Raw genomic sequence first — 65,205 nt, 5'->3', positions numbered from 1 at the left:
CGTATGTTTCCAGTGTGTTTCAGGGCTACTATTTTCTCTATTGTTATATGCCCTGCGTTTTCGGGGAGGAATTGTTCCCTCAACTCTCTCTTGAGGTCCTCCCATGAGTCGATGGAGCACAATCCATCCTTGATGTCTTGCACCTTCGTATGCCACCACAGTTTGGCGTCGTCTATGAGATACATCGCGGCTACCGTCACCTTCTTGCCGTCGGTACAAGCCGTTGTGGCTTTGACACCTTCCACGGCTTTCATGGTAACTTCAATTCGAGTGCTCATGGCGGCCATCCTTTCTTGTTGGTCGTCGACTGTTGTTCTGAATTCATCAGCCAATCCATTGAACAAACTCATCATTGTGTTTTGTAGTACGTCGAACTCTTCGCCACGTCCCTCTTTGTGTGCGACAGAGCTATTCGGACTATCAGATGGTTTTGGGCTGCTCGTAGGAGCAACTCTTTCTTCGAGCGAGGTCACTCGAAACATCAGTTCTGCGATTGGCAACCCATCCAGACGGTTGCCCATTGCGTCGACTTGGACGACTTTCTCACTCAGTTCGGTCACCCGTGTTTCCAGGAAACTGGGGGTGTCAGGGACTTCTTTGAGGAACAGCATTTCCTTCTCTATTAGCGTAAGCCGGTCGGCTTGTGCTTTGGGTGTCGACTTTGTCGTCGACATGATCTCGGTCTGTATGACTTTACGGAGCTAACAAAGCTCTGATACCACTTGACACAATCGCACTTTCGAAGGCAGCGGACTAGCGATTGTGCGGCACTCACTTTCCAGCCAATTTGTTCTTGCGTCGCCTACGGCCAAGCGACGTACGGTCGAGCCTCTAGCCTCGGTTTTAAAAGAAGGTTTTAGAAAACGAGGAGAGAGAGAGATTTTAGAAAGAGAGATTTTAGAAAGAGACGTTATATAAGCAAGCAAGAGAAAGATAACAACGGCTTAGCATATATAACCTTGGGTAGGGAGAATTTGACGACTAGTCATATCCCCCTATAGTACATTCTGGGCCATTTTAGTTCTGGCAGGTCTAGACATGATATTTTTGAGGTGTCAAACGCTCTAGAATTACAAAAGGAAAAACACTAGAATGAAAAGACATGACAAGGGTTTGGCTTGTCATGGACATGCGGCCATGGGCAACATGCCCTGGACAAGCATGACCGTGACACCGCGCTCTAGCACATATAGCCCTCCATCTCTTTTACCGGTTGCCACCACCCTTCCTGTTTGACGATTCTGGATAGTAATAAGATTATTAGTAAATGTAACGGAGAGAGCTCTGATACCATGTGAATGTTTGTTGAATCACCACACCTAAATGGGGGTGAGAGTTCTCTTTTTTATAATCATTTACAGGATGCAGAAATATGGTAAATTACAAATAAGATGGGAATAGTAATAAAAGGAAAAAATAATAAATGAATGCAATATATTTGCCTTTAATAAAAGGGCAAATATGGTAACCCGTAATGTAAGGCAAATATCTAGATATTTGCCTTATAATGAACGATCAACTATCCTTAACAAGATTCATGCCATAAAGCCTTGTAATTAATTGTTTAATTTTAATAATATATTTGATTATTTTATTTAAAATTTAACATTATCCATGGTACGAAAAGTCCTAGATCATTGATGTAATCTTAAACAACATGTGATTGACATAAAAGAGAATCATGTTTAAGAATAACCTAAAGGGTCTATAGTATGTCGATAAGGTTTCGTCTCTTATCCTGATAACATAATTGATACGACTCTGTCTGTAATTATTACAAATGATTATATCTCAATCGTTCATGTTGACACATGTGAGTGGGTGTATCTTATACTGCAAAGAGTTTGTATAAGATTGGACCACGAAATTTTTTTATCTCGCTTTACAAATTCATTAATCGAGAAAATTAATATTTTACAGGATGACCATATGCGACTCAACCTCAATCCTAAGGGAGTTGAGAATGACTTTTATAGCAAATTTAATATGTCTACTGTTTTGGGAACTTGACCAAACAGGGAGCTGGGAACATAATTTCACGACATGAAATTCACTCTTTCCGATATAGAATAAGTAGACGAGTAGTTCCCTCAAGTGCTGATTTCGGGACTTGAACAATGGAGTTACACTCTCTCACCGACCCGGGAAGGACTTGGTTTATGGTTTGATCATAAGTAAATTGTTCATGAGAGAGTTAGTGGCACTTAAGGCATAAGACATTGCGAACAACTCGTGATAGCTTGGAACGATTATATCAATGGTCAAAACTTGTTGTACACTATATAAGGGTGCAACTCTAGGTCTACGATGGAGTGGCCTGTAGTTAATGAACAAAGTTGATTAATTAAGGAATATATTTAATTAATTTTACGTCATTGCAGCTTATAATCAATACGGTCATAAGGTTCCTTTGCCAGCTCATAGTAACACGAAAAGGATCGATTTAGTTGAAGAAAAATTTCAAAGAAGAAAAAGTATTTAATTTGAAGTGTTCAAATTGATATTTAACATATTAGGTCCATTAAATACAAGAAAGAGAAAAAATATATTTAATTTAGAGTGCTTAAATTGCAAATTAAAATATTAGATATATTAAATATAAAGAAAGAAAAATACATTTAAGTTAATGGGTTCAAATAGGAGAAAAATATATTTATTGCTTTTGATATACTAAATGTTAAAATAATCCATGCATATAGATAATTGAATGAAAATATATATTTGAAATTTGAGCGAGATTTAAATTAATTAAATATATATGAGAATATCTTATGACATTTAAATATGATTGGGGAAAGATGTTATATCCTACCATGTCAGATATTCAAATATAATATTTGGTAAATATCCTCAAATAGCCGTAGAGAAGACCTTTGGCTTGACCCAAAAAGTATCCCACGTTTCCTCGGTTCCAGTATTCTCTCTAAAAGTCTCCTTCTCCCGTCCTTGTAGATTTTCTTTCAAGAAGCAACCACAAGCCTTGACTTTGTGTTCGATTCCTAGCGATGAATACTTTATGGTGGAGATTCACCTATTGGAGAAGTTGGAGCAAGTAGACTAAAGATCTGCTAGAACTTTCTCCATATTTCTTCAATGTAGTTTGTTTAACATTTTGTTTTGTTTAATTCTAAGTAAGATCAAGAACGATTCTAATACTTTCGGTGCGCTAGTTAAACGTTCATTTCCAACCGAGAGGTCAGCAGGACTCTTACAAGTTCGACCCATTGACATCTAAAGGGAAGAACATAACCCCAACTCGTCGAATAAGAGAAAGATCTAAACACCAATGCCACTTTTTTATGCAGGTGAAAATGAGATAAAGCGGCCACTATCCAATGCGAGTCTTGTGAAGGAGAAAATGTTGACAAGTGGCCAACTATAACAGCTTCCAATGAAGCCAGATAACTTGACTACATGTTCTCATGTGCACCGACCTTGATGGTTCAATTACAAAACACCCCCCGGGGAAGGCTCGAGTGAACAACTTTGGCAAGGCCAGTGCTCTTATCCAGCACGAGTAGCGTCCAAAGTCGTTCTTCACCGTATCTGCGAATGTAGACATCCAAGCGGTTGATAAGGGTGCTAAAGTTGGACTAGTTTTCGCCCTCGAGCCATGATAGAACAATTGTACTCGCTATGGCTGGAAGAATTAAGGTAGAGTTTTTTGGTACATAGCCCCAAGTTGTTTGTTGAGACCTTGTTTATATGTGTTGATCAAGTCTTACCGGTTGTTTTGGAGTGTAGAAATAAATGTTAAGACATGAATTGAGCAGCTCGGTTCAATAAAGACATGAATAATAGTTGGTTTGTCCAATCACGCTAATTCGACCAAAGGAGGATCCTAAATTGTGATTCAACTTCCTAGACATGTATATTTCTATCCTAACAATCTGATCACCAAATATCAAACATGCCCAAGTCAATTCCTACCAGTAATGTTCAAAAAAAAAAAAAAAAAAAAAAAAAAAAAAAAAAAAAAAAAAATCGAATTGACTATTTACATGCTCGGTTTTACCCATTCCTCAAACTTAAAACTCTCCAAATATCATAATTAGGTCCTAATTCATGTAAAACAGAAAAGAGAGAGAGAGAAATCAGTAAAAAGGATTAAAAACAACATACATATATACAATCCTGATAGGAATTTACTTGGACATGTTTAATATTTTGTGATCAGGTTGTTAGGATAGGAATATACATGTCTAGGACGTTGAACCCACAATTTACAATCCTCCTTTGGTTAAAATTGAACAAAAACATTAAAGAGTTTAAAGGATGGGGTTTAGATCAACCATTAATTGTTAGTTCAACTGAACTAACTGCACGATCATCTTCTACCTTGTGACCATTCGGACATGCGTGTGGGAAAGGCTTAGATAGTCTAATATCACCCTCGTTCAGCACATTCTAGGACTCGATCGAAATTGGTTCCTTCACCAAACTTCGCGATATCTCGAACTTGAACACGTCGGTACCAATTTCACCAATTAACATATTACTAAGAAAAGAGAAATTGAGGCTCAAAATCATGGGGTTAACCAAACTTACCCCGAACTTCGGTGACTGATACTTTTTTCCATTTGAACGTTCTAGCCCTCAGTTCACTATGATTTCACCCTCTTTGCTATGAACACTAAGAGCCCACAATTATACCTAATTATCAAAAAATGAGAGGAAATTTTTCCGATTAAACTCTCTTTTTTTTTTTTTTTTTGGGTTTCCAAAACCGACATTTGAAATTCAAATTTGATCAATCAATCCACTGTGTTTCAATTCCAAGTCGTTTATGAAAATGTTGCAATCACCGTAAAGCTTAAGATCAAGAGTTTGTCAATTTCAATAAATATAGTATTTCATGAAGGAAAGGTTCACTCTTAATAGTTCATTTCTTTGTTCCTAAGATTGAGCCCATAAATCCCAAATTCAACTCTAAGAGAAGTCTTGTCCAATGCGCGATGATTAAGAAAATCCCTAAAACTAACTAGAAAAATATCGGTAGATGGCCACAAGTCTCAAAGGGAAGTTATTGCCAACAAAGTGGGTCTTAAGTTCGAGTTCACTAGCAAATAAATAAGTCTACCCTAGTTTTCATAAGTACGAACTATTTTAAAAACAGCGAGAAGGAAACATGACAATATATCATACGGTCTCGATCATTGGTTCGTAATGTGAGATTCATATAGAGGCTCGCGGCGGTTTTTGGACTGTCCTCGTATGGAATTTATTTGCATGGGTCAATATTAAGCTGAACTGTTAAAAGGATAAACTGCTGTGTCTAAAATAATGGGTAGATTTATTAAGATTGTTAATGATGTGGTTGAGTAAACTAATAGTTACTGTAAAAACTATAGGAATAAGAGTTATTCTAGTATAATATTTAACAGCTATAGGAACCAGAGTTATTCTAGTATAATATTTAACAACTGTAGGAATAAGAGTTATTCTAGTATAATAATTCATTGAGATTTTCTCGTTTAGTGGGAACACTTGGACCTACTCCACGACTGCAATTGTTTTAAATCACTAGATACCATACCATAAGAAAACGTTTATTGAGTTTAAAATTTTGTCAGTGTTGTTTGATTTTTATGGTAGAATTGGTAAATAATTTATAAGCCCTCTAGAGCATTTTTACTATCCTTTAATTTTAGCACCAACACGTTAAGCGAAAAATTAGATTCGTCTGCTAAGCAACCAGAAGGTTCAACCACACCAGAGGTAGTTCCTTCGGCATTTTTACATGAAGCTTTAGCGATGTGATTCTCGTAAGTTAGGTGTATGTCTTTCAAGCTTAATCCAGTGCAATGATTTATTGGGCTACAATCAAAATTGATTGCTATTTCAGTGGCGGAAGTTCCCTTGATGTCTTCATATGTTACTTCGCTAACTTTAACTCCAGAAGCCTAATCAGAATAAAGAAGAACGATCAAAATATGCTAAGAAAACGGATAAACAAGGACATCTATAAACTTTTTTACCACCTAAAAACTTCTTACCATATTAAGATATGTGAGGGTAACCGAGTCCGCAATTTATTACCCATAAGTGTAATTTAATGTAACAAAAAATAATACTAATAATTTAGCACCCATTTTAAACCAAACAAATTTGAAGCAATTAAAGATAAAATGAATCCATTATTTATAAAATTAAAAATTTGAGTTCTATTCAAATGTAAGGTTAAATATAATTAGAAAAAAAAAATTAACTTGTGTGAGATTAACGAGAAAATATACCTGACCAGGGCAGTCTTCCTCATGTGGACAGTAATTTTGATCAATTATGATTGGATCTTTCACATTATCCATAATGATGTGTTGAAAATAAACTTTTGTAGCAAATCCACGGCTTGGTCTTCCCCAAGACTTAATCCTTACTCCATTCTTAAGCCCGATGAAAGTAGATAATGTCACTGTAACGTTATGCACTCCATCCTCCTCGGCCTTTATCCCCAAGCTCCCAATGCTACAAATACATTCAATAAAATACCAAATTTTTCATGAGGTTCAATTTTCTCACTTCAACCTAATATATTAAATAACAACTTTGATCCAAAATAATTTTAAAATAATTTAAATCTTTTTTCTCACATTCAAAATAACTTTAGGATATATTTTTAATGATTTAAATTTAATTCAACGTTTAGGTTTATCTTTTAAAATTTAGTGCGACAAATTTATTTAACCCTTTGAAAAAAAAAATTCTAAACATGTTCGTCGTAATCTAGCTACTTGATTCCATGTCCAGGTCCACATGTAATACTTTCCACCCACAAGTTGGAGGTCCCTAGACTGATTGAGATGCAGTCGTCGCCGTTGCTAATGCTCGAGTTGAGGATGGTCACATCTGATGATTGTTCCACATGGATGCCATCAGTGTTTGGACTGTCGCCTGCAGCCGAGACATTCACTCTTGTCATATGCTCGTTTTGACACCCACTCACCACAATGTTGAACTTTTGGCTGTTAATTGAAGATAATCCATTGATGTTCACGTTTTGTGCATCATTTATTCGAAGACTCTGTCCATTCAAAAGAATCCAAACAAGAATTAGTACAAATTTAAATTAATATTGTAATTAATGGACTCATTTTCTTTCAACTTTCGGCTAAAGAAAAAATTTCAAATTTTATTTTTTATCTAGCCAACTCAAATTTTGCATACCGTGGCTCCAGTGAGGCAACTCTTCCCCGAGTGTTTACAATTCCATAAGGCAGTTCCTTGCCCATCGATAATACCGCCAGTAATGGAAAGCCCATCTATGTGACTAAACTCAATCCAAGATTTAGTCTTAGCTAAAACTTGAATGTCCGAGGAAGCCACAAGAGTTCCATCAATGAGAACAGTAATAACATTGTTCTTACAAGGCCCATTAAAGCTCACACTTCGAACGTAGAATATACCCTTGGGAACGTAAATAGTGGCCGGTGTAGACGAGTCACAAGCCTTAGCCCATGTCATTTGAAGCACAGACGAGGCATCGGTCTTTCCATCGGGCTTGACACCGAGGCTAATAATATTGAATGTTAATTCAGCAGCCAAGGCATGGTTACAAAATAGAAATAGAAGGGAAAGAAAAACATGAAAGGTTAGGAGAAGAGCGAAAGAAAACTTAAAGATACAAGGGCTGGTGATAAGCATGAGAGAGAGAAAAAGGAAGCAAGTGATAGGAAAATGGAAGAGCCCTGGAGTGATATTTATAGGTTAATGCTTACCCTTCCAACTCTAATTTGAACTTACCCGTCTCAAGTACTATCCTATTCTTGTTCTATTTAACAATTATTGTTTTTACACCGTTTAACCAATTTTGATTACGGATGTCGCGTGGGTAAATCTCTGCCTCCTTCCAACCTTTTTAAATTGAAGTCTATCTTATAAGATAAGACACTCATTGCCTTGACAAGGTGTGTAAGTTGGAACATCTGAGATGCGACCGTAAGCAACACGCCTTGAAAATGCCTGACCATGACACCTTGCAACTTGACTGAAGCTCACCTCGCCTTGACAAGGTGTGTAAGTTGTAAGGTTAGTAGGCAAGATCTCGCTCCTTATTTGAATTATATGCATATGTTAGTTACGTCTTATGATCTAATTAGGTTATTATTGGTTACCGTACCTAATAACTTAGATTTTATTGCATGATGATAGATTATGTGCCCTAAAATCTGAAGTGGTACTTGACGAGGGGGTAGAGCAGGTAGAGCCTTGACTGAGACCGACCCTGCTCAAATTCCTTATCAGGAAAGGCATGCTGAGAACAAGTGTCGGAATAATTGGATACCATGACACTACAATCTATGATCTAGGCCACTGAGGTAAACTAGGGTAACATAAAAAGTGGGGACAATGTCACAATATCTTGGACATGGAGAGCATTGAGATTTGTGAATGTTTACTGAATCACCACACATGGGGGTGAGAGTTCTCTTATTTATAATCATTTATAGGATACAGAAATATGGTAAATTACAAATAATATAGAAATAGTAATAAAAGGAAAGAATAATAAATGAATGCAATATATTTGCCTTTAATAAAAGGGCAAATATGGTAACCCGTAATGTAAGGCAAATATTTATAATGAACAGTCAACTATCCTTAACACCCCCCCGCAAGCTGAGCGTCGGATTTAAACGAACGTGAAGCTTGGATCTGAAAAATTCAAAGAGAGGTCGAGAAATACTCTTTGTGAAGATGTCCGCAACTTGGAGATGAGAGGGTACATATTGTGTGCGAAGTTTGCCAGCGGTAACAAGTTCTCGAAGGAAATGATAATCTAGTTCAACATGTTTGGCCCGCTTGTGAGAAACGGGATTAGAGCTAAAAAAAATAGCACTTTTGTTGTCACATAAGAGTAAGGGCTGCTGTGAAATAGGGACCTTGAGGTCATGCAAAAGATGCGTAACCCAAAGAAGTTTAGCAGCAGTTGTGGCAAGAGCACGATACTAAGATTCACAGCTGGACAGTAGGTTGCTTTTTGGCACTCCAAGAAACGAGATTATTACCAAGATAAATAGAATAGCCGGATGTAGAACGACGAGTATCGGGACAACCAACCCAGTCAGCATCCGATTAAGCGACTAGCGTACTAGGAACAGTGGATGGACGAAAGGTAAGACCAAAGTGGAGTGTTTCTTTGACATAGCGAAGAATACGTTTGACAGCAAGAAAGTGATCTGCAGTAGGGGCATGCAAGAATTGACTGACAGAATTGACAGCATAGGCAATATCTGGACGCGTAATAGTCAAGTACTGAAGGGCGCCAACAAGAGATCTTTAGAGAGTAGGATCAGAGAAAGGAGAACCATCAGCAGTCAGGTGTTGAGAAACAACCATGGGAGTGTGAACTGGTTTGCTATCGAGCAACGGAGCACGAGTAAGAATATCTCGAGCATATTTTAACTGACTAATAAAGAGATCATCAGGAGTGGGTGAAGCTTCAAGACCAAGAAAGTAACTGAGAGAACCCAAATCTTTGGTAGCAAACTCAGAATGAAGCTTGCGAGTAAAGCTGTCAATAAGAGATGAGTTGTTGCCGGTAACAATAATGTCATCAACATAAAGAAGCAAATAGATAATGTTAGATTGATGATGAAAGACAAAAAGGGACGTGTCAGCGCGACTGCAAGAAGACCCAAGTGTGAGAAGAAATGAGCTAAAACGCTGAAACCAAGCACGAGGAGCTTGCTTTAAACCATAGAGGGCTTTCTTTAATAGACAAACATGAGTGGGAAATCGAGGATCAATATACCCAGGAGGTTGTTCCATATGAACACGTTCAATAAGAGTTCCATTGAGAAAAGCATTCTTGACATCAAGTTGTCGAAGAGGCCATTTATTTGTGACTGCAATAGAAAGCACAACACGGACAGTGGTAGCTTTGACAACCGGACTGAAAGTGTCAGTGTAGTCAAGACCAGGAACCTGAGTATAACCTTTGGCAACAAGACGAGCCTTGAAACGCTCGACGGATCCATCAGGCAAATATTTAATACGAAACACCCATTTAGAGCCCACGATGTTGGTGTTGGCAGGGCGAGGAACCAAAGTCCAAGTATCATTTTCTTGTAATGCTCGAATTTCTTCATCCATGGCAGCCACCCAAGCAGGATTCTAAGTCGCAGATTTGAATCCTTTTGGCTCAGTGGATGCAAGAAGAGCAGAAAGAAGTCTAGATGAGCCCAAAATAGCAAGATTTGCTGGATGACGAGTCTTGAATATACCAGCTTTGGCTCGTGTGATCATAGGATGAGTGCCCAAAGAAGAGAAATCAACAGGAGGTTCAATAGAGGTCGAATTAGAAGTTGAGGGTGGCAAAGTGGAACCTGCAAGAGAAGTATCAACTTGCACAGACTCATCTACAAGATCAGAACAAATATCACACGGGGATGAACTGGATCGAGGAGTTTGCGGTGATGAAGTGGTAGGGGGGGATGAATCAATATGATGAAGATGTGGTTCCAAGAAATTTGAAATAGGAATAGAGGAAAGAGGTTGGGTCTGGGAGCTAGGGATAGCAGGAAAGTGGGTTTCATCAAATTGAGCATGACAGGTGATATATAGCTTAGTGGTGGCCGGATCAAGACAGCGAAACCCTTTATGAGCAGGACTATAACCCAAAAAAATACAAGGAATGCTGCAGGGAGAAAGCTTGTTAGGCATATAATCACGCAAATAAGGATAAACACGACAACCAAAGGGATGAAAATTGTCATAATGTGGAGTGTAGCCATAAAGGAGTTTAAAGGGTGACTTACCTCAAAGAAGTGAAGTAGGCAACCGGTTGATAATATAAGCTGCAGTGTTGAAGNTGAAGATGTGGTTCCAAGAAATTTGAAATAGGAATAGAGGAAAGAGGTTGGGTTTGGGAGCTAGGGATAGCAGGAAAGTGAGTTTCATCAAATTGAGCATGACAGGTGATATATAGCTTAGTGGTGGCGGGATCAAGACAGCGGAACCCTTTAAGGGCAGGACTATAACCCAAAAAAATACAAGGAATGCTGCAGGGAGAAAGCTTGTTAGGCATATAATCACGCAAATAAGGATAAACACGACAACCAAAGGGATGAAAATTGTCATAATGTGGAGTGTAGCCATAAAGGAGTTCAAAGGGTGACTTACCTCCAAGAAGTGGAGTAGGCAACCGGTTGATAATATAAGCTGCAGTGCTGAAGGCGTCAACCCAAAAACGAGGAGAAAGATGAGAGTGAAAGAGAAGGGCCAAGCCAGTCTCAGTCACATGACGATGTTTTCTCTCAGCACGACCATTTTGAGCAGGTGTATATGGACAAGAGAGTTGATGGTGGATGCCAGAATTACGTAAATGAGTTTTAAAACAAGTACTAGTAAATTCGGTACCACCATCGCTTTGAAATACCTTGATACGAGAAGAATATTGATTTTCCACAAATTTTTGAAATTGAAGAAAAATATCAAAAAAATCAGATTTAAATTTTAAAGGGTAAAACAAAGTGAATCGAGAATAATCATCAATAAAAATAACATAATAAAGAAAACCCGAATTTGATTTGACGGGAGAAGGACCCCAAAGATCACAATGAATAAGATCTAACACATGAGACGACCTACGTTCATTGCGGGAATAAGGCAATCGATGACCTTTCGCAAGCTGACAAGTATTACATAACGATGGAGAAGGCAATAAAGACGTAAGAGAAAGATGACCTTTTCTATTTAAAAAAGAAATAACAGAATGATTCACATGACTTAGACGAGCATGCCATAAATCATATGAAGCATGTAAAGATTTGTTTCTAAGGGCTGAAATAAAAGCAGAGTTGCAGCGTGACACAATCGCACTTTCGAAGGCAGCGGACTAGCGATTGTGCGGCACTCACTTTCCAGCGACAAGTGAGTTAAGCCAATTTGTTCTTGCGTCGCCTACGGCCAAGCGACGTACGGTCGAGCCTCTAGCCTCGGTTTTAAAAGAAGGTTTTAGAAAACGAGGAGAGAGAGAGATTTTAGAAAGAGAGATTTTAGAAAGAGACGTTATATAAGCAAGCAAGAGAAAGATAACAACGGCTTAGCATATATAACCTTGGGTAGGGAGAAGTTGACGACTAGTCATATCCCCCTATAGTACATTCTGGGCCATTTTAGTTCTGGCAGGCCTAGACATGATATTTTTGAGGTGTCATACGCTCTAGAATTACAAAAGAAAAAACACTAGAATGAAAAGACATGACAAGGGTTTGGCTTGTCATGGGCATGCGGCCATGGGCAACATGCCCTGGACAAGCATGACCGTGACATCCTCCCCCACCTAATTGGTTGACGTCCCTATCAACCGACTACTTTCAAACCTTGCGATGTGGGTGGCGGCGGAGTTCAGATCTTCGGCGCGTTCCCAGCTTGTTTCCTCTGTAGGGAGATTCTTCCATTTGACAAGGAATTCACGAATCGTCCGTACAGGTCTTCCTATCTTCCTAACCGTGTCGGCTAGGATCTCTTCCACTTCCTTTGTTTCTTTTTGCCTCAGATCGATGTTCGGTCTTGTGGTTGCATTTCGGTTGTCGTCGTCTGGATCAGGGTGATAGGGCTTCAGGTTGCTCACATGAATGACGGGGTGGATTTTCATCCACGCGGGTAGTGCAACTCGGTAGGAGGTAGCCCCAATCTTTTTAAGGACTTCAACCGGGCCTTCATATTTACGAACTAGTCTCTGGTCCTTTCGGCTACGAAATCTGATCTGTTCGGGTCTCAGCTTGATAAGGACTTGATCTCCTGTGCGGAAATGAAGGGGGCGACGTTTCTTGTCCGCCCATTTCTTCATATGCTTGGAAGCCTTCTCTAAATATGCCCGGGCTATATCTGTCGTCTGCTTCCATTCTCTTGTAAAGTTGTGAGCTTGAGGGTTTTTTCCTGCATAAGGATGATCAATAATGTGGGGTAAGGCCGGTTGTCGTCCACTTACAATTTCGAAGGGACTCTTCCCTGTAGACGAGCTTGTTTAACAATTGAAGCAAAATTGGGCGACATCTAACAATTGTATCCAGTTCTTCTGGCGAGCGTCGACGAAGTGACGTAAGTATTCTTCGAGCAAGCAATTGAACCGTTCTGTCTGTCCATCGGTTTGAGGGTGATAACTCGAGGAGATGTTTAAGGTTGTTCCCAAGAAAGCGAATAACTCAGTCCAGAATGTCCCAATGAATCTGCCATCCCTATCACTGATGATGCTCGATGGAATGCCCCATAGCTTTACAACGTGTTTGAAAAACAGTTGGGCTGTGAGTTCCGCTGAGCATAATTTGGGAGTGGGGATGAATGTCGCATATTTTGAGAACCGGTCTACAATAACCAAGATGGCGTCATATTCCCCGACTTTTGGGAGGTGTGTTATAAAGTCCAGAGATACACTTTCCCAGGGTCTTGTTGGCACAGGTAGAGGTTCCAAGAGTCCAGAGACTTTGGCTTTCTCGACCTTATCCTGTTGGCAGATGAGGCACGTCTTGGTGTATTGCATGATGTCGTCTCGCATGTTTGGCCAGAAGTACCCCTTCTTTATTAGGGCGTATGTTCTTTGCCACCCAGGGTGTCCGGCCCATAAGGTATCATGACATTCCTGAATGAGTTTCTTCCTCAGTTACCCCGTTCTTGGGACGTACAATCTGTTTCCTTTGGTTATCAGGAGGTCCCCTTCAACCCAAAACTGCCGTGTCTTTTCAGCCTTAGCTAGTTCGACAACAGCTTTGGCCGATGGGTCTTTGTATAAATGTTCCTTGATGATGTCGCGCATCGATCCATCGATCTTACTTGAATGAATATGGGCTAACATGCACAGGGCCGCTTGTTCGCCCTTCCGACTCAGCGCGTCGGCTGCTTGATTACTCTTTCCTGCTTTGTGTTCGAACTTGAAGTCGAATTCGGCCAACGACTCCTGCCACCGAGCTTGTTTTGCTGTTAATTTTGGTTGATCGAAGAAGTGGCAAGTGGCACTGTTATCCGTCTTCACTACGAACTGTGATCCTAAGAGATACTGTCTCCAAACTCGAAGGCAATGGACTACAGCTAGCATTTCTTTCTCGGAGACAGTGTATCTTCGTTCGGCATCATTGAGCTTTCGACTTTCGTAAGCGATGGGGTGGCCTTCTTGAATAAGGACCCCACCAAGAGCAAAGTCGGAAGCATCGGTTTCTACTTCAAATGGCTTTGTGACGTCTACCAACCCGAGGACAGGACCCCTCGTCATGGTTGTTTTCAGATTTTCAAAGGCCATTTGACAATCATTCGACCACGACCAAGGGTGGTCTTTCTTCAACAGCTCTGTCAATGGGGCGGCTCGTCGTGAAAACCCTTCGACGAACCGCCTATAGTAGTTGGCTAGTCCTAGGAAGGACCGCAACTCAGATACGGAAGTAGGAACCTTCCATTCTTGGATAGCTTTTATCTTGTCGCTATCCATACTAATTTGTTCACATCTGACGACATGTCCAAGGAAGTTGATGCATGTTTGTGCGAATGCACATTTCTCCTTCTTCACATACAGCTGGTTCTGCCGGAGCTTGTCAAACACTAGCTTCAGGTGTACTTTGTGTTCCTCGAGGGTTGTGCTGTAAACAACAATGTCGTCGAGGTATACTATGACGAACTGATCCAGGTATTCGTAGAAAACCTGGTTCATCAACGTGCAGAACGTAGCTGGGGCGTTCGTCAAGCCAAAGGGCATTACTAGGAATTCAAAGGCCCCATATCTTGTTACGCACGTCGTCTTGGGTTCGTCCTTCGGCAATACGTACTTGATAATATCCTGATCGTAAGTCCAACTTCGTGAAGTACTTGGCCCCGTGAAGTTGGTCGAACAAGTCGGATATTATCGGCAGAGGATATTTGTTGCGTACCGTCACCTTGTTTAAGGCTCCATAGTCTATGCACAGACGCAACGTCCCATCCTTCTTCTTCTGAAACAGTACGGGGGCTCCATAAGGTGCCTTTGCCGGGCGAATGAATCCCGCCTTCAGCAACTCGTCCAGTTGTTTCCTCAATTCGGCTAGCTCGGGCGGAGCCATCCGGTATGCGTTTTTCGCTGGCGGCTTAACCCCGGGGAGGAGTTCGATTTCATGGTCAATGCCTCGACGAGGTGGTAGTGTTTGTGGTAGACTCTCTGGCATTATGTCGGTATAGCTGTCTAGTACTTCCTTGATTTCCTCTGGGACAGTCTCTTCGGTGGTTGCTTCTTCTATCAGTGGTATGGCCATGAATGTAGGTTCCTCTCGTGCGAGTCCCCTTTTCAGCTGTATGGCCGAGATCATTCGAAGATTACCTGGTTGCTTGATGCTTGCAGGTATTACTGTGGGGTTATGGTCGGTGATCACCAAGCATTTTGCCAATGGCATTGGGATGACCTTGTGTTCTAGGAGGAACTCCATCCCAAGTACCACGTCAAAGTCGTCCATGCGAACCACGACAAGGTCTAGCTCTCCAGTCCAATCCCCTATTTTGAAGGGGACTCCTTTGGAAACTCCCACAATAGGCAAGGCCTCGGAGTTGACAGCTTTCATTTTCCCTGGGTCTTTTCCTATGGTGAGTCCCAATCTTCTGGCTTCTTGATCGGCAATGAAGTTGTGGGTTGCTCCAGAGTCTATCAGAGTGCTCTTGCTCGGTCGAGAGTTTATTGTGGCATCTACGAACATGAGCCTTTTCTCTATTATCTCCTTCGGTTCGACTTTCCATTGGAGGGCTGACAAGAATTTGAGTGCGCCCATTCGGGGGTTGTCGTGATCTTCCTTCTTGTCTAGCAAAGTCTCGACCCTTGCCTCAGTACTCTCTTGAATGGACACTTGGAGTGCAGTGAGAGAGGCCCGATGAGGACAGTAGGATACCTTGTGGGGGCTTTTACACAGTATGCATTGCAAAGGCATCGTCGGGTGGTTCTTTTGATGATAGGGCCCTCGAGATGTCCCCGCTTGATTGTTCTGGGGAGGTCTATCCGTCCATCCACTCGGTCTGTTGGGGCTTCCATTTCGATGGCCTAGTGGTCTGTATGGTTTGCCCCCATTGTTTGGGGCTGGTGTCGCTCTTCTTTGGGATCCTGCTTCATTCCCACAGTCCACGAGTCTCTTGGTGCAGGCCATTGCGGCAGCTAGGGTTTTGACCCTGTTCTCATGTATCTTTGTTTTGGCCCATGGCTGTAGACCATTTATAAAGAAAAACACTTTGTCCTTCTCTACCGTGCCCTTGATATCCAGCATCAGGGTTGAGAACTGTCTGACGTAGTCCCGTATGTTTCCAGTGTGTTTCAGGGCTACTATTTTCTCTATTGTTATATGCCCTGCGTTTTCGGGGAGGAATTGTTCCCTCAACTCTCTCTTGAGGTCCTCCCATGAGTCGATGGAGCACAATCCATCCTCGATGTCTTGCACCTTCGTATGCCACCACAGTTTGGCGTCGTCTATGAGATACATCGCGGCTACCGTCACCTTCTTGCCGTCGGTACAAGCCGTTGTGGCTTTGACACCTTCCACGGCTTTCATGGTAACTTCAATTCGAGTGCTCATGGCGGCCATCCTTTCTTGTTGGTCGTCGACTGTTGTTCTGAATTCATCAGCCAATCCATTGAACAAACTCATCATTGTGTTTTGTAGTACGTCGAACTCTTCGCCACGTCCCTCTTTGTGTGCGACAGAGCTATCCGGACTATCAGATGGTTTTGGGCTGCTCGTAGGAGCAACTCTTTCTTCGAGCGAGGTCACTCGAAACATCAGTTCTGCGATTGGCAACCCAAACAGGCGGTTGCCCATTGCGTCGACTTGGACGACTTTCTCACTCAGTTCGGTCACCCGTGTTTCCAGGAAACTGGGGGTGTCAGGGACTTCTTTGAGGAACAGCATTTCCTTCTCTATTAGCGTAAGCCGGTCGGCTTGTGCTTTGGGTGTCGACTGTGTTGTCGACATGATCTCGGTCTGTATGACTTTACGGAGCTAACAAAGCTCTGATACCACTTGACACAATCGCACTTTCGAAGGCAACGGACTAGCGATTGTGCGGCACTCACTTTCCAGCCAATTTGTTCTTGCGTCGCCTACGGCCAAGCGACGTACGGTCGAGCCTCTAGCCTCAGTTTTAAAAGAAGGTTTTAGAAACGAGGAGAGAGAGAGATTTTAGAAAGAGACGTTATATAAGCAAGCAAGAGAAAGATAACAACGGCTTAGCATATATAACCTTGGGTAGGGAGAAGTTGACGACTAGTCATATCCCCCTATAGTACATTCTGGGCCATTTTAGTTCTGGCAGGTCTAGACATGATATTTTTGAGGTGTCAAACGCTCTAGAATTACAAAAGGAAAAACACTAGAATGAAAAGACATGACAAGGGTTTGGCTTGTCATGGGCATGCGGCCATGGGCAACATGCCCTGGACAAGCATGACCGTGACACCGCGCTCCAGCACATATAGCCCTCCATCTCGTTTACCGGTTGCCACCACCCTTCCTGTTTGACGATTCTGGATAGTAATAAGATTATTAGTAAATGTAACGGAGAGAGCTCTGATACCATGTGAATGTTTGCTGAATCACCACACCTAAATGGGGGTGAGAGTTCTCTTTTTTATAATCATTTACAGGATGCAGAAATATGGTAAATTACAAATAATATGGGAATAGTAATAAAAGGAAAAAATAATAAATGAATGCAATATATTTGCCTTTAATAAAAGGGCAAATATGGTAACCCGTAATGTAAGGCAAATATCTAGATATTTGCCTTATAATGAACGATCAACTATCCTTAACAAGATTCATGTCATAAAGCCTTGTAATTAATTGTTTAATTTTAATAATATATTTGATTATTTTATTTAAAATTTAACATTATCCATGGTACGAAAAGTCCTAGATCATTGATGTAATCTTAAACAACATGTGATTGACATACAAGAGAATCATGTTTAAGAATAACCTAAAGGGTCTATAGTATGTCGATAAGGTTTCGTCTCTTATCCTGATAACATAATTGATACGACTCTGTCTGTAATTGTTACAAATGATTATATCTCAATCGTTCATGTTGACACATGTGAGTGGGTGTATCTTATACTGCAAAGAGTTTGTATAAGATTGGACCACGAAATTTTTTTATCTCGCTTTACAAATTCAATAATCGAGAAAATTAATATTTTACAAGATGACCATATGCGACTCAACCTCAATCCTAAGGGAGTTGAGAATGACTTTTATAACAAATTTAATATGTCTACTGTTTTGGAAACTTGACCAAACAGGGAGCTAGGAACATAATTTCACGACATGAAATTCACTCTTTCCGATATAGAATAAGTAGACGAGTAGTTCCCTCAAGTGCTGATTTCGGGACTTGAACAATGGAGTTACACTCTCTCACCGACCCGAGAAGGACTTGGTTTATGGTTTGATCATAAGTAAATTGTTCATGAGAGAGTTAGTGGCACTTAAGGCATAAGACATTGCGAACAACTCGTGATAGCTTGTAACGATTATATCAATGGTCAAAACTTGTTGTACACTATATAAGGGTGCAACTCTAGGTCTACGATGGAGTGGCCTGTAGTTAATGAACAAAGTTGATTAATTAAGGAATATATTTAATTAATTTTACGTCATTGCAGCTTATAATCAATACGGTCATAAGGTTCCTTTGCCAGCTCATAGTAACACGAAAAGGATCGATTTAGTTGAAGAAAAATTTCAAAGAAGAAAAAGTATTTAATTTGAAGTGTTCAAATTGATATTTAACATATCAGATCCATTAAATACAAGAAAGAGAAAAAATATATTTAAATTGGAGTGCTTAAATTGCAACTTAAAATATTAGATATATTAAATATAAAGAAAGAAAAATACATTTAAGTTAATGGGTTCAAATAGGAGAAAAATATATTTATTGCTTTTGATATACTAAATGTTAAAATAATCCATGCATATAGATAATTGAATGAAAATATATATTTGAAATTTGAGAGAGATTTAAATTAGTTAAATATATATGAGAATATCTTATGACATTTAAATATGATTGGGGAAAGATGTTATATCCTACCATGACAGATATTCAAATATAATATTTGGTAAAGATCCTCAAATAGCCGTAGAGAAGACCCTTGGGTTGACCAAAAAAGTATCCTACGTTTCCTCGGTTCCAGTATTCTCTCTAAAAGTCTCCTTCTCCCGTCCTTGCAGAATTTCTTTCAAGAAGCAACCACAAGCCTTGACTTTGTGTTCGATTCCTAGCAATGAATACTTTACAGTGGAGATTCACCTATTGGAGAAGTTGGAGCAAGTAGACTAAAGATCTGCGAGAACTTTCTCCATATTTCTTCAATGTAGTTTGTTTAACATTTTGTTTTATTTAATTCTAAGTAAGATCAAGAACGATTCTAATACTTTCGGTGCGCTAGTTAAACGTTCATTTCCAACCGAGAGGTCAGCGGGACTCTTACAAGTTCGACCCATTGACATCTAAAGGGAAGAACATAACCCCAACTCGTCGAATAAGAGAAAGATCTAAACACCAATGCCACTTTTTTATGCAGGTGAAAATGAGACAAAGCGGCCAGTATCCAATGCGAGTCTTGTGAAGGAGAAAATGTTGACAAGTGGCCAACTATAACAGCTTCCAATGAAGCCAAATAACTTGAGTACATGTTCTCATGTGCACCGACCTCAATAGTTCAATTACAAAACACCCCCCGAGTCCAAAAGTGTGTTTTTGGGACAAAAAGATATCACAAAGACTTTATGGAAGCTACCCTGCTGTTTTTGGAATACCATCACCGTTGGCACCCAGCATTCACTTGATCCACTGACCACGGGGAAGGCTCGAGTGAACAACTTTGGCAAGGTCAGTGCTCTTATCCAGCACGAGTGGCGTCCAAAGTCGTTCTTCACCGTATCTGCGAATGTAGACATCCAATTCCAAGTCCTTTATGAAAATGTTGCAATCACCGTAAAGCTTAAGATCAAGAGTTTGTGAATTTCAATAAAGATAGTATTTCATGAAGGAAAGGTTCACTGTCTTCTTAATAGTTCATTTCTTTGTTCCTAAGATTGAGCCCATAAATCCCAAATTCAACTCTAGAGAAGTCTTGTCCAATGCGCGATGATTAAGGAAATCCCTAAAACTAACTAGAAAAATATCGGTAGATGGCCACAAGTCTCAAAGGGAAGTTATTGCCAACAAAGTGGGTCTTAAGTTCGAGTTCACTAGCAAATAAATAAGTCTACCCTAGTTTTCATAAGTACGAACTATTTTCAAAACAGCGAGAAGGAAGCATGACAATATATCATACGGTCTCGATCATTGGTTCGTAATGTGAGATTCATATAGAGGCTCGCGGCGGCTTTTGGACTGTCCTCGTATGGAATTTATTTGCATGGGTCAATATTAAGCTGAACTGTTAAAAGGATAAACTGCTGTGTCTAAAATAATGGGTAGATTTATTAAGATTGTTAATGATGTGGTTGAGTAAACTAATAGTTACTGAAACAACTATAGGAATAAGAGTTATTCTAGTATAATATTTAACCGCTATAGGAATAAGAGTTATTCTAGTATAATAATTCATTGAGATTTTCTCGTTTAGTGGGAACACTTGGACCTACTCCACGACTGCAATTATTTTAAATTACTAGATACCATACCATAAGAAAAAGTTTATTGAGTTTAAAATTTTGTGAGTGTTGTTTGATTTTTATGGTAGAATTGGTAAATAATTTATAAGCCCTCTAGAGCATTTTTACTATCCTTTAATTTTAGTACCAACACGTTAAGCGGAAAATTAGATTCGTCTGCTAAGCAACCAGAAGGTTCAACCACACCAGAGGTAGTTCCTTCGGCATTTTTACATGAAGCTTTAGTGATGTGATTCTCGTAAGTTAGGTTTATGTCTTTCAAGTTTAATCCAGTGCAATGATTTATTGGGCTACAATCAAAATTGATTGCTATTTCAGTGGCGGAAGTTCCCTTGATGTCTTCGTATGTTACTTCGCTAACTTTAACTCCAGAAGCCTAATCAGAACAAAGAAGAACGATCAAAATATGCTAAGAAAACAGATAAACAAGGACATCTATAAACTTTTTTACCACCTAAAAACTTCGTACCATATTAAGATATGTGAGGGTAACCGAGTCCGCAATTTATTACTCATAAGTGTAATTTAATGTAACAAAAAATAATACTAATAATTTAGCACCCATTTTAAACCAAACAAATTTGAAGCAATTAAAGATAAAATGAATCCATTATTTATAAAATTAAAAGTTTGAGTTCTATTCAAATGTAAGGTTAAATATAATTAGAAAAAAAAAATTAACTTGTGTGAGATTAACGAGAAAATATACCTGACGAGGGCAGTCCTCCTCATGTGGACAGTAATTTTGATCAATTATGATTGGATTTTTCACATTATCCATAATAATGTGTTGAAAATAAACTTTTGCAACAAATCCACGGCTTGGTCTTCTCCAAGACTTAATCCTTACTCCATTCTTAGTCCCAGTGAAAGTAGATAATGTCACTGTAACGTTATGCACTCCATCCTCTTCGGCCTTTATCCCCAAGCTCCCAATGCTACAAATACATTCAATAAAATACCACATTTTTCATGAGGTTCAATTTTCTCACTTCAACCTAATATATTAAATAACAACTTTGTTCCAAAATAATTTTAAAATAATTTGAATCTTTTTTCTCACATTCAAAATAACTTTAGGATATATTTTTAATGATTCAAATTTAATTCAACGTTTAGGTTTATCTTTTAAAATTTAGTGCGACAAATTTACTTAACCCTTTGAAAAAAAAAATTCAAAACATGTTTGTCGTAATCTAGCTACCTGATTCCATGTCCAGGTCCACATGTAATACTTTCCACCCACAAGTTGGAGGTCCCTGGACTGATTGAGATGCAGTCGTCGCCGTTGCTAATGCTCGAGTTGAGGATGGTCACATCTGATGATTGTTCCACATGGATGCCATCTGTGTTTGGACTGTCGTCTGCAGCCGAGACATTCACTCCTGTCATATGCACGTTTTGACACCCACTCACCACAATGTTGAACTTTTGGCTGTTAATTGAAGATAATCCATTGATGTTCTCGTTTTGTGCATCATTTATTCGAAGACTCTGTCCATTCAAAAGAATCCAAAGCAAGAATTGTACAAATTTAAATTAATATTGTAATTAATGGACTCATTTTCTTTCAACTTTCGGCTAAAGAAAAATTTTTAAATTTTATTTTTTATCTAGCCAACTCAAATTTTGCATACCGTGGCTCCAGTGGGGCAACTCTTCCCCGAGTGTTTACAATTCCATAAGGCAGTTCCTTGCCCATCGATAATACCGCCAGTAATGGAAAGCCCATCTATGTGACTAAACTCAATCCAAGATTTAGTCTTAGCTAAAACTTGAATGTCCGAGGAAGCCACAAGAGTTCCATCAATGAGAACAGTAATAACATTGTTCTTACAAGGCCCATTAAAGCTCACACTTCGAACGTAGAATATACCCTTTGGAACGTAAATAGTGGGCGGTGTAGACGAGTCACAAGCCTTAGCCCATGTCATTTGAAGCACAGACGAGGAATCGGTCTTTCCATCGGGCTTGGCACCGAGGCTAATAATATTTAATGTTAATTCAGCAGCCAAGGCATGGTTACAAAACAGAAATAGAAGGGAAAGAAAAACATGAAAGGTTACGAGAAGAGCGAAAGAAAACTTAATGATACAAAGGCGGGTGATAAGCATGAGAGAGAGAAAAAGGAAGCAAGTGATAGGAAAATGGAAGAGCCTTGGAGTGATATTTATAGGTTAATGCTTACCCTTCTAACTCTAATTTGAACTTACCCGTCTCAAGTACTATTCTATTCTTGTTCTATTTAACAATTATTGTTTTTACACCGTTTAACCAATTTTGATTAGGGATGTCACGTGGGTAAATCTGCCTCCTGCCAATTTTGTAAAAAAGATGTTTAATTTTAGTTGTTTGTGTCAACTAAAGAACCATGCAACTTAACAACATCGGTTTCATTGATCCCACTTCTCAAGCTCCTACTATAATAATAACAATTTCCTAATACTTTTAGGTGTTTATATTTTTAAATACTGATTCTATATGGATTCTTTATTATAATAAAATAATAAAATATTCTATAGAGTCGGTTTCATAGTCTTTTTTATTTGTAGTTGGTGATTTAATATAGAGTCGGTGACTTTTTATTTGCAAAGATGTCATACAAACAAAAAGAAGCAAAATTGTTTGTCATATTTGGAACTATCCAGTAAATTTACAAGTGCACCACACAAAGAAATAATTTACAGATGTTACACTTTTCGAATTCTCAAAGTCTTTCGTTGATAGACTATATCGATGATATGCCGTTTTTATATGGATCAACAAATTTTTTTATCATTAAAGACTTTTTTTTTTACCGTCTCTCACCTTTCGGAGTTCTCTTTAAAACTCTTGAGGTAGATAAAAGTATCGCATTGACAACTTTCATCATTAATATCTTTATGCTGGAGAATGTTTAAGTGTTTTTCTTCCGTCTCTATCATAAAGTTGTGCATAGCTCTAGGGTCGACCATTGTGCTCTTGCCATGGATTTCTACCCATCTTTTTGGAGGATTCATAGTTTCAAGTCTCCCATTGTTGGGATTTATGCTCTAAAGTTTTGTAATTAATTATTTAATAATTCTTTTATTCGTAATTTTATATTATCGCTGGTATGGAAAATCGAAGATGTCACGACACGAATTTTGAGACTTCGAAACTCGGATCGAAAGTAAAAAGACGAAGGCGAAAAAAATAAAAATATAAGTAAAATAAAATAAAATAAAATAAGAAAATGCAGTAAAATTAAAATTAAATTAAGTTAAACAATTCCACCTTAAAATAAAATTACAAGACTTCGAATTTATTACAAAGGGGAAAATGGACTTGGTTACAACTAAAAAAATGAAATAGACAAGACTGACAAAATGGAATGAAGGACTGAAGTTCCAGAACGACCCCCTCTCTGACTGCATAGTTCTCGAACGCTCCTCCACCTTGACCCTGCAACATGCGAACAATTGATAAAGAAAACAAAACGGGGTGAATTTATAAATATACCTAGTAAGTATCTTGCTTGTAGGAACGACTTACGTAGAGTAACTAATCTTCGATCTCTACCAATTGACTAGCCCGGGACATGCCCAGTTGTTTTGCAGCAGACATGTTTGTGTACTACGATTCAAGGAGCCAACTTGGCTGTAATACCACTTATCACAATCACATTCTTGTGGAACGGGATAGCGATTTTGCGACACTTATTCTAACCCGATGAACAAGTCAGCAGTATGAAAATTGTAAGTCGTAGACAATTCGGACGTTTGATCGAGCCTTGGCCAAGTTTGAAAGAAATTGTTTTAGAGAATGTAAGCGAGAAAAATGCACAAAATNTTTTTTTTTTTTTTTTTTTTATTTTTTTTTTTTTTTTTTTTTTTTTTTTTGCTAGAAAACAATGTTACAGGCAAATAAGCAACAACTAAACTTTTAATAGCATATAACCTGGGAGGAAGAATTGACTAGTTTCTCACCCTATAGTACATTTTGGTGCATTTTAGCCATGGAGGGTGTAGACATGATGTTGTGGACAGGTCATGCCCGCGTACTAACACAACAAGAATAGTAAATGCCAATCTAACATGAAAGCAAGTAAAGGGGTTGGAACGGGCATGCGGTCGTGGACAATACGTTTTGGACAAGCATCATCATTGGAACATCTAACACGCGACCGTAAGCAACACGCCTTGAAAAAGCCTAATCGTGACACCTTGCAACTTGACTGAAGCTCACCTCGCCTTGACAAGGTGTGTAAGTTGTAAGGTTAGTAGGCAAGATCTCGCTCCTTATGTGAATTATATGCATATGTTAGTTACGTCTTATGATCTAATTAGGTTATAATTGGTTACCGTACCTAATAACTTAGATTTTATTGCATGATGATAGATTATGTGCCCTAAAATCTGAAGTGGTACTTGACGAGGGGGTAGAGCAGGTAGAGCCTTTGTAACGGATCGGATAAAAAAAAAAAAACAAAAAGGTCGTCGGCAGAACCGAAAACTTTGGCAAACGCCAAAGTTTTAGCTCGCACACGACCCACAAAGAGCGGCCGAAGGCTTGGATACCACAGAACTCAACCCCGACCTTTAGCCACCTCAAAACGGCCTGCAAGGAACAAAAAATAGAGAAAAACGAAGAAGAACAGAAAAATCTGACGAAACTTTGGCGAGGCCAAACCATATGAAATCGACGACAAAACCTTAATTTTACTTAACAAAAGTAATCCTAGAACCTCCTACACACATCTGGGGTAGATTTATACGAATCCTATACGTTGAACACCATCAGCAAGGGAGAAGAAACGCCGGATTTTCGAACTTCTCTAGCAAGGGAGACGGAACACTCAATCGGCTCAACGGCAGCTTCTCGGCTCCGGCTGCTTATTCGGCTCGCAAAACCTATTTTCAGCCCGTTTGTCAATGTTCTGACCCTTTTGGTTTGCATCATTAGTATAGGTTAGTATAGGTTGAATTGTATTTGCATAATAAACCATAGGGTAGTATAAGACATTCATTTCGGTTTCGTTCCTTTTCCTTTATTTCAATAATGTTCTTTTCCTTTCTTTCCCTTGTAATCATCTTCTCTTTCACGAGATAATAAAAGGCGAGTGTAAGGTGTATAATGAACAAGGCCCATTTAATGTATATTCCGCATTTCAAGGTATAGTAATGACCTTAGATTAAATAGGTAAAATTTAGGGTCGTTACAGTTTGTATCAGAGCCAGGTTATAAATCTTGTAGACTAGCCTACAGAGTAGGCTTGGCATGTTCCACGATCCAATTACCGATGCCCCGTCGTTGCCAGGTATACCTTATGTAGAATGAGGGATGTATGATCTTTGTGATATATTTAATGTGGTTGGCTTTAAATGATGCATGACATGATTGTGGAATCCGGTGAGTGACTAAACTTAGGAGGAATTTTGTATATATGAAGAGAGTGTTTGTGAGAGGTTTTTCTCAAGGTTTTTCACCAAAGAAGATCTTCCATGTACCGTGATCACTCTATTTATAGAGTTATGTTTGCATGTTCATGCAAATTTGAGATCACCAAATTTCGACACTCAAAATTCCACTCAAATGTTTAAGATTATGGGGCTAAGCCTGCAAGTTTGAGTTCACCAAATTTTGACACTCAAAATTCCACTAAAATTCGTGGGGTTTATTTGGCAAGCATGAAAGTTTGGTTAAACCAAATTTTGACACCTCAAAATTCCACTCACATGGATTTTTCCATTACATGAAGTCAACATTTTGACTTTCTTCATTTTAATTCAACAATTAATTTGAATAATTAATTTCAAATTAAAGTAATATTAAATGATTAATTAAACTATTTAATTAATATTTACTATTAATTCAAATGCCAATCCCAATCAATTCCGACACATATTTGATTAAGATATTTAAATCTTATTTAAATATCTTAGATTCTCTCTTTTTGTTTAATTCGTAAATAAAACAAAAATGCGGTTAAATATATCAGATATATGTAGCGCATATTCCCTAATTTGAATTCGAACACTTTGAACTCACTCGTCACACTCTTCTATGGTTTAGTCCGATATGAGCTAGCAGAGGGACCTAATGGACCTATAGATCATGGGCTCCAACGATCCAAGATTAACCGGTTAAACTCATTAACCTTGTTAACCAACATTCGTTAACTACTAGGACACTCCACTATAGCCTAGTAGTTGCACTCCCCGCACTATAGATATATCTCTGTCCATTTGATATAACCATGATTAGTAAGTCGATCCTTCACAGGTTGTTCGTAACTAGAGCTGGATCAATTTACCGTTTTACCCCTAAAGTTACTTCTTGTTCCTTATGTCCCACTGATCCTCTTATGAAGAATTGGTTTGTGGTCCAACCAGTAAACCAAATCTCTCTCAGGCCAATGAGAGGGTGGGGCCTCTTGTTCAAGACCTGAAGTCAGTGTTTAAGGGAACTACCTCTCTTCTATACCTAAAAGTGGGTAGGAGCGAATTCCATCTTGCACCCCACTTCTCCAGCTATTCACCCAGTCTTACCCCTGAAATGGGAGGCCTATTGAATCGGCAAACTCGAGCCACTCTCACCCATGCAAATCTAAGGATAATTCGGAATAAACAGGAGTTCATGGTTAGCTCAAGATTAAGATCGAGTTACCTAGGTCATCGAATGAAAAGAAAATCAGTCTCAATAGTAAACGACATTATAAAGTGAGAGTGGTTTTCTTCATGGTCCGATCTTATGCAATATTCATTGCATGGGATGCCCCCACTCACATGTCTCCACATGTACAATTTAGTGATCACATTGTTTATATCATATACAAAAGTGGGCCACATCCTTAGTGTCCCCAGAATAGGGTACACAGCCTTATCCTTATACTATAGATCATTTTGAGTATATACTTGAACTTGATCCACTCTTATGTCTCTACATATAGTTCAAGTAATCATACTATAGCCAGAGTGGTCTTAGTTTACTGGATTTAGATTTATGATCGTAAAATTCACTTTATTCAATAACAATCTTTACTGAATAAATAACAATAATAACTTTATTGAAAATAGAATATGTTTTTGTTTACAAACTATGAGTTTTAGGACATAAAACCCAGCAGCCGCACAGAGGACGTAAAAGAGGTAGGAGAGGGAGAGGACGACCTCCCATTAGGAGAGAGGGAAGAGGAGAAGCTGATAGAAGCTCTTCCCAAGAGGGGTTGACTACCGGACCATATGCGTTTGTACCACCTCCTGAATACGCACCGCCCCCTCAAGCTGCACCACAGGCCAAGTTAGACCCCACCACAAGGTTAATGTTGGAATCCCTCCAAACGACAATGCAAACCATCCTAGCCACACAACAAGCCACGTTGTTAGCTACGCAACAAGTCGCGGCAATGGTCACGCAACCAACCAACGCGACAGCCACGCAACCGATGGATGCGGTAGCTATGCAACCGGTGAACAACCTGCATCCGGATAGGGGTGCGAGTTGGTTAAAGGATTTCAGACAGTATAACCCCCATCCTTTTGTCAGTTCAAAGGAAGATCCCACAGTGGCTCAGATGTGGATCGCAAACATGGAAATGACCTTTGAATTAATGCCCTGACAAACATAAGGTGGCGTGTGCGACGTATGTATTACAAAAAGATGTAGAAGTGTGGTGGTCGGATAATAAACAGAGCATCAACTCTGGTGAGGGGATTACAACGTGGGAAACCTTTAAGGAAGCCTTTCTGAAATATTATTATCCAAAGAAAACCTGCATAAAGAAATAACAAGAGTTTAACCACTTAACCAAAGGTGATCGCACGGTGGATCAGTATGATCAGGAATTCATGAGATTAAGAAGGTTTGCACCGTCATTAACTAACACTGAAGAGAAACAGACTAAAAAATTTGTGTTGGGATTGAACCCGAAGACCCGCCGCATGTTGGAGGCCTTTAACCCAAAAACCTATGAAGAGGCCCTAAGGATAGCCAAGGCCCTAGAAAACCCCCCGGAGGAGAAAAAAACGGAGCCAACAGTTGTCATAGGGAGGAAACGCCTTATCAAGGTCGAAACCACAAAATTCCAACCACCGCTCTAGAGACCTCGATATCAGAGTAGGCCACCTGCTCCACCCCCAATAGCCCGATACCTAACACTGGAGAAGCCCCTGTGCCGTGACTGTGGAAAACAACATGTTGGGAGATGTTTGGCGGTCTCAGGTATGTGTTATATCTGTGGTCATGCAGGTCATGTGGCCAGAACTTGCCCTACAAGAAGCTCGAGAAATCCAAGGGAACTCCTTAGAGGACCAGTCATTCGAGAGCTCACCATACAAACCCACCCACAGACCAGGGCATATGCAATGACCAGTAAAAAGGCAGGAACGTCTGGCACCATGGTGACAGGTACGTTTTCTATACTAGGACACTTTGCGTTGACATTGTTTGATTCTAGTTCTAGCCATTCGTTTGTTTCTTTACCATTTGTTAAACAAGCAGGGTGCGTAGTAGAACCCTTAATGCATGTATTGTCGGTCGGTAGCCCAGAAGGGGTAGACTTTGCTAGCATAGACTGCCATAAGAAAGAGGTGATATTCACACCTCCAAACGGACTTACCTTTAAGTTTAAAGGGACCTCCACAGGTACCACCCCAAGAATAATATCGATTATGAAAGCGAGACGCTTGGTACAACAAGAGGGGTGGGCGTTTCTAGCCTGTGTAGTAAACACAAAAGGAAAGGAAAAACCAATAGATACAGTATCCATAGTAAACGAATTTATGGATGTCTTCCCAGAGGACCTCCCGGGAATCCCTCCATCGTGAGAGGTAGACTTTGGAATAGAACTGGAACCAGGAACGAGACCCATCTCTTTGGGGTGCGCCAGTGTTGTTTGTAAAAAAGAAAGACGGCTCAATGCGTTTATGCATTGATTATAGGGAATTAAACAAGAGGACGGTAAAGAACAAATACCCATTACCCCGTATCGAGGACCTATTTGAAAAACTGTGAGGGGCGACAATGTTTTCTAAAATAGATCTTCGATCAGGATATCATCAAATTAAGATTAAAAATGAAAACATACCGAATATAGCCTTTTGACCCAGATATGGCTACTACGAGTTTGTGGTGATGTCTTTTGGTCTCACCAATGCCCCAGCGGTATTTATGGAATTAATGAACCGAGTATTTAAGGAGTGCTTAGACTCGTTTATGATCGTGTTTATAGACGACATCTTGATATACTCGAAAACAGACCTAGAACACAAAGAGCACCTTCGCAAAGCCTTAACTATTTTAAGGGAGAACAAGTTGTATGCCAAATTCTCCAAGTGCGAATTTTGGCTACGACAGGTTTCGTTTCTGGGGCACGTAGTGTCTAAAAATCGAATTTTCGTAGATCTCAATAAGATAGAAGCTGTCACGAAGTGGAAACGCCCAACAATGGTCACCGAGATACGAAGTTTCTTGGGATTGGCAGGTTACTAACGAAGGTTTGTCCTGGACTTTGCTATAATAGCCACGCCTCTCACCCAATTGACAAAAAAAGGTGTACCTTTCGTTTGGGACGATACTTGTGAGGCCAACTTTCAAGAGCTAAAACAAAGACTAGTTGTAGCGCCCGAGTGAAAAAAAAAAGAAAAAAAAAAGAAAAGGTCACAATAGGGGTAAACTAGTCATTTTGCCCTATTATTACTTGAGGGGTCTGATTTGATTGGGTCATAATCTGAAAAGAGAAAGAAGAGGGCAGAGACAGAGAAGAAAGAAGAGAGAAAGAAGATTAGGGTTTTTAAGGCAGGGGAGAGAAAGAGAAGAAAGACGCCAGAGATCCGAATCTTCAATCTTAACCATCAACAGTCCGAGGCAAGGTGCTCTCACGAATCGCACCTTCCTATCTCGTCAAAACGTCCAAGAACTTCAGGTTAGTCCACGAATGTCTAGATCGAGAAGTCATCAAGATTTTCGTGTGTTAGCGACGTTTTGTGTTGATCCTTGGATTTTTAACCTCAACAGCGTTATCTGGTTAAGTTCTGGAGTGAAGGCGGCCAAGATTGGCGTTCGAATCGGAGTTTCAAGAAAACGTGATTTTCGGTAAGAACTCGTGTTTTTCTCTGAATTCGAACTCAAATATTAAGATCTATGATTATCAGAAAAATATAAGAATATTGTTTCAAAGGAGTAGGATATGAGATCTACAAGGTTCAGATTACAAATTGGAAGATGAAAAAATCAAAAGAAAATAGATCGAAACGTGACAGAGGCCTGGAAAATTGAAAAAAACGCAGGAGAGAGGGAGGAGACGTCGCCACGCATTGGTCAACGTGCAGAGGAGCGCCGTGGAGCCAGTATCGACACGTGTCGATCATCGACTTGTGAGGCACGTCCTCACCCTGCAGCGGACATGCATCAGGCATGTGGATCTGGCCGGCCCGACTCAGCATCGCATGCGAATCGCCCCGACCCGGCGCCTCTGACCCGCGTCTACCTGGGTTGTCGTATGTGGGCACGCGCGCGTAGGATCTGCACGTAGAAACCTCCAGGGCGCGTGTAGGCACGTGAATCACTGTTTTTCTTTCCGTTCAGTCTCTGTTTGCTTGTTTTCTGACCCGATTTTGATACTGACCCTATTATTATGTGAATTAGAACTTGTCAAGGAAATTTCAAAATTTTTGGAATCCTTTCTGGCAAGAAAACTCGAACTCGGGAAGACACGCGCCAACCAAGTAAGTAGCCATTTTGATTCCCACGAGCAGTACTTGTAGGAACCGCTAGGAACAAGCATGCATGCTACCACCCATTAACTTAGCTAGCCGGACCTAGTATATTAGTATGGAAACTACGAAAATGAAATGATTAAGGAAAGCTAGATATGAAATGTTTATTAAATCTGTTTGATTGAGATTTTGATAAAGTATGTATGCATGAGGAGGATGAGAAACTTGTGAAATCTGCGCTCCGGGTAAGATGGACGTTATCTTCCCGTTGAGCATGTTGTTAATATTGCATGAACTACTGTGTGTTAACTTTTATGCATGACGATTGCTTATGTTATCTTTTTTGATGAATCGGAAGAAATTATGAGCATAGATTAGGGTGTTTGTGATTAAGTAGGCTAGATGAGACCCTAGATTAGGGGACCTCTAGAATACCGTGCAACTAGACCTGCGAAATGATTACTGGCAGATCCAGAGCCCAGAATTTCAAACTCGATAGGTTTGTGAGACCAAGCACGAGAATCCTAGAGATACATGAATCCAAGTCTAACCCACCAAGTTCCACCCTAGAAAGAATAATAGGTCACCACGGTAACTGTAGGTAGCCCGCTAGAGTTGAGCAGTGTAGATATTGTCATTGAACCTCCACTTCCCTCTCTCCTCCGATACCGTACCATCGAGACAGAGCTCTGGTACGGAGATCAATGAACTTGATAGATCCGGACAGGGAAGTGTGATAGGTGCCCAGACCTAGTGGTGATAGCTAAGGGGTCTTTTGAACAGGACTCCTGGGCCGTAGAAACCCGTCCCGGAGCGGGGGACGTGGAGCCACATAGGATGACTCAGTAGCTGATCGGCACATAGGGGGCCGCACCTCGAATTTAGTAGATGTATGGTCCCGTGTGAGGGTCGTCAGCTAACCTCCACGGATGATATTCAGAGAGAGTCACGTATTCAGATCCAGCCATACGATCCCCTTAGATTTACTTATGAGGTCGCGCCTCACCTCAGGACACTGATCATTTCAGTGCTTAAGATGGGCAAGCCTCCTAAGATACAGAAAAGAGAGTTGCAGCTTAGATCACTCTCCTTAGAAACCCAAGAAAGACTGTGGATACCTACCAAGATAAGGATGCGAAAAGAGCCTACAAGTAGGCTACTTACTGAGTATTTTTATACTCATATCTTTCTACTTTTTTTTTCAGGTGAGTGATGCCATGGATCGAGGCGGGAATGCATGCTGAATCTTAATGCCACAGAGGAGTGTCTCGGGGCGTTTAGGAGTCTGTGAATATTTTTGTTTAGATCTGTCATGCATTGTTTTTTAAACCGTTTACATACTTTTCATACTTGAACACCTTGTTTCGGATTCAAATTTTGGGCTATGACACTAGTATCTGTCCCAGTGCTCACAGTTCCAGAGAGTTCTGTGGGATACATGATTTAAAGTGATGCATCCAAATAGGGGTTAAGTTGTGTACTGGTGCAACATGGCAAGGTTGTTGCGTATGCATCGCGCCAATTAAAGGATTACGAGAAAAACTATCCTACACATGATTTGGAGTTGGTAGCGGTGGTGTTCGTATTAAAAATTTGGCGACACTACCTGTATGGCGAAAAGACCCAAATCTATACGGACCATAAAAGCCTAAAATACTTGTTCACACAAAAAGAATTGAACATGAGGCAACGTAGATGGTTAGAGCTGGTAAAAGATTACGACATAGATATCCAGTACCACCCTGGAAAAGCAAACATAGTCGCTGATGCACTGAGTCAAAAAGCAGTACACTCGTCGGCCCTCATCACAAGGGAGCCACGAGTGCGGACTGATTTCAAACGAGTTGACATAGCGGTAGTAATCGAAGAAGTGGCAGTCCAAATAGCCCGACTGACAGTGCATCCCATGCTCAGACAAAGGATCATAGACTCACAACGTGGGGATCCAAGCCTAAGCAAAATCCTAGACCAATTGAAAGTAGGCCCAGTGGACGGAATTCCTAAGTCAACAGATGACGAATTATTATGTCAAGGACGTTTATGTGTGCCACCCATGAGCGAAATAAAGAATGAAATCCTAACTGCGGCACACAACTCACCCTTCTCGATACATCTAGGTGGAACAAAGATGTATCAAGACTTGAAACAACACTTCTGGTGGTGAAGTATGAAAAAGGATATCGCGGAGTACATGAGTAATTGTCTGGTGTGCCAACAAGTAAAAGCCCCTAGGCAGAAAACCGCCGGGCTACTACAACCTCTAAGTACACCAGAATGGAAATGGGAAAACATTGCCATGGATTTCATAGTAGGCCTACCCAAAACATTAAAGGGCTATACAGTAATCAAGGTGGTCGTTGATCGTCTGACAAAGTCGGCTCACTTCCTACTGGGTAAGGCAACATATACAGTAGACAATTGGGTCCAACTGTACGTGAAAGAAATTGTGAGGTTGCATGGAGTACTGGTGTCAATTGTGTCGGATCGGGACCCATGTTTTCGTCGGCCTTTTGGCGCGAACTCCAAAAAGCGATGGGTACCCGCCTCGACTTTAGCACCGCCTTTCACCCACAAACGGATGGCCAAATTGAACGATTATACCAAATCCTAGAAGACATGCTTCGGGCATGCGTTATGGATTTCACAGAGAGTTGGGACACCAAACTGCACTTAATGGAATTCTCTTATAACAACAGCTTCCAAGCAACCATCGAGATGGCACCCTTTGAAGCGTTGTATGAAAAACAATGTAGATCCCCATTGTGTTGGGACGAAGTAGGAGAACGAGAACTTGTAGGATTCGAGCTGGTCTGCATCACCAACGAGGCGGTACATAAAATTAGAGTAAGGATGCGTACCACATAGAGTAGGCAAAAGAGCTACGCCGATGTTAGGCGTAGGAATTTAGAGTTCGAAGAAGGGGACCCAGTGTCCCTAAAAGTAGCTCCTATGAAAGACATTCTAAGATTCGGACGAAAGGGGAAGCTAAGCCCCCGATTTATTGGACTGTTCGAAATTTTAGAAAGAGTAGGTTTGGTAGCTTACAAACTAGCTTTACCACTTTTACTTTCAAGAGTACATGATGTATTTCATGTGTCCATGTTAAGAAAATATATTGCAGACCCTACGCACGTAATAGACTACAAACTTCTGGAAATTGAGGAAGATTTAAGTTATGAGGAGAAACCGATTAAAATCCTTGCCCGAGAAGTGAAAGCCTTATGTAATAGAAATACAGGTTTCGTTAAGGTATTGTGGCGTAACCACCAAATTGAGGAAGCTACGTGGGAACGAGAGGAGGAAATAAAGAAAAAATATCCCGAGTTGATCCACAAGTTCGAGACTTTCGAGGAAGAAAGTTCTTTTTAGGGGTAGGTAATGTAATAGATTGGATAAAAAAAAAAAAGGTCGTCGGCAGAACCGAATACTCCGGCAATACTGGAGTTTTCACTCACACACGACCCACAAAAGGCGGCCGAAGGCTGGGATGCCATAGAACTCGACCCCGACCTTCAGCGGCGACGCTAGAGTTTTTACTTACACACGACCCACAAAGGGCGGCCGAAGGCTGGGATGCCATAGAACTCGACCCCGACCTTCAGCCACCCCAAAATGACCTGCAAAGAACAAAAAAATAGAGAAAAACGAAGAGGAACAGAAAAATTCGACGAAACTCCGGCAAGGCCAAACCATACGAAATCGACGTCAAAACCTCCATTTTACGCAACAAAAGTAATCCAGAACCTTTTACACACATCAGGGGTAGATTTAGACGAATCCTATACGTTGAATACCGTAAGCAAGGGAGACGGAACGTCGAATTTCCAAACTTCTCTAGATCCAGGAGTGTGAGGCCTTTACAAACAAGATCTATACCAAAAATGGGGTTAGGGGGAAGAAGAGACTCGGGAACGGAGGAAAAAGGAGGGAAAAAGGATGTCAAAACGACGTTAATGAGGAGAGAGAAAAGTCACCAAAAAAACGCGCAGGCAATCGGGTGAAGAAGATGAAGTCCGACCCGAGGGCCGGATCCCGCAACCCAAACTGAACCCAATAACCTTAGGTCAGCCCAATACCCAACGGTTCCCATGGCCTAATCGCTTAAGGCCAAAACGGGTAAGCCCAGTCCAACGCCGACACGCCCAGCCAAGCCCCCCTGCATTCAGTTGGGCCAGCCTGTCACCCGCGAGTGATCCGATAACCCGCGCCTCGACCTGAGACCCCTGAACACGCGTCACCCTCTGATTGTGCCACGTGGCACGTCTGCAGCGCGGCTCCCCTTGGCTTCGGCAGCTCAATCGGCTCGGTGGCGGCTTCACAGCTCCGGCGGCTTATTCGACTCTAGAAACCTATTTCCAAACCGTTTGTCACCGTTTCGACCCTCTCAGACTTAGTTTTGACCCTGTTTAAGGTAAAATAGATCATTTATGGCATGATCGTATGAAATATTTAAATGTAAACAGCATGAATTGTATGATATGAAACACGGTAAACTGTCTGGAATCATAACCCCTATAGGAATATGTATGAAATATAAATTGAAAATGAGATTGACATGAAGCATGGAACGTGACAGGGGGGTTATGTTCATTAATGATAAATGTAGAAGTAGGGAGATCTCATGCATTATGTGTGTTCATGCATCTGGAGAGATACCCCTATCCCATCACGAGGGTACGGACGCATAAATCCAATGGCAGGTCAACGATCGTTATCCTTTGCATAGCCCTACCGTGACGGTTACTAGTTTTAACGGGTCCCAGCATAAGGGGCTCCTAGAGTATGCCCACCGGATAAGGAAAGTGGCCCAACGGTGTGTGAACTAGCTGGTGAGCCCATACTCGCACGTATGGGCTGTGTGTAGAGTATATGGTACACGTCCACGATTACCCGTTAGGACAGCACCGTTTGGAAAACGAAATAAAACGAAACGAAACGAAAGATAGGTCACATCATTTCATTGCATGTGATTGTTGCATAACCCCGATAGGGGGTCACTTACAATCACCATAAAGCTTAAGATCAAGAGTTTGTCAATTTCAATAAAGAGAGTATTTCATGAAGGAAAGGTTCACGTCTTCTTAATAGTTCATTTCTTTGTTCCTAAGATTGAGCCCATAAATCCCAAATTCAACTCTAGAGAAGTCTTGTCCAATGCCGGATGATTAAGAAAAGCCCTAAAAATAACAAGAAAAATATTGGTAGATGGCCATAAGTCTCAAAGGGAAGTTATTGCCAACAAAGTGGGTCTTAAGTTCGAGTTCACTTGCAAATAAATAAGTCTACCCTAGTTTCCAGGAGTACAAACTATTTTAAAAATAGCAAGAAGGAAACATGACAATATATCATACGGTCTCGATCATTGGTTCGTAATGTCAGATTCATATAGAGGCTCGCGGTGGCTTTTGGACTGTCCTCCTATGGAAGTTATGCATGGGTAAATATTAAGCTAAACTCTTAAAAGGATAAACTACCGTGTCTAAAATAATGGGTAGATTTATTAAGATTGTTAAGGATGTGGTTGAGCAAACTAATAGTTACTAAAACAACTATAGGAATAAGAGTTATTCTAGTATAATATTTAACAACTACGGGAATAAGAGATATTCTAGTATAATGTTTCATTGAGATTTTCTCGTTTAGTGGGAACACTTAGACCTACTTAGGACTGCAATTGTTTAAATCACTAATACCATACCATAATTTATTGAGTTTAAAATTTTGTCAAAGTTGTTTGATTTTTATGGTGGAATTGGCAAATAATTTATACGTCCTCTACAGCATTTTTATTATCCTTTAATTTTAGTACCAACGCGTTAAGCAGAAAATTAGATTTGTTTGCTAAGCAACCAGAAGGTTCAACCACACTAGAGTAGTTCCTTCAGCATTTTTACATGAAGCTTTAGTGATGTGATTCTCGTAAGTTAGGTTTATGTCTTTCAAGCTTAATCCAGTGCAATGATTTATTGGGCTACAATCAAAATTGATTGCTATTTCAGTGGCGGAAGTTCCCTTGATGTCTTCGTATTTTACTTCGCTAACTTTAACTCCAGAAGCCTAATCAGAACAAAGAAGAACGATCAAAATATGCTAAGAAAACGGATAAACAAGAACATCTATAAACTTTTTTACCACCTAAAAACTTCGTCCCATATTAAGATATGTGAGGGTAACCGAGTCTGCAATTAATTACCCATAAGTGTAATTTAATGTAACAAAAAATAATACTAATAATTTAGCACCCATTTTAAACCAAACAAATTTCATGCAATTAAAGATAAAATAAATCGATTATTTATAAAATTAAAAAGGTTAAATATAATTAAAAAAAAAATTAACTTATATGAGATTAATGAGAAAATATAACTGGTGAGGGCAGTCTTTCTCATGTGGACAGTAATTTTGATCAATTATGATTGAATTTTTCACATTATTCATACTATATGATGAAAATAAACTTTTGTAGCAAATCCATGGCTTGGTCTTCCCCAAGACTTAATCCTTACTCCATTCTCATTCCAGGTGAAAGTAGATAATGTCACTGTAACGTTATGCACTCCATCCTCCTCGGCCTTTCTCCCCAAACTCCCAATGCTACAAATACATTCAATAAAATACCAAATTTTTCATGAGGTTTAATTTTCTCACTTCAGCCTAATATATTAAATAACAACTTTGATCCAAAAAAATTTTAAAATAATTTAAATCTTTTTTCTCACCTTCAAAATAACTTTAGGATATTTTTTTAATGATTCAAATTTAATTCAACGTTTAGGTTTATCTTTTAAACAAATTTATTTAACCCTTTAAAAAAACATTTCTAAACATGTTCGTCGTAATCTAACTACCTAATTCCATGTCCTGGTCCACATGTAATACTCTTCATCCACAAGTTGGAGGTCCCTGGACCGATTGAGATACAATCGTCACCGTTGCTAATGCTCGAGTTGAGGATGGTCACATCTGATGATTGTTGCACATGGATGCCATCAGTGTTTGGACTATCGTCTGCAGCCGAGACACACTCTTGTCATATGCACGTTTTGACACCCGTGCACCACAATGTTGAACTTTTGTCTGTTAATTGAAGATAATCCATTGATGTTCAGGTTCTGTGCATCATTTATTTGAAGACTCTATCCATTCAAAAGAATCAAAAGCAAGAATTAGTACAAAGTTAAATTAATATTGTAATTAATGGATTCATTTTCTTTCAACTTTCGGCTAAAGAAAAATTTTCAAATTTTATTTTTTATCTAGCCAACTCAAATTTTGCATACAGTGGCTCCAGTGGGGCAACTCTTTCTCGAGTGTTTACAATTCCATAAGGCAGTTCCTTGTCCATCGATAATACTGCCAGTAATGGAAAGCCCATCTATGTGACTAAACTCAATCCAAGATTTAGTCTTAGCTAAAACTTGAATGTCCGAGGAAGCCACAAGAGTTCCATCAATGAGAACAGTAATAACATTGTTCTTACAAGGCCTATTAAAGCTCACACTTCGAACATAGAATATACCCTTGGGAACGTAAATAGTGGCCGGTATAGACGAGTCACAAGGCTTAGCCCATGTCATTTGAAGCACAGACGAGGCATCGGTCTTTCCATTGGGCTTGGCACCGAGGCTAATAATATTGAATGTTAATTTAGCAGCCAAGGCATGGTTACAAAACAGAAATAGAAGGGAAAGAAAACCATGCAACGTTACTAGAAGAGCAAAAGAAAACTTAATGATACAAGGTGATAAGCATGAGAGAGAGAAAAAGGAAGTGGAAGAGCTGTGGAGTGATATTTATAGGTTAATGCTTACCCTTCTAACTCTAATTTTAACTCACGGATCTCAAGTACTATTGTATTCTTGTTCTATTTAACAATTATTGTTTTTACACCGTTTAACCAATTTTAATTAGGTATGTCACGTGGGTAAATCTCTGCTTCCTCCAACCTTTTTAAATTTAAGTCTATCTTATAAGATAAGACACTCATTGTCATTTTAATGATTGACTATTCCATCTCTCATTTTTTTAGTTTTATTGAATTTAAAAAAAGTTTCTTTGTTAGTATGATTTTATTTTTTATTTTACTAAAAAAAGGGATGGGGAGATCTTAGCCAAAAAAAAAAAAAACGCTAATTTTTCCAACGGCTTATTTTCTAAAAGAGACTTTTAATTTTAATTTATTGGGTCAACTAAAGAACTCTGCAATGTAACAACATTGGTTTCATTGTCGAGCTTCTCAACCTCCTACTATAATAATAACAAGTTCCTAATACTTGTAAATGTTTATATTTTTAGATACGGATTGTATATGGATTTTCTATTATAATAAAAATAATAAAATATTCTATAAGATAGTATCGAGAAAATACTATCATATATTTTTCATCTTTTTTATTTGTAGTTGGTGATGTAAATAGAGTCGGTGACTTTTTATTTGCAAAGATGTCACACAAATAAAGAGAAGCAAAATTGTTTGTCATATTTGGAACTATCCAATAAATTTACAAATGCACCACACAAATAAATAATTTTACAGATGTTACACTTTTCGAAGTCTCGAAGTCTATCATTGATAGACTATATCAATGATATGCCGTTTTTATATTGATCAACAAATTTTTTATCATTATAGACTTTTTTTTACCGTCTCTCACTAACCAGAGTTCTCTTTAAAACTCTTGAGGTAGATAATAGTACCGCATCGACAACTTTCTTCATTTCTGTCTTTATACTAGAGAATGTTTAAGTGTTTTTCTTCCATCTCTATCATAAAGTTGTGCATAGCTCTAGGGTCGACCATTGTGCTCTTGGCCGATCTATGGTTAACCTTGTTAGCTGTGAATTTTAGAGACTTTGGAAAATTTACCAAAAATGATAATTTCTTATTCTTGGGTCCAATGCCTTTTATAGAAAAATACATGAAAACTAATAACAAGAAAACTAACTAACAAACTCAACCAATAACGAGAAAAACTAACTAATAGAAATTTGCTACTTCAACACTTCCTCCCTTGAACTGAACTCGATCAAGAGTTTAGTTCATAGCACTCATCCCAAACGCTTCTCTGATCCTTTCAAATGATGCTAACTTCAAAGGCTTTGTCATTATGTCGGCCAGCTGCTCCTTAGTGCTGCAATAGACCAATTTAATTTCACCTTCCTTTGTCAATTCTCTGAGAAAATGATATTGAACCCTTATGTGCTTTGACTTTCCGTGCATTACTGCATTTTTTGATAACTTGATAGTGAACGTGTTGTCACAAAATAGAATCATCTCTTCATCTTGTTCATGCCCGATTTCTTTCAATATCTTTTTCATCCAAATGGCTTGACAGGCACATGTAGCTGCTGCTAGATACTCTGCTTCAGTTGTTGACAACGTGACGATTGGTTGCTTCCTTGAGGACCATGCCACAGCTCCTCCACTCATTAAGAAAACATAGCATGGAGTGCTCCTACTGTCATCCACATCTCCCGCATAGTTACTGTCGGTGTAGCCTAAGAGTTCACTCTTCCCTTCACGTTGATACCATATCCCAAATTCCAGAGTTCCCTTCAAGTACGTCATGATTCTTTTTGCAGTAGCAAAGTGCAACTCAGTAGGATTTGCCATAAAACGACTAATAAGACTTACCACAAACATCAAGTCAGGTCGTAGGATTTTCATAAGGGTCTTTTGGTCATTTACCACCCCAAATCTTGGTTTAATTCTTCAACGTATTCCAATGGCCTTGTAACTTTGTGTAATCCCATTGCACCATGACAAAAGACTCCTCATCAAATTTCATGTCATTTACAGGTCACTTTGGTCATAAGCTGATGGTATATATTTATAGGGGCATTTTAGTCATTTTACACCTATACTTGGTTTATCCTGTTATCATAACCTAATGGTCACCAAATTTCGTACATAACATTATCATGCCATATTGAGCTTTCTTCTAAAATTTAATTGGCAACATAATTCATCTAAGGTTTGTGGCTCAAGCACTTCATTGAAATATATGTTCATGTGTACAATAAGGTTGGCGAACTTACTCAATCTTAATAGTTCCTCATTCACTATGATTCCATCTACTTGATTAATAGTTTTACTAGTTTCTACTTTACGTTCTCCCAATCAGATTCTCAAAACTTAGCTAAAGGTTCAGTAATGGACCTTTTTGTCCATACATCCTCAAAATCTCATTTTAAAATACTGATCTCCTCCTACATAACATTATTTATTTATTTTGGTTTGGGCTGTTACAGGTTTTCCGTCCGTTCACTCCAATGGCCATAATGACCATCAAACTGTGGAATCTTGGTGAGTGTTTTGTCGCTGCTCATTTTCTTTCTTGGATCACTTTCTTGGATCCTAACGCGCTCTGATACGAAATGTTAGCTGTAAATTTTAGAGACTTATCAAATGTACAAAAAATGATAATTTCTTATTCATGGGATCGAATGCCTTTTATAGAAAAATACATGAAAACTAATAATAAGAAAACTAACTAACAAACTCAACTAATAACAAGAAGGTCACTAACAGAAATTTGGTACCTCAACAAACCTAGTCCTCAATGTACATAAGACATTGACAATTTTGTCTCTACAGCTCTTTTCTTGAAAGCAAATAGGTACTTTAAGACCCCTTCGACGGTTTGGCTCGGAAGGCATGAAGGTCCACCGTTTATGGGTATTCAGATTCTCGATAGACCACTACGTATATGAAGCTGGACGAGGACCGTTGATTGTAGTTGTTGTGGCTGTGAAGTCCTTGCCATGGATTTCTACCCATCTTTTTGGAGGATTCATAGTCTCCACCTACTTCTTCAAGTCTCCCATTGTTGGGATTCAGGCCCTAAAGATTTGTAATTAATTATTTAATAATTCTTTTATTCGTAATTTTATATTATCGCTCCTTTCGAAAATCCAAGATGTCACGGCACGAATTTTGAGACTTCGAAACTCGGTTCGAAAGTAAAAAGACGAAGGTGAAAAAAAATAAAAATATAAGTAAAATAAAATAAAATAAAATAAGAAAATGCAGTAAAATTAAAATAAAATTAAGTTAAACAATTCCACATTAAAATAAAATTACAAGACTTCGAATTTATTACAAAGGGGAAAATGGACTTGGATGCAACTAAAAAAATGAAATAGACAAGACTGACAAAATGGAAAGAAGAACTGAAGTTCCATAACGACCCCCTCTCTGACTGCATAGCTCTCGAACGCTCCTTCACCTTGACCCTGCAACCTGCGAACAACTGAAAAGAAAACAAAACGGGGTGAATTTAAATATACCTAGTAAGTATCCTACTTGTAGGAACGACTTACGTAGAGTAACTAATCTTCAATCTCTACCAATTGACTAGCCCGAGACATGCCCAGTTGTTTTGCACCAGACATGTTTGTGTACTACGATTAAAGGAGCCAACTTGGCTGTAATACCACTTATCACAATCACATTCTTGTGGAGCGGGATAACAAGTCAGCAGTATGAAAATTGTAAGTCGTAGACAATTCGAACGTTTGATCGAGCCTTGGTCATGTTTGAAAGAAAGTGTTTTAGAAAATGTAAGCGAGAAAAATGCACAGAATCTTTTTTTTTTTTTTTTTTTGTGCTAGAAAACAATGTTACCGGCTAAAAGCAAATAAGCAACAACTAAACTTTTATAGCATATAACCCTGTAGGAAAAATTGACGACTAGTTTCTCAACCTTTAGTACATTTTGGAGCATTTTAGCCATGGAGGGTGTAGACATGATTTTGTGGACAGGTCATGCCCGCGTACTAACACAACAAGAATAGTAAATGCCAATCTAACATGAAAGCAAGTAAAGGGGTTGGAACGGGCATGCGGTCGTGGACAATACGTTTTGGACAAGCATCATCATTAGAACATCTGACATGCGACTGTAAGTAACACGCCTTGAAAAAGCCTGACCGTGACACCTTGCAACTTGACTGAAGCATACCTCGCCTTGACAAGGTGTGTAAGTTGTAAGGTTAGTAGGCAAGATCTCACTCCTTATGTGAATTATATGCATATGTTAGTTACGTCTTATGATCTAATTAGGTTATAATTGGTTACCGTACCTAATAACTTAGATTTTATTGCATGATGATAGATTATGTGCCCTAAAATTTGAAGTGGTACTTGACGAGGGGGTAGAGCAGGTAGAGCCTTGACTGAGACTGACGCTGCTTAAATTCCTAATAAGGAAAGGCACGATGAGAACAAGTGTCGGAATAATTGGATACCATGACACTACAATCTATGATCTAGGCCACTGAGGTAAATTAGGGTAACATAAAAAGTGGCGACAATGTCAGAATATCTTGGACATGGAGAGCATTGAGATTCATGCCATAAAGCCTTGTAATTCATTGTTTAATTTTAATAATATATTTGATTATTTTATTTAAAATTTAACATTATCGATGGTATGAAAAGTCCTAGATCATTGATGTAATCTTAAACAACATGTGATTGACATACAAGAGAATTATGTTTAAGAATAACCTAAAGGGTCTATAGTATGTCGATAAGGTTTGGTCTCTTATCCTGATAACATAATTGATACGACTCTCTCTCTATAATGGTTACAAATGATTATATCTAAATCGTTCATGTTGACACATGTGAGTGGGTGTATCTTATACTGCAAAGAGTTTGTATAAGATTGGACCACGAAATTTTTTTTATCTCGCTTTACAAATTCATTAATCGAGAAAATTAATATTTGACAAGATGACCATATGCGACTCAATCTCAATCCTAAGGGAGTTGAGAATGACTTTTGTAGCAAATTTAATATGTCTACTGTTTTGGGAACTTGACCAAACAGGTTGCTGGGAACATAATTTCACGACATGAAATTCACTCTTTCCGATATAGAATAAGTAGACGAGTAGTTCCCTCAAGTGCTGATTTCGGGACTTGAACAATGGAGTCACACTCTCTCACCGACCCTGGAAGGACTTGGTTTATGGTTTGATCATAAGTAAATTGTTCATAAGAGAGTTAGTGGCACTTAAGGCATAAGACATTGCGAACCACTCGTGATAGCTTGTAATGATTATATCAATGGTCAAAACTTGTTGTACACTATATAAGCGTGCAACTCTAGGTCTACAATGGAGTGACCTATAGTTAATGAACAAAGTTGATGAATTAAGGAATATATTTAATTAATTTTACATCATTGCAGCTTATAATCAATACGGTCATAAGGTTCCTTTGCCAACTCATAGTAACACGAAAAGGATCAATTTAGTTGAAGAAAAATTTCAAAGAAGAAAGAGTATTTAAATTGAAGTCTTCAAATTGATATTTAACATATCGATTAAATACAAGAAAGAGAAAAAAATATATTTAATTTGGAGTGTTTAAATTGCAATTTAATATATTAGATATATTAAATATAAAGAAAGAAAAATACATTTAAGTTAGGAGATAAATATATTTATTGCTTTTGATATACTAAATGTTAAAATAATCCATGTATATAGATAATTGAATGAAAATATATATTTGAAATTTGAGCGAGATTTAAATTAGTTAAATATATATTAGAATATCTTATGACATTTAAATATGATTGGGAAAGATGTTATATCCTACCATGTTAGATATTCAAATATATTATTACATTTTGGAGCATTTTTGCCATGGAGGGTGTAGACATGATTTTGTGGACAGGTCATGCCCGCGTACTAACACAACAAGAATAGTAAATGTCAATCTAACATGAAAGCAAGTAAAGGGGTTGGAACGGGCATGCGGTCGTGGACAATACGTTTTGGACAAGCATCATCATTGGATTATCTGACACGCGACCGTAAGCAACACGCCTTGAAAAAACCTGACCGTGACACCTTGCAACTTGACTGAAGCTCACCTCGCATTGACAAGGTGTGTAAGTTGTAAGGTTAGTAGGCAAGATCTCGCTCCTTATGTGAATTATATGAATATGTTAGTTACGTCTTATGATCTAATTAGGTTATAATTGGTTACCGTACCTAATAAATTAGATTTTATTGCATGATGATAGATTATGTGCCCTAAAATCTGAAGTGGTACTTGACGAGGGGGTAGAGCAGGTAGAACCTTTGTAACGGATCGGATAAAAAAAAAAAAAAAAGATCGTTGGCAGAACCGAAACTTTGGCAAACGCTAGAGTTTTAGCTCGCACATGACTCACAAAGGGCGGCCGAAGGCTGGGATGCTACAAAACTCGACCCCGACCTTCAGCCACCACAAAACGGCCTGCAAGGAACAAAAAATAGAGAAAAACGAAGAGGAACAGAAAAATCTGACTAAACTCCGGCGAGGCCAAACCATATGAAATCGACATCAAAACCTTCATTTTTTGCAACAAAAGTAATCCTAGAACCGTCAGCTAGAGAGATGGAATGCCGGATTTTCGAACTTCTCCAGCAAGGGAGATGGAACGCTCAATCGGCTTACCGGCGGCTTCTCGGCTCTAGCGGCTTATTCGGCTCGGGAAACCTATTTTCAGCCCGTTTGTCACTGTTCTGACCCTTCCGATTTGCATCATTAGTATAGGTTAGTATAGGTTGAATTGTATTTGCATAATAAACCATAGGGTAGTATAAGACATTCATTTCGGTTTTGTTCCTTTTCCTTTATTTCAATAATGTTCTTTTCTTTCTTTCCCTTGTAATCATCTTCTCTTTCACGAGGTAATAAAAGGCGAGTGTAAGGTGCATTTATGAACAAGGCCCATTTAATGTATATTCCGCATTTCAAGGTATAGTAATGACCTTAGATTAAATAGGTAAAATTTAGGGTCGTTACAGTTGGTATCAGAGCCAGGTTATAGATCTTGTAGACTAGCCTACAGAGTAGGCTTGGCATGTTCCACGGTCCAATTACCGATGCCCCGTCGTTGCCAGGTATACCTCATGTAGAATGAGGGATGTATGATCTTTATGATATATTTAATGTGGTTAACTTTAAATGATGCATGACATGATACTGTATGAAAATGTGTTGTGATATGATCTGATGTAATGTATGTCTTTATGTTATGATATTTATATTTTCTTCTATATGAATTATAAGGTAGGATGTAGGGAATGTTATAAATAAATCATAGACTTAGCTAGAATCCTGTTCTTGGTTTCTAGAACCATGCTGCTGATGGTGTTAATATAACACATGCGGAAGTAATTTGGATCTTAGGCACTTTTAGAACATTAATTATAGTAAATAACTAGCATGTTCATAAGTATTAAAACTTAATGAGTTTGAATACTAACCTTTTGTAGTTCAAATTACTTTTTCCTCACGAACCGGTTTTGAACCACCACTAGTGTCTTCTCCACTATCCTCCAGCCTTAGAATGGGATTGTGGAATCCGGTGAGTGACTAAACTTGGGAGGAATTTTGTATATATGAAGAGAGTATTTGTGAGAGGTTTTTCTCAAGGTTTATCACCAAGGAAGATCTTCCATGTACCATGATCACTCTATTTATAGAGTTATGTTTGCATGTTCATGCAAATTTGAGATCACCAAATTTTGACACTCAAAATTCCACTCAAATGTTTGAGATTATGTGGCTAAGCCTGCAAGTTTGAGTTCACCAAATTTTGACACTCAATATTCCACTAAAATTTGTGGGGTTTATTTGGCAAGCATGAAAGTTTGGTTAAACCAAATTTTGACACCTCAAAATTCCACTAACATGGATTTTTTATGAGGTCAACATTTTTACTTTCTTCATTTTAATTCAACAATTAATTTGAATAATTAATTTAAAATTAAAGTAATATTAAGGGATTAATTAAACTATTTAATTAATATTTACTATTAATTCAAATGCCAATCCCAATCAATTCCGACACATATTTGTATATATGTAGCGCATATTCCCTAATTTGAATTAGAACACTTTGAACTCACTCGTCACACTGTTCTATAGTTTAGTCAGATATGAGCTAGCAGAAGGACCTAATGGACCTATAGATCATGGGCTCCAACGATCCAAGATTAACCAGTTAAACTCATTAACCTTGTTAACCAACATTCGTTAACTACTAGGACACTCCACTATAGCCTAGTAGTTGCACTCCCCGCACTATAGATATATCTCTGTCCATTTGATATAACCATGATTAGTAAGTCGATCCTTCACAGGTTGTTTGTAACTAGAGCAGGGTCAATTTACCGTTTTACCCCTAAAGTTACTTCTTGTTCCTTATGTCCCACTGATCCTCTTATGAACAATTGGTTTGTGGTCCAACTAGTAAACCAAATCCCTCTCAGGCCAATGAGAGGGTGGGGCCCCTTGTTCAAGACCTAAAGTTAGTGCTTAAGGGAACTACCTCTCTTCTATCCCCAAAAGTGGGTAGGAGCGAATTTCATCTTGCACCCCATGTCCCCAGCTATTCACCCAGTCTTATCCCTGAAATGGGAGGTCTATTGAATCGGCAAACTCGAGCCATTCTCACCCATGCAAATCTAAGGATAATTCTGAATAAACAGGAGTTCATGGTTAGCTCAAGATCAAGATCGAGTTACCTAGGTCATCGAATGAAAAGAAAATCAGTCTCAATAGTAAACGACATTATAAAGTGAGAGTGGTTTTCTTCATGGTCCGATCTTATGCAATACTCATTGCATGGGACGCCCCCACTCACATGTCTCCACATGTACAATTTAGTGATCACATTGTTTATATCATATACAAAAGTGGGCCACATCCATAGTGTCCCCAGAATAGGGTACTCAGCCTTATCCTTATACTATAGATCATTTTGACTATATACTTGAACTTGATCCACTCTTATGTCTCTACATATAGTTCAAGTAATCATACTATCGCCAGACTGTTCTTAGTTTATTGGATTTAGATTTATGATCGTAAAGTTCACTTTATTCAATAACAATCTTTACTAAATAAACAACAATAATAACTTTATTGAAAATAGAATATGTTTTTGTTTACAAACTATGAGTTTTAGGACATAAAACCCAACAGCCGCACAGAGGACGTAAAAGAGGTAGGAGAGGGAGAGGACGACCTCCCATTAGGAGAGGGGGAAGAGGAGAAGCCGATAGAAGCTCTTCCCAAGAGGGGTTGACTACCGGACCATATGCGTTTGTACTACCTCCTGAATATGCACCTCCCCCACAAGTTGTACCCCCTCCTGAATATGCATCGCCCCCTCAAGCTGCACCACAGGCCAAGTTAGACCCCGCCACAAGGTTAATGTTGGAATCCCTCCAAACAACAATGCAAACCATCCTAGCCACACAATAGGCCACGTTGTTAGCTACGCAACAAGTCGCCGCAATGGCCACGCAACCAACAAACGCGGCGGCCACGCAATTGGTGGATGCGGTAGCTATACAACTGGTGAACAACCCGCATCCGGATAGGGGTGCGAGTTGGTTAAAGGATTTTAGACAGTATAACCCCCATCCTTTTGTCAGTTCAAAGAAAGATTCCACAGCGGCTCAGATGTGGATCGTAAACATGGAAACGACCTTTGAATCAATGCCTTGACGAACATAAGGTGGCGTGTACGACATATGTATTAAAAAGAGATGTAGAAGTGTGGTGGTCGGATAATAAACAGAGCATCAACCCGGGTGAGGGGATTACAACGTGGGAAACCTTTAAGGAAGCCTTTCTGAAATATTATTATCCAAAGGAAACCTGCATAAAGAAACAACAAGAGTTTAGCCACTTAACCCAAGGTGATCGCACCGTCATTAACTGACACTGAAGAGAAACAGACGAAAAAATTAGTTTTTGGATTGAACCCGAAGACCTCCGCATGTTGGAGGCCTTTAACCCAAAAACCTATGAAGAGGCCCTAAGGATGGCCAAGGCCCTAGAAAAACCCCTGGAGGAGAAAAAAACGGAGCCAACGGTTGTCATAGGGAGGAAACGCCCTATCGAGGTCGAAACCACAAAATTCCAACCACCGCTCTAGAGACCTCAATATCAAAGTAGGCCACCTGCTCCACCCTCAATAGCTCGATACCTAACACTGGAGAAGCCCCTGTGCCGTGACTGTGGAAAACAACATGTTGGGAGATGTTTGGCGGGCTCAGGTATGTGTTATATCTGTGGTCATGCAGGTTATGTGGCCAGAACTTGCCCTACAAGGAGCTCGGGAAATCCAAGGGAACCCCTTAGAGGACCGGTCATTCGAGAGCCCACCATACAAACCCACCCACAGACCAGGGCATATGCAACAACCAGTAAAGAGGCGGGAACATCTGGCACCATGATGATAGGTACGTTTTCTATACTAGGACACTTTGCGTTGACATTGTTTGATTCTTTACCATTTGTTAAACAAGCAGGGTGCATAGTAGAACCCTTAATGTATGTATTGTCGGTCGGTACCCCAGCAGGGGTAGACTTAGTTACGAAAAATAGAGTAAAAGACGGACAAGTGGTAATAGCTGGACAAACCATCCACGTAGACTTAAAAGTAGTGGATATGATGGATTTTGACGTCATACTAGGAATGAATTGGTTAGCCGAAAGCTTTGCTAGCATAGACTGTCATAAGAAAGAGGTGATATTCACACCTCCAAACAGACTTACCTTTAAGTTTAAAGGGACCTCCACAGGTACCACCCCAAAAATAATATCGATGATGAAAGCGAGACGCTTGGTACAACAAGAGGGGTGGGCGTTTCTAGCCTGTGTAGTAAACACAAAAGGAAAGGAAAAACCAATAGATACAGTATTCATAGTAAACGAATTTATGGATGTCTTCCCAGAGGACCTCCCGGGAATCCCTCCATCGTGAGAGGTAGACTTTGGAATAGAACTGGAACCAGGAACGAGACCCATCTCTAAGGCTCCGTACCGCATGGCACCAGCAGAACTAAAAGAACTTAAATCACAACTGCAAGACCTATTAGATAAAGACTTCATTTGACCTAGAGTGTCTCTTTGGGGTGCGCCAGTGTTGTTTGTAAAAAAGAAAGACGGCTCAATGCGTTTATGCATTGATTATAGGGAATTAAACAAGAGGACGGTAAAGAACAAATACCCATTACCCCGTATCGAGGACCTATTTGACAAACTGCGAGGGGCGATAATATTTTCTAAAATAGATCTTCGATTAGGATATCATCAAATTAAGATTAAAAATGAAAACATACCGAATATAGCCTTTCGACCCTGATATGGCCACTACGAGTTTGTGGTGATGTCTTTTGGTCTCACCAATGCCCCAGCGGTATTTATGGAATTAATGAACTGAGTATTTAAGGAGTGCTTAGACTCGTTTATGATCGTATTCATAGATGACATCTTGTTATACTCGAAAATGGACCTAGAACACCAAGAGCACCTTCGCAAAGCCTTAACTATTCTAAGGGAGAACAAGTTGTATGCCAAATTCTCTAAGTGCGAATTTTGGCTACGACAGGTTTTGTTTCTAGGGCACGTAGTGTCTGAAAACAGAATTTTCGAAGATCCCAATAAGATAGAAGCTGTCGCGAAGTGGAAACGCCCAACAATGGTCACCGAGATACGAAGTTTCTTGGGATTGGCGGGTTACTATCGAAGGTTTGTCCAGGACTTCACTATAATAGCCACGCCTCTCACCCAATTGACAAAAAAAGGTGTACCTTTCGTTTGGGGCGATACTTGTGAGGCCAGCTTTCAAGAGCTAAAACAAAGACTAGTTGTAGAGCCCGAGTTAAAAAAAAAAAGAAAAAAGGAAAAAAAAGAAAAGGTCACAATAGGGGCAAACTATTCATTTTGCCCTAATATTACTTGAGGGGTCTGATTTGATTGGGTCATAATCTGAAAAGAGAAAGAAGAGGGTAGAGAAAGAGAAGAAAGAAGAGAGAAAGAAGATTAGGGTTTTTGAGGTAGGAGGAGGAGATCGGATCAGAACCGATGCCGGAGATCCGAGTCTCCAATCTAAACCATCAACAGTCCAAGGAAAGGTGCTCTCACGAATCGCACCATCCTATCTCGTCAAAACGTCCAAGAACTTCAGATTAGTCCATGAATGTCTAGATCGAGAAGTCATCAATATTTTCGTGTGTTAGCGACGTTTTGTGTTGATCCTTGGATTTTTACCCTCAACAGCGTTATCTGGTTAAGTTCTGGAGTGAAGGTGGCCAAGATTGGCGTTCGAATCGGAGTTTCAAGAAAACGTGATTTTCGGTAAGAACTCGTGTATTTCTCCAAATTCGAACTCAAATATTAAGACCTATGATTATCAGAAAAATATAAGAATATTGTTTCAAAGGAGTAGGATATGAGATCTACAAGGTTCCTGAAGAAAATTTGTTGTATCGGATTACAGATTGGAAGATGAAAAAATTGAAAGAAAATAGATCGAAACGTGACAAAGGCCTAGAAAATTGAAAAAAACGCAGGAGAGAGGGAGGAGACGTCACCACGCATTGGTCAACGTGCGGAGGAGAGCAGCGGAGCCGGTGATCGACACGTGTCGAAAATCGACTGGTGAGGCGCGTCCTCACCCGACAGTGGACATGCGTCAGGCACGCTAAGCAACCAGAAGGTTCAACCACACTAGAGGTAGTTCCTTCAGCATTTTAACATGAAGCTTTAGCGATGTGATTCTCGTAAGTTAGGTTTATGTCTTTCAAGCTTAATCCAGTGCAATGATTTATTGGGCTATAATCAAAATTGATTGCTATTTCAGTGGCGGAAGTTCCCTTGATGTCTTCGTATGTTACTTCGCTAACTTTAACTCCAGAAGCCTAATCAGAATAAAGAAGAACGATCAAAATATGCTAAGAAAACGGATAAACAAGAACATTTATAAACTTTTTTACCACCTAAAAACTTCGTCCCATATTAAGATATGTGAGGGTAACCGAGTCCGCAATTAATTACCCATAAGTGTAATTTAATGTAACAAAAAATAATACTAATAATTTAGCATCCATTTTAAACCAAACAAATTTCATGCAATTAAAGATAAAATATAATTAGAAAAAAAATTAACTTGTATGAGATTAATAAAAATGATTTCTATTCAAATGTAAGGTTAAATATAATTAGAAAAAAAATTAACTTGTATGAGATTAATAAACGTGAGTTCTATTCAAATGTAAGGTTAAATATAATTAGAAAAAAAATTAACTCGTATGAGATTAATGAGAAAATATACCTGGCCAGGGCAGTCTTTCTCACGTGGACAGTAATTTTGATCAATTATGATTGAATTTTTTACATTATCCATAATAATGTGTTGAAAATAAACTTTTGTAGCAAATCCACGGCTTGGTCTTCCCCAAGACTTAATCCTTACTCCATTCTTAGTCCCAGTGAAAGTAGATAATGTCACTGTAACGTTATTCACTCCATCCTCCTCGGCCTTTATCCCCAAACTCCCAATGCTACAAATACATTCAATACAATACCAAATTTTTCATGAGCTTTAATTTTCTCACTTCACCCTAATATATTAAATAACAACTTTGATCCAAAATAATTTTAAAATAATTTAAATCTTTTTTCTCACCTTCAAAATAACTTTAGGATATGTTTTTAATTATTCAAATTTAATTCAACGTTTAGGTTTATGTTTTAAAATTTAGTGCGACAAATTTATTTAACCATTTGAAAAAAAATTCTAAACATGTTCGTCGTAATCTAGCTACCTGATTCCATGTCTAGGTCCACATGTAATACTTTCCACCCACAAGTTGGAGGTCCCTAGACTTATTGAGATGCAGTTGTCGCCGTTGCTAATGCTCGAGTTGAGGATGGTCACATCTGATGATTGTTCCACATGGATGCCATCTGTTTTTGGACTATCGTCTGCAGCCGAGACATTCACTTTTGTCATATGCACGTTTTGACAACCACTCACCACAATGTTGAACTTTTGGCTGTTAATTGAAGATAATCCATTGATGTTCACGTTTTGTGCATCATTTATTCGAAGACTCTGTCCATTCAAAAGAATCCAAAGCAAGAATTAGTACAAATTTAGATTAATATTGTAATTAATGGATTCATTGTCTTTCAACTTTCGACTAAAGAAAAAATTTCAAATTTTATTTTTTATCTAGCCAACTCAAATTTTCATACCGTGGCTCCAGTGGGGCAACTCTTCCCCGAGTGTTTACAGTTTCATAAGGCAGTTCCTTGCTCATCGATAATACCGCCAGTAATGGAAAACCCATCTATGTGACTAAACTCAATCCAAGATTTAGTCTTAGCTAAAACTTGAATGTCCGAGGAAGACACAAGAGTTCCATAAATGAGAACAGTAATAACATTGTTCTTACAAGGCCCATTAAAGCTCACACTTCGAACGTAGAATATACCCTTGGGAACGTAAATAGTGGCCGGTGTAGACGAGTCACAAGCCTTAGTCCATGTCATTTGAAGCACAGACGAGGCATCGGTCTTTCCATCGAGCTTGGCACCGAGGCTAATAATATTGAATGTTAATTCAGCAGCCAAGGCATGGTTACAAAACAGAAATAGAAGGAAAAGAAAAACATGAAAGGTTACGAGAAGAGCGAAAGAAAACTTAATGATAAAAGGGTTGGTGATAAGCATGAGAGAGAGAAAAAGGAAGCAAGTGATAGGAAAATGGAAGAGCGGTGGAGTGATATTTATAGGTTAATGCTTACCCTTCTAACTCTAATTTGAACTTACCCGTCTCATATTAACCAATTTTAATAGGTAGGTCACGTGGGTAAATCTCTGCCTCCTGCCAACCTTTTTAAATTGAAGTCTATCTTATAAGATAAAACACTCTTTGCAAATTTAATGATGGACCGTTCCAACTCTCATTTTTAGTTTCCTTGAATTTAAAAAAACTTTCTTTGTGAATATGATTTTATTTTTTATTTAACTAAAAAAGCAATGGGGAGATCTTAGCCACAAAAAAAAAAAAAAAAAACCCTAATTTTTCCAACGGCTTATTTTGTAAAAAAAGATGTTTAATTTTACTTGTTTGTGTCAACTAAAGAACTATGCAACGTAACAACATCGGTTTCGTTGACCCGGCTTCTCAACCTCCTACTATAATAATAACAATTTCCTAATACTTTTAGGTGTTTATATTTTTAGATACTGATTCTATATGGATTCTCTATTATAATAAAAATAATAAAATATTCTATAGAGTCGGTTTCATAGTCTTTTTTATTTGTAGTTGGTGATGTAATATAGAGTCGGTGATTTTTTATTTGCAAAGATGTCACACAAACAAAGAGAAGAAAAATTGTTTGTCATATTTGGAACTATCCAATAAATTTACAAATGCACCGCACAAAGAAATAATTTACGGATGTTACACTTTTCGAAGTCTCAAAGTCTATCATTGATAGACTATATCGATGATATGCCGTTTTTATATGGATCAACAAATTTTTTATCATTAAAGACTTTTTTTTTACCGTCTCTCACTTATCGGAGTTCTCTTTAAAACTCTTGAGGTAGATAAAAGTATTGCATTGACAACTTTCATCATTTCTATCTTTATACTCGAGAATGTTTAAGTGTTTTTCTTCCGTCTCTATCATAAAGTTGTGCATAGCTCTAGGGTCGACTATTGTGCTCTTGGCCGATCTATGGTTAACCTTGTTAGCTGAAAATTTACCAAAAATGATCATTTCTTATTCATGAGGTCCAATTCCTTTTATAGAAAAATATATGAAAACTAATAACAAGAAAACTAACTAACAAACTCAACCAATAACAAGAAAAACTAACTAACAGAAATTTGCTATCTCAACACTTCCTCCCTTGAACTAAACTCGATCAAGAGTTTAGTTCATAGCACTCACGCTTCTCTGATCCTTTGAAATGATGCTAACTTCAAACGCTTTGTCATTATGTCGCCCAGCTGCTCCTTAGTGCTGCAATAGACCAATTTAATTTCACCTTCCTTTGTCAATTCTCTAAAAAAAATGATATCGAACCCTTATGTGCTTTGACTTCCCGTGCATGACTGCATTTTTTGATAACTTGATAGTGGACGTGTTGTCACAAAATAGAATCATCTCTTCATCTTGTTCATGCCCGATTTCTTTCAATATCTTTTTCATCCAAATGGCTTGACAGGCACATGTAGCTGCTGCTACATACTCTGCTTCAGTTGTTGACAACGTGACGATTGGTTGCTTCCTTGAGAACCATGCCACAGCTCCTCCACTCATTAAGAAAACATAGCCTGGAGTGCTCCTATTGTCATCCACATCTCCCGCATAAATACTGTCGGCGTAGCCTAAGAGTTCACTCTTCCCTTCACGTTGATACCATATCCCAAATTCCAGAGTTCCTTTCAAGTACGTCACGATTCTTTTTGCAGTAGCAAAGTGCAACTCAGTAGGATTTGCCATAAAACGACTAATAAGACTTACAACAAACATCAAGTCAGGTCGTGTGGCTATGAGATACATTAAGCTACCCACCATTTGCTTATATAGTGTTGAATTGACCTTCACACCAGCTTCATCTCGGCCAATCTGCTGCCCAGGGACTATCGGATTGCAAACAGAGTTGTAATTTTGCATCCCAAACCTCTCGATCAACTCAGTAGCATATTTTCTTTGACATATAAAGATGCCATCAGCCTTTGCATCACTTCAATGCCAAGAAAATATCTCATCTTCCCCAAATAAGTCATGTCGAATTCATTCATCATGGAGCGCTTAAACTCATTCAACAACTCCTCATCATTACTAGTGAACAATAAATCATCAACATAAATGCTCACAATTAGAATTTTACCTCCCTTTTGTTTGATGAATAATGTTTGTTCACTAGAGCTGCTTACAAAACCTTCCTTGACGATATAAGCCTCAATGCGACTGAACCAAGCTCTAGGCACTTGTTTTAGTCCGTAGAGAGCCTTTTGCAGCTTATAAACCATTCCTTCTTCCCTGCTACTTTATAACCTTGTGGTTGTTCAACAAATACATCTTCCTTCAGCTCACCATGTAGAAAAGAAGATTTGACATCGAGTTGATAGATTCCCCATCCTTTTTGTGCTGCTACAACAATGATCATCCTCATCGTATCCATTCGAGCCACAGGTGCGAATACCTCTGTGTAATCTACTCCGTACTCCTGAGCATACCCTTTTACAACCAATTGAGCTTTGTACTTGTCTACCTCTCCAAGTTCATTTAATTTGGTCTTGTAGATCCACTTATTCCTAATAGTCTTGGCTCCAACAGGAAGTGCAGTCAGCTACCACGTGTGGTTCCGTTCGATAGACTGTATCTTAGCATCCATGGCTTGTTTCCATATATGATGTTCTACGGCTTCTTGAAAACTGGTCGGATCTGATATGGCCATGAAAGCTAGAGTTTCAATCTCGACTCTAGCCATGTTTGCTTCTTCCTCTGTATCTGATAGTCCTTCTCCTGTGATATAATCTGCAGACCAGATTGGTGGTTTTCTCACCGTGCACGTTATTGCTGTTGTTTCTCCAGTTGGTGGATCGTTTGGTGAAGAAACGTCATCAGTGTATTCTTCTGCTTCTTCCGCTTCCTCTGCATTCTCAACATTTTCATAATCATTTTCCCACTCAAGTTCAATGCTTTCTTCACCAGAATAACCAACATCTTCTCAATTCCACTTCTTATCTTTCTCAAATATCACATCTCGACTGATGTGAACCTTTTTCTCCACTGGATCGAACATCTTAAAGGCCTTGGATTCACCGCTGAAACCTAACAGAACACACTTCACACTTTTCTCATCGAGCTTGCTTCTTTTAACATTAGGGATATGAACATATCCGATACATCCAAAAATCCTATAGTGTTCAACTGATGGCTTTGAACCATGCCTCTTTCGGAGTCATATCTTTTACAATGAGTGTAGGAGATCTGTTAAGAATGTGATACACCCATTGCACAGCATCGGCCAGAAAACTTTTGGTACCTCTAACGCTGCTCTCACCATGTTCATGATTGTACGGTTTTTACGTTCAGCAACGCCATTTTGCTGAGGCGTGAAGGCGATGGTCAACTGTCTTTTGATTCCATGCGCTTTAAAGAATTCTTTGAATGCAATTGAATTGTATTCTCCTCTTCTATCTGTTCTTAGACATTTGATGAACAATCCAGTTTGCTTTTCTACAAACACTTTGAATGTCTTGAACTGATGAAATGATTCTGATTTTTCTAGCTCAAAATATATCCATGTTTTTCTCGAGAAATCATCAATAAAGCTTATAAAGTACTTTATTTGACTGTTTGATGGTGGGTTGATCGGACCACAGAGATTTGAGTGGATAAGCTGTAATCTTTCAATGGCTCTCCACTTGCTCTGCTTCGGACAAGGAACACGGTGGTGTTTCCCTTTGACACATGCCTCACAGATAGTTTTCACATCTCCAATTTCACGTAAACCCACAACCATTTCTTTACTGCATAATGTGTGAAGTCCCTTGTAGCTGAGATGCCCATATCGATGGTGTCACAACTCTGCCTTGTCTGAGATATCAACCTGCAGACATCTCTCCTCCTTTGTTTTTTTATTTGATTCACACAGTAGGATAAACATCCTATTAGCACTCATAACTGATTCTGCTATTTTTCCTCTTGAGGGATGAAAAATGCTGCATGTGTTTCGATCTCCTCCTTTGAATAGCACGTCTAAACCCCTTTCTTGAAGTTGTCCAACACTAAGTAGGTTGTTTTTCAGTTCCAAAATATAATACACATCGTTGATCACATAGCTTATTCCCTTAAGTATTGTTTTCACTGCTCCTTTCCCACCAACCATCAGTTTGTGATTGTTCCCAAGCTTGACATTATGTGTGAAGCTAGTGTCCAAGCTTGAGAACATACTTCTTTCTCCACACATATGGTTTGAACACTCAGAATCCACGAACCGCACATCTCTCCTTTTAGTGCTTTGAAGCTCCACATATGTCATGAGAATAACTTCATCCTTTTCTTCGATCTCTACAAAATGTGCTCCATTGTACCAATTGGACATTCATATTGGAAATGAACAAGTTGGTGGCAGTTGTAACACTCAATTGTTGCTTTGTTGAATGAGCTTCCTCTGCCCTTGCCTCGACCTCTATATGATCCTCTGCCTCTGCCTTTAACATTGAGAGTTTGATCACCTTCTTCATGACTAATCTTCTTGAATTTCTTTTCATGTACAGATAGAGAGCTTTGCAGTTTGTCAATCGTCATCTTTCTTGTGTCTTTACCACCACATATGTGAATTTGTCAGTCAAAGTTCGAAGTATTTTCTCAACAATCTTCGAATCTGACATGTCTTCTCCATTGCTTCTCATCTCTTTGGAGACAGCCATTACTCTTCCAAAATAATCATCGATGTTCTCTTCGTTCTTCATTTCAAGAACCTCAAAATCTCTTCCTAAAGTTTGGAGAAGAGACCGCTTCACTCTTTCATTGCCTCTAAACTTTTTCTTCATCGAATCCCAAATGTTCTTGGATGTTTTGCGATTCAAGATCTGTTCAAACACAACCCGATCAATTGCTTGGGACAGATAGTGCTTCACTTGATGATCCTTCATCATGAACTCATCAAGATTCCTTTTCTGCGCTGCTGTCACTTCGATTTCCTCTGCCGGTTCGGTGTAACCCTCTTCCACTAGACTCCACAAACCCTTGGCACGCAAGAGGTTTTGTAACGATCCAAAATTTTCTACTTAATTTAAGGTCACTACTGTATACGTCCATAAACATTGAATGCGGAAGACTTCATTTAAATTCCATAAAACATAACCTTTAACTTAAAACACAGCCATGGACTTACGTGTTTCGAAAACATCTTTAAAACGACACAACAAAAGACCCGAAATAAAATAAATAAGCGTTTAAGTTTAAAACATCCTATTCTATCCTAAGTCTAAGAAAATAAATACCACTATCCTATGCATGTGCCATGATCTTGAGTTGCGATGCCGTCGTCAGCCGTATAGGAATGCCTTGCCTTAACCTGAAAAATGTAGTAGCACATGGCTTAAGTATTTAAAGAAATACTCAGTAAGTGACCCCACTATTGGGGTTAAATGCAACAATCACATGGAATGAAATGATGGGACCTATCTTTCGTTTCGTTTTCCCTACGATGCTGTCCTAACGGATAATCGTGGACGTGTACCATATACTCTAGACACAGCCCATACGTGCAAGTATGGGCTCACCAGCTAGTTCGCACACCGTTGGGCCACTGTCCTTATCCGGTGGGCATACTCTAGGAGCCCCTTATGCAGGGACCCATTAAAACTAGAACCGTCATGGCAGCGCTATGCAATGCATAACGATCGTTATCCTGCCATTGGATGTACGCGTCCGTACCCTCGTGATGGGATGGGGGTATCCCCCAGATGCATGAACACACCTAATGCATGAGGTCTCCCTATTTCTACATTTATCTTTAATGACCATAACCCCCCTGTCACGTTCCAGGCTTCATGTCATTCTCATTTTCAATTTAGATTTCATACATATTCCTATTGGGGTTATGATTCCAGACAGTTTATCGTGTTTCATGTCATACAATTCATGCTATTTACATTCAAATATAAGAGACCTAACGTAATGTTCTATGCTTTTAACATAACATTTCATCATATACACATCATACCATGACATATTGCATCACAATGTATCATATCATAAACAAGTCATAACGTAAATCGTAGTCATATCTTTTTCTAACTTATCATAGCCTTAACGTTCTTATACCTATAACAGACATATCATTACGTGAACGTACCTCAGTCATATCATCACAAGAACGTAACCTAACGCTATCGTTCTATATCTATCACAAACCTATCCCTTTTTACCCGTAGCCTAATCGTATTCTTCCATCAATCTCTCTTATCCATATCACTCCGGTATGTAACCTAACCTTAATGTTTCATAAACGTATTTGACTCCTATTGTTACATTTGGTTTTTTGCATCCTTCTCGTATCCTATCTCAAACATATCATTGAACACATCATACTGTAATTATTATCAAACAATTCACATATTATAACATATACATAACAAATAGGAAGCATATCGATCCACAGACAATTCACACATATCAATATATATGACACGTGCAGAACCACGGAGCACGTGTCAACAGCAAATATAACCATGCCGATAGTAAGGTCACTTACCTGGTTGGCTTAGGTTGATGTTCCGTCGTTATCCTTAATGAAAGTCCCTTGAAATCCAAGTCAACCTATGTGACCCCATGACATCAGTTTCAAGTTTGAATTTCTACAAAATTGTTTCTCTAATTTATGTTGATCTATGTGTTATACTTCATGCAAACATTAGAGTTTTTGTTTGAGTTAGGTCTTGAAATATTTATATATGTTTGTTATAGTATTATTTTCATTCAAACCATTTAATACCCATTCAAATTTTCCAGATATTCTATTTTGTCTTACGGTGTTTAATACCCTTTTAACGTTTTCTAGATAATTTCGATTATATTCACAATCTTCCTTCCCTGTCTCTTACTGTGTTTCCCTTATTTTGATTATCTCTTTGTTACTGACTTTTAATATCATTAAATAAAATAAAAGGAAAACTACTAACCTCTTCAAATGCAATATCTCTTTCTAGTAAAATATCTCTTGCTATCAAAACTAAATCCGAACCTTTTTGTGTTTGTTTTTGCAGGAGAGAAGAAATTCTGATATGTTAAATTTGTTTAAACCTTTCTTTATACTTTATACTTTGGTTTGTTACCTTTGCAATTAGGTTATTTTGGCCAATTTTATCAACGTATCTTTCTAACAGGTAAATTGCTAAAAAAAACTAAATAATTGGATGAAAGAAGAGGAGATTTGAGATATAACTTACCCAGAAACCTCAAATCTCTCCCATATAAATCTTGATCATCTTTATAAACCCTATCTCCTGTCAATTTGATGTGAGGCATTTGTGTTTTCTGAAATTTGACATTTTTCATTTTTGTTTCATTTTGCACCAACTGTTAGGTGTGTTGAGGAGAGATTATTGGGGAGAGTGAATGCAGTTAGGGGAGAGAAATGGGGAATAATTGTTTTTATTTACTTATTTATTAATTTATTATTATTATTATTTTACATAATAATAATTTTTGTTTATAATAATTTTTTTATTTGTTTATTTATTTATTTTTTTTTTTTTGTTTTTTGTTTTGGGCTGTTACATCATATACCCCTAAAAGAAACTTTCGTCGAGAGTGTTTTAATCTTGGAATAACTCGGATTCTTATTCTTAGAGTTCTTTGTTAAGTCTTGAAGTACCACCAAGGAAAAATTCTTAACAAGTATACCCTCATCCGTATGAGTCATAGCATTTATTTGCATGCATAAAACTTTCGTAAGCCTATCACTTTATATTCATAAAATCTTTGATTCCTTATAAGGTGTTTTGATGGATAGTTATGTATTTTAAATCTTAGTTCATACTCCAAAGTTTTTATAATTCCTAGAATCTTTCATACTTACCCTTAATATCATAAATAAGTCTCATATAATTTTCCTATAGTATTTTGAGTCTTCTAGGATCATGTAAACGTCATAGAATTTTCATAAGGGTCTTTTGGACATTTACCACCCCAAATCTTGGTTTAATTCTTCAACGTATTCCAATGGCCTTGTAACTTTGTGTAATCCCATTACACCATGACAAAAGACTCATCAAATTTCATGTCATTTAGAGGTCACTTTGGTCATATTTGGTCATAAGCTAATGGTACATATTTATAGGGGCATTTTTGTCATTTTACACCTTTACTTGGTTTATCCTGTTATCATAACCTAATGGTCACCAAATTTCGTACATAACATTATCATGCCATATTGAGCTTTCTTCTAAAATTTCATCGGCAACATAATTCATCTAAGGTTTGTGGCTCAAGCACTTTATTGAAATATATGTTCATGTGTACAATAAGGTTGGCGAACTTACTCAATCTTAATAGTTCCTCATTCACTATGATTCCATCTACTTGATCAATAGTTTTACTAGTTTCTACTTTACGTTGTTCTCCCAATCAGATTCTCAAAACATAGCTAAAGGTTCACTAATGGATTTTTTTGTCCATACATCCTCAAAATCTCATTTTAAAATACTGATCTCCTCCTACATAACATTATTTATTTATTTATTTTGTTTTGGGCTGTTACAGGTTTTCCATCCGTTCACTCCAATGGCCATAATGACCATCAAACTGTAGAATCTTGGTGAGTATTTTGTCCCTGCTCATTTTCTTTCTTGGATCTTTTTCTTGGATCCTAACGTGCTCTGATACGAAATGTTAGCTGTAAATTTTAGAGACTTGGCAAATGTACCAAAAATGATAATTTCTTATTCATGGGATCCAATGCCTTTTATAGAAAAATACATGAAAACTAATAATAAGAAAACTAACTAACAAACTCAACTAATAACAAGAAAGACTAATTAACAGAAATTTGCTACCTCAACAAACCTACTCCTCAATGTACATAAGACATTGATAATTTTGTCTCTACGCTCTTTTCTTGATAGCAAATAGGTACTTTAAGATCCCTAATGCAGGGTTTTCGACGGTTTGGCTCGGAAGGCATGAAGGTCCACCGTTTGTGGGTATTCAGATTCTCGATAGACCACCTTGTATAAGAAGCTGGACGAGGACCATTGATTGTAGTTGTTGTGGCTATGAAGTCCTTGCCATGGATTTCTACCAATCTTTTTAGAGGATTCATAGTCTCCTCCTACGGCTTCAAGTCTCCCATGGTTGGGATTTATGCTCTAAAGTTTTGTAATTAATTATTTAATAATTCTTTTATTCGTAATTTTATATTATCGCTGGTATGGAAAATCTAAGATGTCACGACACGAATTCTGAGACTTCGAAACTCGGATCGAAGGTAAAAAGACAAAAACAAAAACAAATAAAAATATAAGTAAAATAAAATAAGAAAATGGAGTAAAATTAAAATCAAATTAAGTTAAACAATACAACATTAAGATAAAATTACAAGACTTTAAGTTTATTACAAAGGGGAAAATGGACTTGGATACAACTAAAAATTGAAATAGACAAGACTAACAAAATGGAAAAAAAGACAGGAGTTCCATAACGACCCCCTCTCTAACTGCATAGCTCTCGAACGCTCCTCCATCTTGACCCTGCAACCGACGAACAACTGAAAAAGAAAAGAAAACGGGGTGAATTTATAAATATACCTAGTAAGTATCCTGCTTGTATGAACGTCTTACGTAGAGTAACTAATCTTCGATATCTACCAATTGATTAGCCCGGGACTTGCCCAGTTGTTTTGCAGCAGACATGTTTGTGTACTACGATTCAAGGAGCCAACTTTGCTCTGATACCACTTATCACAATCACATTCTTTTGGAGTGGGATAGCGATTTTGTGACACTTATTCTAACCCGATGAACAAGTCAGAAGTATGAAAATTGTAAGTCGTAGACAATTCGAACGTTTGATAGAGCCTTGGTCATGTTTGAAAGAAAGTGTTTTAGAAAATGTAAGGGAGAAAAATGCACATAATTTTTATTTATTTTATTTATTTATTATTATTATTATTATTATTTTTTTTTTTTGCTAGAAAACAATGTTACATGCTAAAAGCAAATAAGCAACAACTAAACTTTTATAGCATATAACCCCGTAGGAAGAATTGACGACTAGTTTCATCACCCTGTAGTACATTTTGGAGAATTTTAGCCATGGAGGGTGTAAACATGATTTTGTGGACAGTGGTCTATAGTTAATGAACAAAGATGATTAATTAAGAAATATATTTAATTAATTTTACATCATTGCAGCTTATAATCAATACGGTTATAAGGTTCCTTTGCCCGCTCATAGTAACATGAAAAGGATTGATTTAGTTGAAGAAAAATTTCAAAGAAGAAAAAGTATGTAATTTGAAGTGTTCAAATTGATATTTAACCTATTAGATCGATTAAATACAAGAAAGAGAAAAAATATATTTAATTTGGAGTGTTTAAATTGCAATTTAATATATTAGATATATTAAATATAAAGAAAGAAAAATACATTTAAGTTAATTGGTTCAAATAGGAGAAAAATATATTTATTGCTTTTGATATACTAAATGTTAAAATAATCCATGAATATAGATAATTGAATGAAAATATATATTTGAAATTTGAACGAGATTTAAATTAGTTAAATATATATTAGAATATCTTATGACATTTAAATATGATTGGGGAAAGATGTTATATCCTACCATGTTAGATATTCAAATATATTATTACATTTTGGAGCATTGTAGCCATGGAGGGTGTAGACATGATTTTTGGACAGGTCATGCCCCCGTACTAACACAACAAGAATAGTAAATGCCAATCTAACATGAAAGCAAGTAAAGGGGTTGGAACGGGCATGCGGTCGTGGACAATACGTTTTGGACAAGCATCATCATTGGAACATCTGACACGCCACCGTAAGCAACACGCCTTGAAAAAGCCTGACCGTGACACCTTGCAACTTGACTGAAGCTCACCTCGCCTTGACAAGGTTTGTAAGTTGTAAGGCTAGTAGGCAAGATCTCGCTCCTTATGTGAATTATATGCATATGTTAGTTACGTCTTATGATCTAATTAGGTTATTATTGGTTACCGTACCTAATAACTTAGATTTTATTGCATGATGATAGATTATGTGCCCTAAAATCTGAAGTGGTACTTGACGAGGGGGTAGAGCAGGTAGAACCTTTGTAACAGATTGGATAAAAAAAAAAAAAAAAAGATCGTCGGCAGAACCGAAAACTTTGACAAATGCAAGAGTTTTAGCTCGCACACGACCCACAAAAGGCGGCCGAAGGCTGGGATGCCACAGAACTCGACCCCGACCTTCAGCCACCACAAAACGGCCTGCAAGGAACAAAAAATAGAGAAAAACGAAGAGGAACAGAAAAATCTGACGAAACTCCAGCT

General features: G+C 38.6%; 2 protein-coding genes, 1 long non-coding RNA gene and 2 pseudogenes across 3 annotated transcripts; 1 reads left to right on the top strand and 4 right to left on the bottom strand.

The window, feature by feature from the left end:
• Positions 1 to 5,606: 5,606 nt before the first annotated feature.
• Positions 5,607 to 15,215, bottom strand: LOC111439599 (polygalacturonase-like). The gene is made up of 5 exons (XM_023077208.1): positions 14,931 to 15,215; positions 7,165 to 7,611; positions 6,732 to 7,021; positions 6,237 to 6,465; positions 5,607 to 5,903 (listed from the first exon to the last, which is right to left on the bottom strand). Exons 1-5 carry the CDS (start codon positions 15,213 to 15,215, stop codon positions 5,610 to 5,612), a joined length of 1,545 nt encoding a protein of 514 aa, XP_022932976.1. The 3' UTR covers positions 5,607 to 5,609.
• A 5,487-nt stretch (positions 15,216 to 20,702) lies between these two features.
• LOC111439598 (polygalacturonase-like) lies at positions 20,703 to 22,738 on the bottom strand. The gene is made up of 4 exons (XM_023077207.1): positions 22,262 to 22,738; positions 21,829 to 22,118; positions 21,334 to 21,562; positions 20,703 to 21,000 (listed from the first exon to the last, which is right to left on the bottom strand). The coding sequence occupies exons 1-4, from the start codon at positions 22,736 to 22,738 to the stop codon at positions 20,707 to 20,709; spliced, it is 1,290 nt and encodes a 429-aa protein (XP_022932975.1). The 3' UTR covers positions 20,703 to 20,706.
• Positions 22,739 to 30,434: 7,696 nt separating this feature from the next.
• Positions 30,435 to 30,885, top strand: LOC111439603. Its single transcript, XR_002709820.1, has 3 exons — positions 30,435 to 30,507; positions 30,600 to 30,677; positions 30,872 to 30,885. It is a non-coding gene; the product is annotated as an uncharacterized LOC111439603 (long non-coding RNA).
• Positions 30,886 to 34,833: 3,948 nt separating this feature from the next.
• Positions 34,834 to 40,913, bottom strand: LOC111439597 (annotated as a pseudogene).
• An 8,493-nt stretch (positions 40,914 to 49,406) lies between these two features.
• LOC111439596 lies at positions 49,407 to 53,886 on the bottom strand (annotated as a pseudogene).
• Positions 53,887 to 65,205: the final 11,319 nt, after the last annotated feature.

Source organism: Cucurbita moschata, unplaced genomic scaffold (assembly GCF_002738365.1).
Source record: "Cucurbita moschata cultivar Rifu unplaced genomic scaffold, Cmos_1.0 Cmo_Scf00097, whole genome shotgun sequence".
Taxonomy (NCBI): domain Eukaryota; kingdom Viridiplantae; phylum Streptophyta; class Magnoliopsida; order Cucurbitales; family Cucurbitaceae; genus Cucurbita; species Cucurbita moschata.
The sequence above is the reverse complement of the archived record's forward strand: the minus strand, read 5'-3'. Positions and strand labels throughout refer to the sequence as shown.

Coding starts and splice junctions, on each gene's coding strand:
- LOC111439598 (XM_023077207.1), bottom strand. CDS start 22,738: ATGCTTATCACCCGCCTTTGTATCATTAAGTTTTCTTTCGCTCTTCTC. Junction 22,119..22,261: donor GTTGCCCCACTGGAGCCACG/GTATGCAAAATT, acceptor TTGAATGGACAG/AGTCTTCGAATAAATGATGC. Junction 21,563..21,828: donor GGACCTGGACATGGAATCAG/GTAGCTAGATTA, acceptor ATGTATTTGTAG/CATTGGGAGCTTGGGGATAA.
- LOC111439599 (XM_023077208.1), bottom strand. CDS start 15,215: ATGGCCATACCACTGATAGAAGAAGCAACCACCGAAGAGACTGTCCCA. Junction 7,612..14,930: donor AGGCACCTTATGGAGCCCCC/GTACTGTTTCAG, acceptor TGTATCTTTAAG/TTTTCTTTCGCTCTTCTCCT. Junction 6,466..6,731: donor GGACCTGGACATGGAATCAA/GTAGCTAGATTA, acceptor ATGTATTTGTAG/CATTGGGAGCTTGGGGATAA.